At 42.6% G+C, this 72089-nt stretch overlaps 2 protein-coding genes and 2 pseudogenes across 2 annotated transcripts; all 4 read right to left on the reverse strand.

Moving 5' to 3' along the window:
- Positions 1-3747: 3747 nt before the first annotated feature.
- On the reverse strand, positions 3748-24394 carry LOC147303259 (immunoglobulin kappa light chain-like). Its single transcript, XM_086281239.1, has 4 exons — positions 24326-24394; positions 24101-24275; positions 5390-5497; positions 3748-4121 (listed from the first exon to the last, which is right to left on the reverse strand). Exons 1-4 carry the CDS (start codon positions 24392-24394, stop codon positions 3796-3798), a joined length of 678 nt encoding a protein of 225 aa, XP_086137365.1. The 3' UTR covers positions 3748-3795.
- A 4315-nt stretch (positions 24395-28709) lies between these two features.
- On the reverse strand, positions 28710-46798 carry LOC147303260 (immunoglobulin kappa light chain-like). Its single transcript, XM_086279380.1, has 4 exons — positions 46636-46798; positions 46206-46528; positions 30149-30182; positions 28710-29186 (listed from the first exon to the last, which is right to left on the reverse strand). Exons 1-4 carry the CDS (start codon positions 46685-46687, stop codon positions 28843-28845), a joined length of 753 nt encoding a protein of 250 aa, XP_086135506.1. The 5' UTR covers positions 46688-46798; the 3' UTR covers positions 28710-28842.
- A 9302-nt stretch (positions 46799-56100) lies between these two features.
- LOC147303261 (Ig kappa-b4 chain C region pseudogene) lies at positions 56101-58687 on the reverse strand (annotated as a pseudogene).
- Positions 58688-70094: 11407 nt separating this feature from the next.
- On the reverse strand, positions 70095-70528 carry LOC147303262 (Ig kappa-b4 chain C region pseudogene; annotated as a pseudogene).
- Between the last annotated feature and the right edge of the window lie 1561 nt (positions 70529-72089).

The raw sequence follows: 72089 nt of genomic DNA on the forward strand, positions 1-72089 counted from the left end.
ATGGAGAGCTTTAACAGCAAATGAAAGAATTTTAAAATGAATCCTAAAAGAAATGGATAGCTAGTGAAGTGAAGCTAAAATAGGGGAAATGTGCTCAAACCTTCGAGTGCGAGTTAAAAGACGAGCTGCGGCATTTTGCACCCTCTGTAGATGAGTAATATATAATGGGCTGACCCCTATATAAAGTGCATTACAGTAATCCAGCCGAGTGCTAACAAAGGCGTGGATCACTGTCTCAAAGTGCTGCCGTGAAGGAATTGGCTTTATTTTTGCAGCTGCCTGAGCTGAAAGAAGCTAGATTTTACCACTGCCTTAATCTGATTATCAAACTTCAGATCACAGTCCACTTTGACCCCCAGGTTTGTGACAGTTGGCTTAACATACTGGGCCAAGGAATCTAAATACACATTGGGGGTCTCAGTGGGGCTACCAAAAACCATCACCTCTGTCTTTTTATCATTGAATTTTAAAAAGTTAACAGACATCCAAGCCTTAATGTCATCGAGACACTGAAGTAATGGCTGTGTGAGGTATCTGCCTTTTTTCTTTAGAAAAGTCATCAGCATAAAAGTGGAAAGCAATGTTGTGCTTTCTCAGCACAGAACCGAGGAAGCAGATATAAAGAGAAGAGGAGAGGGCCTAGAACTGAGCCCTGTGGGACACCACACAAGAGAGGGGCGGAGGACAACACATGTTCACAGAGACTGACACAGAAAGTTCGCCCCGCCAAGTAGGGCCTGAACCACTCCAGTGCCGTGCCCCTAATGCCCACCCAGTGCTCCAAATGAGAGAGTAAAATGTCATGATCCACTGTATCAAACGCAGCTGTCAAATCTAAAAGCACCAGAACAACACAGTCCACAGCATCAGTAGCTAAAATATGCCATTAAAAACTTTTAAAAGGGCTGATTCAGTGCTATGAAAAGGTTTAAAACCAGATTGGAAAACCTATAAAACAAAAGATATTTAAAAGAGATCAAAAAGGAGTCATGAAACAAAACATTCAAATAAAAGAAGACAAATTGAAATAAGATGTATTCTGAAGAAAAAACGTAGATTCTTCCTAAATTTATTATGAAATGTCTTTGTTCAGTATTATGATGAATTGGCTGATTCAGTTATAAACAACACCATGAGCTCATGCTGCACCATGAGCCTGATCTAGGTCTTTGATGGAATCGGTCAGATGATTTCCATAGAGAGGCACTTTGCATCAGCAGCACCATGCTCCAGTGCTCTGGGAGAGTTTATAGTCCTGAGAGTTGAACACTGGATGACTGACAGCTGTCCTTCATCACAACAGAAGCCACAGAAATCCTCCTCATCAAAAACATGACTTTGATCTGCGTCCTCATCTGGACTCTCCTCTGCTGCTGCTTCACAGGTAAAGTCCAGAGAATCAAACTCCTCTCCTCTATCAACATCTGTCCCTCTGAAATGAAGCCCACAAAACCATGAAGCTGCTTTATGTTGTTGTCTCTGTGTCCTCAGAGTCCAGAGGACAGATCACAGTGACTCAGCCTGGAGCAGTGAGCTCTGCTGTGGGAGGAACTGTGAGCATCAAGTGTAGGACCAGTCAGAATGTTTACTACAGCAGCCCACATCACTATTTACACTGGTACCAACAGAAAGATGGAGGAGTTCCTAAACTGCTCATTTACCTTGCTAGCACTCGGCAACCAGGGATTCCAGCTCGTTTTACAGGCAGTGGATCAAACTCTGACTTCACTCTGACCATCAGTGGAGTCCAGGCTGAAGATGCAGCAGTTTATTACTGTCAGAGTTGGCACTGGCTGAACAGTCTGTGGGTGTTCACACAGTGAAAAACAGTCGTACAAAAACCTCCCTCAGTCAGACTGAACAGAAACTGAAGTGACTGCTGCAGCTGGAAGATACTGCAGAGACTGATACAGTTCACTGAGGACACACACACACACACACACACACACACACACACACACACACACACACACACACACACACACACACACAGTGATAGAGTGAAAATGTTATTGTTGTTATTGGAAGTCTATCTGTATCTCAGTCAATCAAATTTTGACCTTTGACCTCTGATTCATAGCAGCTCAGATACATGTGAACCAATTCCTGAATATTGCTCATTATGAAAACATTTCTTAAAGAAAGAGAAAAAAAACACAATAAATCACCAAAATCAGTGAGTCACAATTGTCTCCATAACTTATATAAATACTTCCAATAGAAACTTTAAGTCCAATTTTCTCAGGTTTGTAGATTTTTTTCTTTTTTGCTGTTCAATACTAGTCTGATAACTTTGTCTTTGACATTATGTTACAAATACCTATCTATATTACACCTGGCAAAATAGCACAATTAATATACAATGTGAAAACTACCACAGTACATACCAAAGTTCACTATCAGTCCATTTATTACATGAAGAGTGCAGTAATGCAAATATTTATTGTGATGCTTTCAGCAAGAAGGGAGAAACAAGTTAAACGTGACAGACAGTTTATGTTATGATTACAGTTGATTTTACAGTTGATGATTACAGATGATTACAGTTTATAATATTTACACATCACCTTGTTTTCATTTCAGTTTGACAGAAATATTAATATAAAATTTAAAATTTATGCAAACCTGGTTTAGTAAGTTTCCACTGGGAATATTCATATTACTATATGAATACAACATCTTTGTGATGTTAACATTCACCCTTATGCATATTTAATTTTTACAATCAGTGTAAACGTAATTTCAAATTCCAGTTTGTTTCCTGCACCAGTTATGTTGGTTACAGTGCTCCAGTACAAACAGTAACAAAAGCAGACAACACAAAAAGTAAGAAATAGCACAATATATAGAATCTATACATATATATAAGTCACCTACTATATATATAAGTAAGTCATGATCACTGTTTACTCACTATTGTTTTGAACCAATAGTTCCATTATTTAACTGTAACACTGCAGCATATATTAAGAGGTACTTATTAAAGCACAAAGTAACTAAACATTATGCCGGTAACACAAGTTTGATTGCTTGCAAGCTTCTGCACAGACAGCATGCTAATGCTAAACTAATCAAGAATCCAGGGTGATGTTAAGCTAAGTGAATGGATAGGATAGGGATTTATATTGGCGTGAGGGACTGTAGCCTATAAGTTCTTATTGTTAAATGATAGTTATGAGATGGTGTGTTTCAGGTGATTTTACAGAAAAACACCAAAATAATGTACTGCATTACTTTAAAAAAGTACTCTGCATAATAGAATACTTTAAGATACCTCAACACTGATCATTTGACTCATTCTTATATTGTGCTTTTCTACTCCACCTGAGAACTCAAATTGCTTTATATAACAAGCTACAACATGCTGAAACATTCATTAAACAGCATGCAATGACTCTGCATGAATAACGGCGGTGTCGCTCAATATTCTCAGTAATAAAATCATAATCTCTAAGTTCTTATCAATTCCCCTTCGCACTTACTCTTTAACATAAACTTTGCTTTACTTCATGTATTCAAAGTGACTTAATTCTACCGACTCATATTGACTACAGATAGCACACTGGTTTCCAATAAGAATCCTGGAAATCATTATTTAGAGTTTAATATTGACATCACCACAAAAGTAAGACAAACACTCAATTCTTATTTAATGTAGATTTTTTTTATTCTTTAAAACTTTAAACAAACTTTAAACTTTAAACAAAGCAATGAAAAATGAGAGAAGAAATTGGAAAAAAAGCTACAGAATGCAGTGTGAAAGTAAGACCAGCATAAAAGTCACAGTTAGTCAGGTCAGGACTGGGGACACTGGTCTCTCATCAGTGGCTCTGAGACCAGAGTCTGGGAGCCCTGGGTGGCCTCACAGGTCACAGAGCCCACCTTCATCCAGTGGTCTGCAGGGAGCCTCAGGGTGCTGCTCCAGCTGTAGAGGCCGTCGTTCTCCTGCACCACGGGGCTCCTGCTCTCCTCCCAGCTGATGCTGCCACTGCCATCCACCTTCCAGGACAGACTCCAGTCTGAGGGGAAGCCCTTGTTGGCCACACACATGAGCGTGGCCTTCCCCTGTTTCAGCTCCTCACTGGAGGGACCCAGCACCTTCAGGGCGGGGCGGGCATCACCTAGGAAACACCAATCAGCTTAGAGGACAGGAACCACAATTTGAATTTCTCCGTTAAGAAGTTTCTGTCAGGTGTTTTTTCTGCTCCACCAGTCATTCACTCACACATTGTTTCACTTCCCTTTAAGAAACCTCTCATGCATATCAGCACAGAGAGAATCATCACACAGTTTGAGCTGAAATATGTTCAAACTACACTGGAAATAAAAGAAGCAGATGTGGAAACATTTACAAAACTATTTTAGCTTCAAAGTCATCAGTTATCTATAACACATCACTTGTTGGAGATAAGAAACTTAATAGCACTACTTGAATGATGTGGATTAATTTCTTTTACTGCTTACATGATTTTAATGACATTTGAAATGATATCTGCTACAACAGAAACACCAGACGTGCTGCACACTGTCAAATGCCCATCTTTAACTTCTGGAAATAAAATAAGCAGATATGGCAACAATTATACAAGATGTTAAGCTTCAAAAACCTCCGTTCTGTATAATACACAAGTTTTCTACTTACCTCATGTGAGTTTCAGTCATTTATTGTAGTGCTTTTATGATTTCTAAGCAAATTCTACATTTTTACTGACTAAGTAAAAGACCAGAAATCTTTATCTTCACTCTGTTTAACTTGAGGACAGTTACATTTAATTCATCTTAGAAACAGTGACTGTGATTTCAAACTAGAAAATAATCACAGGCTGATGACAGTTTATATTATTTACACAATGCATCGTCTTTATGTCAGAAATGTCGACATAAAATCTAATTAAAGCTGATGGAGTCAGCCTCCAGTGTACAATGGTTATAATATTACCTTTACATGAATACTTCATTGTTATAAAGCTAACATTTAAACCTCGATGTAGTTTCTTTAAAAACTTTATAATCTTACTTCCAACTTGCAGTCTGGTTCCTCCACCAAACGTCCACCACAGTGATACAAACTCACTGAGCCGCTGCACAAAAACCTCTGACTGTAGAGAGACACGGCTCTCTGACTCTAACAGACTAAATTAAAACCAAAAGCTCTCAAGAGTTAACCAGACATATATATATCTCAATAATCCTCAAGTCCACTCTGATGTTTTATATTATTTGTTAATATTGATTTTAACATTTATTCTGAAGCTAACTTTGTGTCTTCATGAAAATTGATCTAAAAACTATTTTAATGATTTTTGTTTTCTGGCACACTGAACAGAAAAGTCAAGATAACCACAAGAAAGAAATCTGATAAAATAAAAGAGGTTTAAGTTCGACTTACTTCCAACATCCAGTCTGGTTCCTCCACCAAAAGTCCACCACAGTGATACAAACTCATTGAGGCGCCGTACAAAAACCTCTGACTGTAGAGAGACACGGCTCTCTGACTCTGAAACAAACAAACTCAACAATATGAATTGTTTTCATCATAGCTTTATAACATATTAATAGTATAATTTTAAAATTAAAATAAAGTAAACACAATAAAATAAAGTTCCAAAAATATAATTTGAGAATTTACATTTTATAGTTGTTAAGATACATCACTACAAAAGCTCCCTGTCACAGCTGCGGGTTTTATTGGAAGGACCCAAACGCAGACTCAGATTCAGGGAGTGAGTTTTATTTAACGTAAGTGAAGCACATAACAGGAACGGGTATGGCGTGAACAAAACTTGGGGAAAACTACAAACCAAACATGAAACGTGAGGAGACTGAGACAACACAGGGGATGGCCAGCAGGAAACGAGATGCGGATGAAACACCAGTGAGACGCAGATGCTCCAACAAAGAGCAAAGAGGCAAACACACACTAATATACACACACAAGGAAACAAGGAAATGACAGACAGGAGGAAGAGTTGATTCTAATTAGACGAGACTGGGAGGATGTAACCTGAAAACATTACCATAGAACCAAAAATACTAAGCAAAACACAATCGAGGAACAGAGAACATTAAACTCTGAACAATCACAAATAACCCAAAATAAACAAAACCACATAATATTAATTAACCTAAAACATAAACATGGAGTCCACAGACTCCGGACCACGACACTTCCACCTTCTTCCTCAAAACTCTAAACATTAAATTGAATTTTCAATCTACATTCACAAAACCTCAAACTGCACAAATACATCAAAACAGTTTTACGTGTTCTCACAAACACTCAGTGTCTTTAGATCAGTGGTTCTCAAACTTTTCACAGTGAGGACCACCTCATAACATATGTCTCTTGAAGTACCACCCTTATGACCGACATTAAAGTACAGCAGTATAGGCCTATTTACAGTGGCTTGCAAAAGTATTCGAACTTTTCCACATTTTGTCACATTACAGCCACAAACATGAATCAATTTTATTGGAATTCCAGGTGAAAGACCAACACAAAGTGGTGCACACGTGAGAAGTGGAACGAAAATCATACATGATTCAAAACATTTTTTACGAATAAATAACTGCAAAGTGGGGTGTGCGTAATTATTCAGCCCCCTGAGTCAATACTTTGTAGAACCAGCTTTTGCTGCAGTTACAGCTGCCAGTCTTTTAGGGTCTGTCTCTACCAGCTTTGCACATCTACAGACTGAAATCTTTGCCCATTCTTCTTTGCAAAACAGCTCCAGCTCAGTCAGATTAGATGGACAGCGTTTGTCAACAGCAGTTTTCAGATCTTGCCACAGATTCTCGATTGGATTTAGATCTGGACTTTGACTGGGCCAGTCTAACAAATGTATATATTTTGTTTTAAACCATCCCATTGTTGCCCTGGCTTTATGTTTAGGGTGGTTGTCCTGCTGGAAGGTGAACCTCCGCCCCAGTCTCAAGTCTTTTGCAGACTCCAAGAGGTTTTCTTCCAAGATTGCCCTGTATTTGGCTCCATCCATCTTCCCATCAACTCTGACCAGCTTCCCTGTCCCTGCTGAAGAGAAGCCTCCCCAGAGCATGATGCTGCCACCACCATATCTGACAGTGGGGATGGTGTGTTCAGAGTGATGTGCAGTGTTAGTTTTCCACACATAGCGTTTTGCATTGAGGACAAAAAGTTCCATTTTGGTCTCATCTGACCAGAGCAGCTTCTTCCACATGTTTGCTGTGTCCTCCACATGGCTGGTGGCAAACTGCAAACGGGACTTCTTATGGTTTTCTGTTAACAATGGCTTTCTTCTTGCCACTCTTCCATAAAGGCCAACTTTGTGCAGTGCACCACTAATAGTTGTCCTATGGACAGATTCCCCCACCTGAGCTGTAGATCTCTGCAGCTCGTCCAGAGTCACCATGGGCCTCTTGGCTGCATTTCTGATCAGCATGCTCCTTGTTCGGCCTGTGAGTTTAGGTGGACGGCCTTGTCTTGGTAGGTTTACAGTTGTGCCATACTCCTTCCATTTCAGAATGATGGCTTGAACATTGCTCCGTGGGATGTTCAAGGCTTGGGAAATCTTTTTGTAGCCTAAGCCTGCTTTAAATGTCTCAATAACTTTATCCCTGACCTGTCTGGTGTGTTCTTTGGACTTCATGGTGTTGTTGCTCCCAATATTCTCTTAGACAACCTCTGAAGCCGTCACAGAGCAGCTGTATTTGTACTGACATTAGATTACACACAGGTGCATCTATTTAGTCATTAGCACTCATCAGGCAACGTCTATGTGCAACTGACTGCACTCAGACCAAAGGGGGCTGAATAATTACGCACACCCCACTTTGCAGTTATTTATTTGTAAAAAATGTTTGGATTCATGTATGATTTTCGTTCCACTTCTCACGTGTGCACCACTTTGTGTTGGTCTTTCACCTGGAAGTCCAATAAAATTGATTCATGTTTGTGGCTGTAATGTGACAAAATGTGGAAAAGCCACTGTAGCACCACACAGTTTACACGAGACAATTTTATTTCTTATATGAATGTTATTTATTTTAACTGTCACAAACAGGATGTGACAAATGATGATAACAACAACTGTACTGCATTAAAACATTCACAGCAGGTGGGATATCCAATCTTTAAGTGATGACGTATGAACCCTGCTTCTGGATCCAAACTATTCTGCATTTTTTTGAGGCTGTTGTGTTTTTAACATGTCTGTTGTCTAAAACCTAAAAGAGGAATTATGGATTTGATCAATCTGGTCTCTGAATGCAATTGACACCCTTTTCTCAATGAGAAGTCTGGGCTCGGGTGAGCCTGAGTGCTGAAGATATCTACCTATTCGGAACCATGATAACAGGGTCCTTGCTGACGGAGCTGGCTTGGCCCTGACTTATCGAAGAATTAAGAAAGCGGAACCGGCTGTTCAAACCCCCTCAAGCCTGGAGCTGAACAACAACACCCTGATAACGACTGTGTTTAGACCAGCGGTCCCCAGCCTTTTTTGCGCCATGGACCGGTTTATGCCCGACATTATTTTCACGGACCGGCCTTTAAGGTGTCGCGGATAAATACAACAAAATAAAACTAGTACCGGTACCGAAAAAAAGAAGATTTATTCATAACACACCCAGGAAAACCGAGTTAACGATAAAAACGATAACAAAATAACGCTGAAAACCGATAAAAACCCTGAAAACCATATATTTCACACCTGAGCCTCAACTCTCGCGGTCCGGTACCAAATGACTCACGGACCGGTACCGGTCCGAGGCCCAGGGGTTGGGGACCGCTGGTTTAGACTGTTCTTCCCATTCCATGCAAGATCACCTGGGTTGGCTGGAAGACTGTTTACTTAGCCTGGCAGGGTGAAGGACACTGTCTCAGCTGAACTCTGGACACACACACATACAGACACAGACATATATACACATGCAGATGTGCACTCATCCCCCCTCCAAACGCCTTCGACGTTTATTCCCTTCCGATGCTGACGGTGGATCAAGGAGACCAGCGCAAAGGCTGCAGGCCCGGATGTACTGTCTACACTGGCTGTCTCTCCCCCTTTACCCTCCCCTGTTTCTTGTCATGTGTTTCTTTGGTGTATTAAGAGTTTTTTCATGTGCAGAGGTGTTTTTTTCTGTTCTCAAACTGATCTCCCTGTTGGAGCTCAGTCTGGGGGGAGTTATTTTTTTCTCCTTATCTTTTCTCATGTGGTGCATTTTCCATGTTATACCTCTCTGACCTGTCTTCCCCATGTGATGTTTTTGGGTAATGTATGTATGGTCAGCAGAGGTGTGGACTCGAGTCACATGACTTGGACTCGAGTCAGACTCGAGTCATTAATTTTATGACTTTAGACTTGACTTGAAAAAATGTTGTAAGACTTGTGACTTGACTTGGACTTTTACACCAATGACCTGGGACTTGAATTGGACTTGAACCGGTTTACTTGAAAAGACTTGACATTTTACCCCAAATATAAAATTTAACATGCATATTATATAGAGATTGAAAATGTGACGTCATTCACGGGTAGAACCGCAAAGGATTCTGGGAGCTCGTGGCAAGCGGTACTAGCGCACGCAGGCTTTCAATTAAAATCAGTTACACAGCGATAAAAAGAAACACAAAAATGTCAAGAAGCTGTTGTATTATTAACTGCAATAGCCGGTCGCATGACAGCCACGGGAAGCCGACGGGTAAAGAGATCGGTTGTTATCGGATTACGTCGTTGAAGAGAAATTGTTCAAGCCATGTTTCCGAAGTAACAAAGACACGACGGATGGCCTGGATTGCAGCCATTCAAAGATCAAATATAACGTCCCAGAACCCTCCAGCTCACAGGTTAGTCTGCTCCAAGCATTTACACGAAGGTCAGTCTGCTGTTGTAGTTAATGCGTCATTTTTCTTAACATAATTGGTGATATAGGTTACAAGCAAGTCTGGCGCTGAACAGAAATTGTCGCTTCTTTGTTTATTGTGCATAAATAGTGAATTATCCTGACACAATATTGTGTTTCGCTTCTGTTATTATGGTACATTGACAAAAACATATACTTTTAGTCACAGGATAAAACAGTTGCTTTGTATCACTAATTGTCCAGTACGATTAAAGCATCCAATATTATTGTCACTGCTACATTTCTGTGATGCTACCAGAAATTATTTCCACTGCTAATTAATTACCGTTGAGCTCAAAGGTCCTATTAATAAACGGTTAACAAATCTGTATTTATGACGACGATTTGTGAGACTGGTAAACTTATGATACGTACGATGGTCTTTACTTTCTACACTGTGCATTTCAAGGTCCTGCACCCATCCGTCGGTAAACTGTACCTGGAATTGTTGCAGTGACCGGAAGTTACTAAACTTCATGAGTGTATGCACTCACTCCAAGAACCGTATGATTATAAATATGCATATAAATATGCTACAATGAGATAGCTGACTTCATCTAACTAGCAAATGTTTTCCAGGCTACGTTGGTGATGCAGTTTTTTTTTTAAATGATATTTTAAAAAAATATATCATTTATTTATGTATGATATTTTTGTCATGCGATTTTAAAGCCGGTCCTACAACCGCATCCAAGAATAACATGCAGCTTATCTCAGAACTGTCGGTGAAAATTATTCTTGGAGCTAGGTTTAATTGAGCTGCATTTTAAAGAGGTGCAATTTCACAATTTGTGTATATTTTCTAAGTTCACTATTTTGTCATGTGTTGAGAAAAACACAGATTTAAAAATTACATGGTCTAATATTTACATTTAGCATAACTGCAACATAATTTTTTTCGTTTTTTTTTAAAAGACTCGAAAGGACTTGAAATTCAAAATTTCAGACTTGTGACTTTACTTGGACTTTTACACCAGTGACTTGAGACTCGACTCTGACTTGCCTGACATTACTTGAGACTTGACTTGAGACTTGAGGATAAAGACTTGAGACTTACTTGAGACTTGCAAAACAATGACTTGGTCCCACCTCTGATGGTCAGAGGGTAAGATGGCGCTGCCATTGCGTGCAATAGGTCGGCAGCCTTAACATGAAATTTCTCCTTGTGGGACTAATAAAGGTATCTTATCTTATCTTACGTTTTAACTGTCATGGTCCGGGTGAGTGCGGGGTTTTTCCACTCTGCTGGGCTCCACCTTCCGGCGGAGACTCCCATCAGCCTTCAAACCTGACTGCAATCAAGTCACCAGCATTTAAGACCAGCACTCACAACAGACCTCTGCCAGATCTTCAGCTAACCCACGTTAGTTCTAGGCCGCCAAGCTCTTGAGAGTTTCCCTAACATCTGCATTTCTACTCAGTGTTTTCTCCCTGTCTTAGTACCTGCCTGGCTGTCACGCTTTACAAACAGGAGAGATGCATCTCTGTCTGGACACTGGGTTTCTGCTATCAGGTTGCACTCCCTTCATCGTGGCCCTTCATCAGCCTCCCTGCCAGGGCCGTTGCTCCAAGTATATTCCGGACTCTCTCCCCACCACTCCTCACCCGGACCCCCTGGACACTCTCCTTGCGCAACGCCTGCCCCTGCAATGCATAAGCCATAACCATCATAGTTTAATCAAATGTCTGTGATTCACTAGACTGCCACTGACTGGCTGTCTCTTCTCATTATAGTGACTCTGTGTAACTCCACCCAGGCCGCCGCCCCTTTTCCCCTCCCCAGGATCTGTACTTAAACTCTTGCATCTAGTCATAGCACACTGTCTGAGTTTCACGTTTCATAGTTCCCAGTTCGTAGCCTTTATAGTTCCTGCATTGTAATTAAACTAGGCACTGTAAATAAAGCACTGTATTCACGTCAGTTTTGCCTACTGTTTTGTGATGACCCTCCTCCGAGATCCCCCCCTATCAAAGGGAAATACACTGCTCTGAAGGTGCTGCTGCTGCAGCACTACTCCCCCTCCGATGAAGAGCGGGCTGAGAAACTCCTCTCTCTCTCTGGCCTGGGTGATGGTACCGCTCTTGAGCTCATGGAGAGCACGCTGTCCTTGCTAGGATTGGATGACGGCAGATTCCTCTTCACTCACGTCTTCCTTGAGCTGGCCTTGACAACTCCCCGCTGCTGGATGCAAAGGATTACCAGTCACTTGCAGACAGAAGTGGATCACATTCTCCTGGCTACCAGGAGCTTTGGCATCCAGACGATAATTCCGACTCTCCTGCACCCCCACCGATTCTCCTGTGGGCCTCCAACTCGTCGATAGTGGCTGGGATCGCGGTGTCATGGAAAAAGGTTGTGTTTTTACCATCAGCGTGACAGCGCTGTGCCGCCTTTGCAGTTTTATGGCCCAGGGAAATGAGCCCGCCTGTGCTCTGTAGCGGCCATGACCGCTGGCGATAAGGAAAGGCTGCACTTCATAGAGGACTCATGCTCGGGGAGACGTTTTCTGGTTGACTCTGGCTCCCAGAAGAGCCTCGGGAACGCTCGTGTCGTCTTTGCATACCTCCACAATGGTATATTATTTAATCTTAATAAAAATATGGAGATTTCCCGCGTACCACCATAGAGAGCCCAAGTACCACTTGTGGTATGTGTACCACAGTTTGAGAAAGACTGCTTTAGATCATGCACAGAACCAGTTAAAATGATAATACTGCTGAGCATTACACACTACATCACAAAACAGATAATAACATGTTCAGGACATGAAAGTCGAGTCTTTCCAGTCTCACAGGTTGTCCTGTTATTCTACAAAACATTTTAACAAGTGATATCTGCGCTGTGGTCATGTTTAACTTTTCCACCCTGTGGTCAGCATCGTGCATCAATGTGAATCACTGCAAGGTTTTTTGTACTGAGTGAGTTTTTCAAAACTCTAAAATAACTTTTACAAATTGTTCCTTTTTTTTAAATTTGTTTGAAATGTCTTTCACTTTTGAGGCCATGTTTGCATGCACAGGTGTAGTTTGAAAAACATTGACTTTTCTATTTATTCTGGCCTATTTTTTACATGTGAACAGCACTTTAATTTGTTGACAGGTCATTTTCTAACTTCTTTCAGGGTGAAGATTCTCAGAAACTCTGTTCATGTGTTTGTGAGTAGATAAGTACAGTATTTCTTTTCTTTTTTTTATGTGAACAAACTCAGATTGTGTCTTACAAGGACAAATGTGTGTGCTTTTATCTTCAGACAACACTGTCTATAGTTAGCATGTTTTTTTTTGGAATTTTTGGCATTTTTCCCATCATTGGATAGTAAAACAGTGAAGACAGACAGGAAAGTGGGAAACCACACAGTAAAGGGCCACAGGTTAGACTCAGATCCAGGCTGCTGCCCCCTCCCATGTGGCATGTGGTCACCTGCTCACCCACTGAGCTAAACTGGCACCCTGATTGGCCAACACTTCGATTGGGGTGAGGAAATCTCCTTTCCAAGAAAATCGTTGATAGGTTTGTAGCTTGAACCTATTCGCTGGAACGTTGAGGACAATATAATTACACAGCAAGCAAGACACGAAGTAGGCAAAGTTCTTCATGTTTCTCGTGCACGGGAGAGAACCGGACAAACGCCGTTCCTTCGCTTGACCCCAGTTGCTCTCGTCCGTTCTCCCGTAACACTGCTCTTTTATTGAGGTTACATGAATATGCATAGGTTCATTAACATATGACGTCTACATAAACACAAAGAGTACCTTGCCTTTGTGTGTGTGTGTGTGTGTGTGTGTGTGTGTGTGTGTGTGTGTGTGTGTGTGTGTGTGTGTGTGTGAGGTCAAGATGTGACCCTGTGAAGACTTCCCCAAAGCTGGTGCCAGGAGTCTAGCGGTCCATCTGAACAAAAGGCTCTTATACTTAAACAGATATACGTGTGTTTGCTAAACCATATATCAGCAAGAGAAGATACGACCTCTCCTAGGAGGTGTGTGATCTATGCCAGAACACTCTGTAGAGGAGTGAACGCACCCCCCTCTTCATGCTACACAGAGTTGTTACAGACCTCCTAGGATGAGACATTCTTTCAATCTACAAATGATTATATACTTCTAAGCATATATGAGTAAATATTTCTAAGCATAAATGACAATGAACAATACAAAACCTAACAATTGTTCTTTTGAAACAAATTACAGTGGACATTGTGAAAAACTGATTAACTGATAAACAGCATCAACTATTTGAGATAAGTAGCTGTTGTTTTCAGTCAGATGATTTCCATAGAGAGGCACTTTGCATCAGCAGCACCATGCTCCAGTGCTCTGGGAGAGTTTATAGTCCTGAGAGTTGAACACTGGATGACTGACAGCTGTCCTTCATCACAACAGAAGCCACAGAAATCCTCCTCATCAAAAACATGACTTTGATCTGCGTCCTCATCTGGACTCTCCTCTGCTGCTGCTTCACAGGTAAAGTCCAGAGAATCAAACTCCTCTCCTCTATCAACATCTGTCCCTCTGAAATGAAGCCCACAAAACCATGAAGCTGCTTTATGTTTTTGTCTCTGTGTCCTCAGAGTCCAGAGGACAGATCACAGTGACTCAGCCTGGAGCAGTGAGCTCTGCTGTGGGAGCAACTGTGAGCATCAAGTGTAGGACCAGTCAGAATGTTCATGGCTCCAACTGTTTATCCTGGTACCAACAGAAAGATGGAGGAGTTCCTAAACGTCTCATTTATATTGCTAGCAATCGACAATCAGGGATTCCAGCTCGTTTTACAGGCAGTGGATCAAACTCTGACTTCACTCTGACCATCAGTGGAATCCAGGCTGAAGATGCAGCAGTTTATTACTGTCAGAGTTTTCACTGGCTGAACAGTCAAGCTGTGTTCACACAGTGAAAAACAGTCGTACAAAAACCTCCCTCAGTCAGACTGAACAGAAACTGAAGTGACTGCTGCAGCTGGAAGATACTGCAGAGACTGATACAGTTCACTGAGGACACACACACACACACACACACACACACACACACACACACACACAAAATAAAGCCCTTCAACACAAATATGTGTCCCACTGCTATCTCATGCATGTTGTTTTCAACTTGCAAATATATAATTAACTAAAGAACAAACGTGGGCCAGTAACAGATACCAAGATGAATCTTAGTCATGACCTTTGATAACCGCAGTGGAACAAAGCCATAACATCTAATCAAGTGTCAGGGCTGTCGCCAGAGCGTGGAGTGAACCCAAAACAGACTCCGAGCTGTCGTGTGGACAATGACTTTATTTACAATGAGGTAGAAACACAACAGCAGTGAATAAAATGTGATCCGGGGCAAAAGAAGTGTAACATAAACTATTACCCACACAGTAAAATTGTTATGGCCCTGATCTGGCCCACACAAGGTGCTTACACATGGCCCACATACTGCAAAGAATGACGGCCCTTTGGTGGCCCAGATCAGGTTTGCCAGAGGTGGCCCACACATGGGCCAGCACAAGGCCAGCTGCAGATACAATGGTGGTCCTGTGCTGGCCCAGGAGAGTTTCAGCTCTGGCCCCAGATGTCAGCCTAATGCTTACCTTAATCAACTCATGTAATAACAACATGTGGCGGAACATAATAGTGCAAAAATAACATGATGAAACTCTGTTCAGTCTGTGGATTTTACCTCCAACAGCAGCTTTTATCCAGGTACATGTTCTTGAACTTAAAGTGTCCGTGATGATAACAGAGATTCTATCATGATGGGTTTTATTACTTAATTTTATTCATTTGAATAAAGCTGGAATTCAGTTGTGTAATTGTTTGTAATTTGTGATTAAAAAAAACATCAACAGTAGTGAACAACGATGCTTGATCTGCCCCACTGTTACATGTCACATGGTTGTGATCATAGCTACAGAAAGAGGTGTTATAGGTATTGCTGTCAGAGATAACAGCCTCGTTTAAAAGATACTGATTGTGTCTGTTTGTGTTTTATAAGAAGTCCTTTGAAGCAAAGAGCAGTGACTGTACCTCCACATGTCTGAGCTCCTCACTCTCTGAGACTAAGCTCAGCTACTCTACAGCATGAACCTGTGACCTCGTTAATTCATATTTTAAATTAATCCAGATATATCCTTACTAAATATTATGATAAACATGTGAATCCATCAATGAACCATAAAACAAAACATTTAAATAATAGAAAAAATTTTGGAATAAGAATATTCTGAAGAACAAACTGATATATCTGCTCAATACTACGATGGATTGAATCATTCCTGATAAACAGCATCGTCACACTGATCCAAGTTTGACACCTTCAATCAGTAGCTCTTCTGTGTTGTTTTAAGTGCAGTACTGTACAAATGGCTGGTGAAATTCTCCAAAAGCTTTGCTGTTTTCAACATAATGTGTAATAACAGCCTCATTATAATATATCCATACTTTATATATTGTCATACCAACAGTTACCTGGGTTGACCAAAGAACACGTGTTGTAAATTTAAGCATTTGCTTCAAACGTCATTAATTCATCATCTCATAGCATATGGCTATTTCTCCCTCTGTGGATCAATCTTCTGACAGACGTTTTCCTAGAAATAACTCCATTACATAAGCAGTCTGATTTGTTGTACTTCTTTAAGTAATAAAGCTTTTTATGAATCTCAATAAAAAAAAAAATATTTTCATTTATTCAATGCTTTCATTCAATGAAGGCAGATGTTTTTGTGTTATTTATTTTAAAGAACTCAACTATTCTTCATCCCAGATAATCTATAAATTCTTCCTCTTTTACCAACTCTGCGTCATTATAAATTAAACAACATAATATATGTTTTCAATCAAAATAGCTTTCATTGGTCTGTGACCAAGTGTTCTGTGTTTAATTTATATTTCTTGATTATTGTTATTCATGGTTTTAGTTCTCTTGATGATAATTTGTTTTTCTTTTCAGAAGAGTGACCTTGTGTTAAGATGGACACTACGGATAATATTCATTACAGTTGATCATTTACTATTGACATTAATAAATGAATAAGCCGTTCTGTTAAACACTGAATAACTGATCATTCAGTTATGAGTCACCGATATAATTTCCTAAATTAGCTGTTGGGCCAACAAATTTATATATAAAAAAAAAGCATCAAATGAAAGTTATAAAAAATATTGATGATGTCACACTTTCTATTTCAATCTGTGATCTTATCTGACAGGATTCTGGAGAGGCTGGAGCTTTACCCAGCTGCCCCAGGGTAAGGGGCAGGTTACACATTAACTGTAACTGTAAACCATAAACTGCAAATTAAATTTTGATTAATTTTTAATATCAATTAATAGGAAACTAAGCAAAAACAGAAAAGACATCATTAATTCAGACAGAAAAAGCAGGAAGGATTTCATTGTGTCAGTCAGATGATTTCCATAGAGGGGCACTTTGCATCAGCAGCACCATGCTCCAGTGCTCTGGGAGAGTTTATAGTCCTGAGAGTTGAACACTGGATGACTGACAGCTGTCCTTCATCACAACAGAAGCCACAGAAATCCTCCTCATCAAAAACATGACTTTGATCTGCGTCCTCATCTGGACTCTCCTCTGCTGCTGCTTCACAGGTAAAGTCCAGAGAATCAAACTCCTCTCCTCTATCAACATCTGTCCCTCTGAAATGAAGCCCACAAAACCATGAAGCTGCTTTATGTTTTTGTCTCTGTGTCCTCAGAGTCCAGAGGACAGATCACAGTGACTCAGCCTGGAGCAGTGAGCTCTGCTGTGGGAGGATCTGTGAGCATCAAGTGTACGACCAGTCAGGATGTTTATAACAACAACCGTTTATCCTGGTACCAACAGAAAGATGGAGGAGTTCCTAAACTGCTCATTTATGTTGCTAGCACTCGAGTATCAGGGATTCCAGCTCGTTTTACAGGCAGTGGATCAAACTCTGACTTCACTCTGACCATCAGTGGAGTCCAGGCTGAAGATGCAGCAGTTTATTACTGTCAGAGTTATCACTATCCTAACAGTCAGCGTGTGTTCACACAGTGAAAAACAGTCGTACAAAAACCTCCCTCAGTCAGACTGAACAGAAACTGAAGTGACTGCTGCAGCTGGAAGATACTGCAGAGACTGATACAGTTCACTGAGGACACACACACACACACACACACACACACACACACACACACACACACACACACACACACACAACATAATGTGATTCGTCAAAAATGTCCTACTGCTATCGCATTGTGTTCAATACACCTGTGAATTAAAGATTTTTCTGTAAACATATCATCAAACATGAACGCGAGTGAAAAAGCTGTATTTGAACTCAAGGTGTTTCGTTTTTCAATTGTTTGTTCATATCATCATTCATTTAATCTTCTCCTTGTCACAGAACACGGAGTGTTCAGGTAACAGGACCCCAAAGCAGCTCAGAACTATGTACACAATTTTATTGAACTGAAGAATCTTTTAACAGTGTTAAAGAAACGAAAAACTAAGGCTCATGCCATGGTTGAAAACGAGGAGCGTGGAGCCCAGGAGCACCGTAATCGGGACCATGGGGAAACTGCAACAGAAAGGGGAGACACAGTTAACAGCACGCAGATTGTCAAAAAATGAACAGCTAGACTTCATAAGTTGCTGAGGCTTAAAGGTAGAGCAGGACCGTGGAGCTTGGAGGGGAGAGGTGTCCAAGAAGGGAATCCTAGGGAGGGAGGCAGTCAGGCAGGATGACAGGCAGGCCACAGGCTTCCACGCCGAATGCTGGTCACACTGGGAGGAGACCTACAGACTGGCGAGGAGAAGCCGTCAGAGCTGGCTGAAGTAGTCCTCCGGTGATTGCCTCAGATAAGATGCAGGTGATTTGGAGGCAGCCCAGCCCGAGACTGTAGAGAGACACGGCTCTCTGACTCTGAAACAAACAAACTCATCAAATCATTCACTCCCTGTGTAATTCTGACAGCTGATGAATCATTCTTTAGTAAAATTACACAGCCTTTATTTTAATTTTTCCGTATTGTTTACTAATTTTAATCCTACGTATAAAAAATGTTAACACGTGCAATATTGTAAAAAAAAAAAAAAAAACCCTGATCCATCGATCAACCATATGACAAAAGTAAGTAAGTCAGATTTTATTTATGTGGCACCTTTCAAGACAAGGATCACAAAGTGCTTCACAACAAAATAACAGAGCATTAAAGAACAAAGTTTACTAAATTCAAGTCTAATAACATGACATTTGGTTGCGTCTGCGTCCACAGATCTCAGACTCAGAGGGAGAGAGTTCCAGAGTCTGGGGTCACTGTGGTAAAAGCTCTGTCTCCTTTAGTTTTCAGCCTCGTACGATGTACAGTAAGCAGACCCTGATCACAAGAGCTCAGGGACCTGCTGTGGCTGTATGGCTGAAACAGTTTAATGATGTAAGCTGCTGCTTGCCCAGGAAGAACTCATGAAGACAGAGTCCACTTCAAGAGTCTGATTCTGAGTTCAACAGGGAGCCAGTGCAGCTGGATGAACAACACTGTGGACATTGGAGCGACTTTATTCTTACAGAAGTGAACAATTAATTACAGTGATGAAACAAATGAATAACAATTTCCAGTTCAGGGGATGACATAACGGTCCTTAACTTACCAATTTAAGGGAAGAAACAAGACAGAACGAGAGATTTGAGATTTTAAACTAAATCAATGCAGAGTCAAGAGTTACCCCAAGAGTCCAGACTAGTGATGGTAAGTTTGATTCTTTTTACTGAATCGAGCTTGAATGAGTCACTCACCAAAATGAATCGGGTTTTTTGAGTCACTGAGTCAGTTGCCCAAAGAGTGCAAAAAATGTACATTTTCACTCAAACTTAATTTGTTTCTCTTTTCATGTAAATCCTACTGCTAAGATGAGTGACTGAAAAAGAAAAACAACTATTTTTATAGAGCAAAAAAGAGCAAAAAAAATTAAGATTTCTAAAGGGAACATTTATTTTATTTTATTTTTATTTTATTTTATTAGTATTTTCCTCAAATGTGTCAAATAGCTATGGAGAGCATCCTCACACAGAACATCACATCCTGGTTTGGGAACAGCTGTGTTAAGGACCAAAAAGCTCTCCAGAGAGTGATCCGTACAGCAGAACGCTGCTGCAGGATTGCTCTCCCCCCGCTTCAGGACACCTACACCAGGAGATGCCGGACTAGAGCAGCGCAGATACTGAAGGACCCGTCCCATCCTGGCAACAAACTGTTCCAACTTCTGCAATCTGGAAGAAGGTTCTGCATCATCCAGGCAAGGCCAGAGAGACTCAAGAGGAGCTTCTATCCCTAAGCCATCTGGGCCCTAAACCATAACTGGCTGTTGTTTTTTTCCCCACAATTTTAATTATAAGCTAGATATATTTCTACTAATGAAATTAGTTTGCAAACAGCAACAGGGATGAGTCAGTGAGTCAGTTGGGGTTGTGAATCATGATTCACGAGGCAGTAAAGTAATTCTCGAGTATTGAACGATTCGTTCATGATTCGCACATCACTAGTCCAGACAGACGATTTAAATGTGATTAAATGGTGCAAAGGACTTTCATTTCACTGGGCACAAATCTGTCCAGGTTAAGTTAAGTTCAACCCCAAACCATTCTTCAAAAAATACTTATATTCAATAACATGTGAGCTGATAGATCCAAGTCCCTGTGTGAGTCAGTCAGATGATTTCCATAGAGAGGCACTTTGCATCAGCAGCACCATGCTCCAGTGCTCTGGGAGAGTTTATAGTCCTGAGAGTTGAACACTGGATGACTGACAGCTGTCCTTCATCACAACAGAAGCCACAGAAATCCTCCTCATCAAAAACATGACTTTGATCTGCGTCCTCATCTGGACTCTCCTCTGCTGCTGCTTCACAGGTAAAGTCCAGAGAATCAAACTCCTCTCCTCTATCAACATCTGTCCCTCTGAAATGAAGCCCACAAAACCATGAAGCTGCTTTATGTTTTTGTCTCTGTGTCCTCAGAGTCCAGAGGACAGATCACAGTGACTCAGCCTGGAGCAGTGAGCTCTGCTGTGGGAGGATCTGTGAGCATCAAGTGTACGACCAGTCAGGATGTTTATAACTCCAACTGTTTAGCCTGGTACCAACAGAAAGATGGAGGAGTTCCTAAACGTCTCATTTACTTGTCTAGCACTCGAGATTCAGGGACTTAAGCTCGTTTTACAGGCAGTGGATCAAACTCTGACTTCACTCTTCACTCTGAGATTGAGAGACCAGTGTTGGACTGTTAGAACTGCTTTAAAATTCATATGAGCTGTTCGCACTAAAGTAAAAACCACCATCACTTCATGCAGCTACCCCTTTGGCACCAGCTGTGGTCTCAAGGCTGGAGCTGAACAACAACACCCTGATAACGACTGTGTTTAGACTGTTCTTCCCATTCCATGCAAGGCCACCTGGGTTGGCTGGAAGACTGTTTACTTAGCCTGGCAGGGCGAAGGACACTGTCTCAGCTGAACTCTGGACACACACACACATACAGACACAGACATATATACACATGCAGATGTACACTCATCCCCCCTCCAAACGCCTTTGATGTTTATTCCCCTCCGATGCTGACGGTGGATCAAGGAGACCAGCGCTTATGCTTCAGGCCCAGATGTACTGTCTACACTGGCTGTCTCTCACCCTTTACCCTCCCCTGTTGCTTGTCATGTGTTTCTTTGGTGTATTAAGAGTTTTTTCATGTGCAGAGGTGTTTTTTTCTGTTTTCAAACTGATCTCCCTGTTGCAGCTCAGTCTGGGGGGAGTTATTTTTTTCTCCTTATCTTTCCTCATGTGGTGCATTTTCCATGTTATACCTCTCTGACCTGTCTTCCCCATGTGATGTTTTTGGGTAATGTATGTATGGTTGGAGGGTAAGATGGCGCTGCCATTGCGTGCAATAGGTCAGCAGCCTTAACATGAAATTTCCCCTTGTGGGACTAATAAAGGTATCTTATCTTATCTTACGTTTTAACTGTCATGGTCCAGGTGAGTGCGGGGTTTTTCCACTCTGCTGGGCTCCACCTTCAGGCGGAGACTCCCATCAGCCTTCAAACCTGACTGCAATCAAGTCACCAGCATTTAAGACCAGCACTCACAACAGACCTCTGCCAGATCTTCAGCTAACCCACGTTAGTTCTAGGCCGCCAAGCTCTTGAGAGTTTCCCTAACATCTGCATTTCTACTCAGTGTTTTCTCCCTGTCTTAGTACCTGCCTGGCTGTCACGCTTTACAAACAGGAGAGATGCATCTCTGTCTGGACACTGGGTTTCTGCTATCAGGTTGCACTCCCTTCATTGTGGCTCTTCATCTGCCTCCCTGCCAGGGCCGTTGCTCCAAGTATATTCCGGACTCTCTCCCCACCACTCCTCACCCGGACCCCCTAGACACCCTCCTTGCGCGATGCCTGCCCCTGCAATGCATAAGCCATAACCATCATAGTTTAATCAAATGGCTGTGATTCACTAGACTGCCACTGACTGGCTGTCTCTTCTCATTATAGTGACTCTGTGTAACTCCACCCAGGCCGCTGCCCCTTTTTCCCTCCCCAGGATCTGTACTTAAACTCTTGCATCTAGTCATAGCACACTGTCTGAGTTTCATGTTTCATAGTTCACAGTTTGTAGCCTTTATAGTTCCTGCATTGTAATTAAACTAGGCACTGTAGATAAAGCACTGTTTTTCCTACCTCTGTGTCTGCGTTTGAGTCCACACACACCGCCTGGCCCTCTCGGCCGTAACATTAACGCTTTTTATTTTGTTCCATTTAATCTAAACAAGCCCCTAAAAAAAGTCAGTGATCACTGTCGGCCTCTTTCGGTTTTTATCATCACAATTCATTTTAAAGCTCAGTTTTTTAAACCTTATAATGTAACTACAGCCCAGCCCATGCAGCAGTATATTATAATAAGTAATATATTATAATAATGCATAGTTCCCATTATTTCTGTAAAGTTATTTATTTCATATTCTGTATAGTTTTTCATATTTATATCCTGTTCATAGCCTGTACATACTTATAGTTATAGAATATTCACAACATACTTCATACCGTGTACATTATAACATACCATAATAGACCCATTTCTGTAATATACTCACATATCTATATTATTGCTAATATATATATTGTAATATATCTATATCATGGCTAAAGCACTTCTGGATGGATGCAAACTGCATTTCGTTGCCCTGTACATGTGCATGTGCAATGACAATAAAGTTGAATTCTATTCTATTCTAACCTTATATTGCAGTTGATCTCCTCAATGAAGTCTGGTCCGTTAACAGCATCCTGCCATGCAGTTACATTTGTTCCTAACCATCGGGAACCCTCATCGAGTGAAAAAAGTTCATCCTCCAGCTTCACTGTGTTTATATTATGCTAACCATAGCTGTGTAGCTAGCCCAACTTCAGTAACCCTAGAAACGCCACTGTTGTTTAGTTTTCTGTCTTCATTTATGTCAGAAGTGATAGCAAAGCTGTATGTTTTAATTTTTCTGTGTCAGTTAAGCTGCCAGAGTTTTAGCTTCATGACCCTCCTTCATGGTTTGTGCACGTCTAAACTCAGTTTACTCTTCATGTCATTTCGGCCGACAACACAAAATACTTGCTGGATCTACTGTCCACCCACCATGTGATGACCCTCCTCCGAGATCCCCCCCTATCAAAGGGAAATACACCGCTCTGAAGGCGCTGCTGCTGCAGCACTACTCCCCTTCCGATGCAGAGCGGGCTGAGAAACTCCTCTCAGGGGGGCAGGGATAGCTCAGTAGGTAGAGTGGCGGCCCCATGATCGGAAGGTTGGGGGTTCGATTCCCCTGAACAGCTACCCTGAGGTACCCCTGAGCAAGGTACCGTCCCTACACACTGCTCCCCGGGCGCCCAGTGGCTGCCCACTGCTTCACTGAGTGAATGGGTTAAATGCAGAGAGGGATTTTCCCCACGGGGACCAATAAAGTACACTTTCTTCTTCTTCTCTCTCTCTCTGGCCTGGGTGATGGTACCGCTCTCGAGCTCATGGAGAGCACGCTGTCCTTGCTAGGAACGGATGACGGCGGATTCCTCTTCACTCACGTCTTCCTTGAGCTGGCCTTGACAACTCCCTGCTGCTGGGTGCAAAGGATTCCCAGTCACTTGCAGAAGAAGTGGATCGCATTCTCCTGGCTACCAGGAGCTTTGGCATCGAGACGATAATTCCCGACTCACCGACGGCAACTCCCGCGCCCCCACCGATTCTCCCAGGGGCCTCCAACTCATTGATAGTGGCTGGGATTGCGTTGTCATCGAAAAGGGTTGTGTTTTTACCATCAGCGTGACAGCGCTTTGCCGCCTTTGCAGTTTTAAGGCCCAGGGAAATGAGCCCGCCTGTGCTCTGTAGCGGCTGTGACCGCAGGCGATAAGGAAAGGCTGCACTTCATGGAGGACTCATACTCGGGGAGACGTTTTCTGGTTGACTCCGGCTCCCAGAGAGCCTCGGGAACGCTCGTGTCGTCTTTGCATACCTCCACAATGGTATATTATTTAATCTTAAGAAAAAAAAATATGGAGATTTCTCACGTACCACCAGAGAGAGCCCAAGTACCACTTGTGGTATGTGAACCACAGTTTGAGAAAGACTGCTTTAGATCATGCACAGAACCAGTTAAAATGATTATACTGCTGAGCATTACACACTACATCACAAAACAGAAAATAACATGTTCAGGACATGAAAGTCGAGTCTTTCCAGTCTCACAGGTTGTCCTGTTATTCTACAAAACATTTTAACAAGTGATATCTGCGCTGTGGTCATGTTTAACTTTTCCAACCTGTGGTCAGCATCGTGCATCAATGTGAATCACTGCAAGGTTTTTTGTGCTGAGTGAGTTTTTCAAAACTCTAAAATAACTTTTACAAATTGTTCCTTTTTTTTTTTAAATTTCACCTTTGAGGCCATGTTTACATGCACAGGTGTAGTCTGAAAAACATTGACTTTTCTATTTATTCTGGCCTATTTTTTACACGTGAACAGCACTTTAATTTGTTGACAGGTCATTTTCTAACTTCTTTCAGGTTGAAGATTCTCAGAAACTCTGTTCATGTGTTTGTGAGTAGATAAGTACAGTATTTCTTTTCTATTTTTTTATGTGAACAAACTCAGATTGTGTCTTACAAGGACAAATGTGTGTGCTTTTATCTTCAGGCAACACTGTCTTATAGTTAGCATATATTTTTTTTTTATTTTGACATTTTTGGCATTTTTCCCATCATTGGATAGTAAAACAGTGAAGACAGATAGGAAAGTGGGAAAGACACACAGTAAAGGGCCACAGGTTAGACTCAAATCCAGGCTGCTGACCCCTCCCATGTGGCATGTGGTCACCTGCTCACCCACTGAGCTAAACTGGCACCCTGCACATTCCTGATTGGCCAACACTTGGATTGGGGTGAGGAAATCTCCTTTCCAAGAAAATCATTCTTTTGAAACAAATTACAGTGGACATTGTGAAAAACTGATTAACTGATAAACAGCATCAACTATTTGAGCCAAGTAGCTGTTGTATTCAGTCAGATGATTTCCATAGAGGGGCACTTTGCATCAGCAGCACCATGCTCCAGTGCTCTGGGAGAGTTTATAGTCCTGAGAGTTGAACACTGGATGACTGACAGCTGTCCTTCATCACAACAGAAGGCACAGAAATCCTCCTCATCAAAAACATGACTTTGATCTGCGTCCTCATCTGGACTCTCCTCTGCTGCTGCTTCACAGGTAAAGTCCAGAGAATCAAACTCCTCTCCTCTATCAACATCTGTCCCTCTGAAATGAAGCCCACAAAACCATGAAGCTGCTTTATGTTTTTGTCTCTGTGTCCTCAGAGTCCAGAGGACAGATCACAGTGACTCAGCCTGGAGCAGTGAGCTCTGCTGTGGGAGGATCTGTGAGCATCAAGTGTACGACCAGTCAGAATGTTAATAGTAATTGGTTATCCTGGTACCAACAGAAAGATGGAGGAGTTCCTAAACTGCTCATTTACCATATTAGCACTCGATATTCAGGGATTCCAGCTCGTTTTACAGGCAGTGGATCAAACTCTGACTTCACTCTGACCATCAGTGGAGTCCAGGCTGAAGATGCAGCAGTTTATTACTGTCAGAGTGGTCACTATCCTAACAGCCAGCTTGTGTTCACACAGTGAAAAACAATCGTACAAAAACCTCCCTCAGTCAGACTGAACAGAAACTGAAGTGACTGCTGCAGCTGGAAGATACTGCAGAGACTGATACAGTTCACTGAGGACACACACACACACACACACACACACACACACACACACACACACACACACACACACACAGTGAAAATGTCATTGTTGCTAAAGGAAAAAAAAGTTGGAAATATATCAATTTTTTGAAACCCAGTTGATAAAAAATATTATCACAAAAAATCATTTATGACCTTTGACCTCTGCTTCATACCAGCTCAAATAAATCTCAATTTCTAAATATCGATCATTATCAAAAATCATATTTCTGTAAGAAAAAAAATCTAACACTAAATGAACTCAGCAAAAGTCAGTGAGTCATAATTATCTGCACAATTTAGCAAATACTTCAAATAGAAACTTTAAGTCCAAATCAGTCAAATGATCAAATTTCCATCTTTTCTTTCTCAGGTTTTTAGATTTTCTCTTTTTTGCTGTTCAACACTGCCATGGTCCAAAGACCTGTCGACTTCCTATTCATGTTTTTGATTATTAATATGATTCGTTTCATTTATTTTCTGTTTTCCAGTCGCATCTCTTCGTCCCTCTGTTCCTTATGTTCTGTCAACCCGTGTCTCAGAGCTATTCTCTGGTTCCCTGTTGTATTTGGATTCTGCCTTCTGTGGTGTATTCCCTCATTACCCTCTGTGCATATTAGTATGTGTTCTAATAATAGCACTGACACATGTTCACATTCCTCAAATTGAGTTATTAATATTTAAACAGGTTATAGTCAAAGGTCAGCTGCCAATCTCAGAGTTAACCAACTCTGACTTTAAACTTAGGAGTTAAAACTGCTTTGTTCCTGAAAGCAGTTGAACAAATTGAGTTGAGATGGAATCTTGAGCTCTCAGTTTGAGAACAGATGAAGGTAAATTTATTGAACCGTTTACCTCGACTTAAGCACATACCTGTGTACTGAACAGCCCTCGTCAGTGGATCCCAACACCAGTATTTGACAGTAACAGGTGAGCCTCAACTTTAATTGGTAAAGAGACACCATGAGAACTGACATTACAATACTTTTATTTTACAAAAGTCAGCGTCTTTCAGTTCAAAGTTTGTTAGGCAGCTATTGCACATTTAAAACAACAACACAAACACAACGCAGCAACAAGAAACTATGCAGTATATTATAACCGAATACTTAAACATGACTGCACAACAACCTTTCAAAAGAACATTTGTAGATGAATTGTTATTTTCCTTCCAATACTTGAAGCATTTTCTGAACATCACTTTTTGGTTCATGGCTTGTTGCATGCATACCCCACCTGTCTCAACGGGACTATAAATACAACTATATACAGTCACATTTGTAAGAACAAACAACTTTTATACTAAACACTTTTAAAATGTACAAATTTGAAGAAGCCCAGGAGCAATCCCATTTCAGAACACTTAGAATAACACAACTTCCTCCCAAAAGGCCACAGGTTTCAACCACAGCTTTCCAGCATCAGTTCATGTAAATGCAGCTACAGCTTTCCAAATCCCAGGAATCCTTTTAATGCAGTGTTCATAAGATCTTTAAATTGATCCTCGTATGCAACACGTCTCTGAAGATACAGGGATAAGCTGCACATCGATGCGTATCCCCGACTCCTGATCATAAAAGTCTATGTTGCAGGACCCCAGTGGTGGAAGTAAGTCAGCCCCAGTTATAAAGACCAGCAGCTCTTCAAACGTGTGGTCCACCTCTTGCTCTGTTAAAATACATACAACTAGTAAATAAAGCGTAATGTGTAGGTTCATGAATAAAAGATTTATAATCAGTTACACTGACTGTTATGTAGAGCGGTTGCATTAATGACAATTTAGGAGTCAAAAACAGGTTGTTAGGCAAAACTAATACTGCGAAGCATCGTATAAAGAAAAAGCAAAGCAATCCTGCCCTCCTAAGACACAGGACATTAATTTTTGTCCTCCGAGTCGGAGACCTGTATGTCAAGGACCCTTGACAGGTATTCATATACCTAAATGCCAAGAGAAAGAAAATATGTGTGTCGTCATTAGGATAGGGATTTATGTTGGTGTGAGAGACTGTAGCCTACAAGTTCATATTGTTCAATGACAGTTATGACATGTTGTGTTTCAGGTGATTTTACAGAAAAAAAAACAGCAAAATAACGTACTGAATACTTTTAACAAAAAAACTCTGTATATTAAATTACTTCTTAAAATACCTACCCCAACACTGATCACGAGAATAGACTCATTCTTATACAGCGCTTTTCTGCTCCACCTGCGCAGTGTTTTATACAACAAACTGCAACATGCTGAAACATTTCATTACACAGCATGCAATGAATTTGCATAAATGTAATGTCTTTAATATCCTGCTTAGTAATGGCAGTGTCTCTCAATTCCCCTTCGCACTTACTCTTTAACATAAACGTTGCTTTACTTCATGTATTGAAAGTGGCTTAATTCTACCGACTCATATTGACTACAGATAGCACACTGGTTTCCAATTAGAACCCTGGAAATCATTATTTAGAGTTTAATATTGACATCACCACAAAAGTAAGACAAAGACTCGATTCTTATTTAATGTAGATATTTTTTTATTCTTTAAAACTTTAAACAAACTTTAAACTTTAAACAAAGCAATGAAAAATGAGAGAAGAAATTAGATTTTTTTTTTTTAAAGCTACAGAGTGCAGACTGAAAGTAAGACCAGCATGAAAGTCACAGTTAGTCAGGTCAGGACTGGGGACACTGGTCTCTCATCAGTGGCTCTGAGACCACAGTGTGGGAGCCCTGGGTGGCCTCACAGGTCACAGAGCCCACCTTCATCCAGTGGTCTGCAGGGAGCCTCAGGGTGCTGCTCCAGCTGTAGAGGCCGTCGTTCTCCTGCACCACGGGGCTCCTGCTCTCCTCCCAGCTGATGCTGCCACTGCCATCCACCTTCCAGGACAGACTCCAGTCTGAGGGGAAGCCCTTGTTGGCCACACACATGACTGTAGCCTTCCCCTGTTTCAGCTCCTCACTGGAGGGACCCAGCACCTTCAGGGCGGGGCGGGCATCACCTAGGAAACACCAATCAGCTTAGAGGGCACGAACCACAATTTGAATTTCTCCGTTAAGAAGTTTCTGTCAGGTGTTTTTTCTGCTCCACCAGTCATTCACTCACACATTGTTTCACTTCCCTTTAAGAAACCTCTCATGCATATCAGCACAGAGAGAATCATCACACAGTTTGAGCTGAAATATGTTCAAACTACACTGGAAATAAAAGAACAAAAAAACAAAACAAAGATGTGTCAACAATTTCAAAAGATGTTAAGCTTCAACATCATCAGTTCTTCGTAATAAACAGCTTGTTCTGGATAAGAAACTCAATACCACTACTTACCTCATGTGTTTTTTTTTATTGCTTACATTGTTGTAAATGATATGATACAATAAGAACACCAGAGATCTTTATCTTCACTCTGTGCAGTTTAACTTTTTTCATTGGAAATTGTCCTGAGTGCCTGAATATTCATTTCCAAAGCTGACTTTGTTTCTTAGGACAAAATTTATGAATAAAATATGTAATCAGTTACACAAAAAGTTTCCTAACCTTTCATATTAAATGAAATTAAAGAAAAGAAAAGAAAATTACATTTAAAAAAAAAAAGCTCTAAGTCTGACTTACTTCCAACTTGCAGTCTGGTTCCTCCACCAAAAGTCCACCACAGTGATACAAACTCATTGAGGCACCGTACAAAAACCTCTGACTGTAGAGAGACACGGCTCTCTGACTCTGTCAGACTGGATTAAAACTAAAAGCTCTCGAGACTTAACCAGATGTATGTATATGTAAAATATCCTCAAGTCCACTCTGATGTTTTATATTGTGTTTAATATTCATTTTAACATTTATTCTGAAGCTAACTTTGTTTCTTCATGAAGATTTATCTAAAAACTATTTTCCTGAGGTTTTTTTAGGCGCATTGAACAGAAAAGTTAAGATAACCACAAGAAAGAAATTTGCTAAAGTAAATGAGGTTTAAGTTTGACTTACTTCCAACATCCAGTCTGGTTCCTCCACCAAAAGTCCACCACAGTGATACAAACTCATTGAGGCGCCGTACAAAAACCTGTGACTGTAGAGAGACACGGCTCTCTGTGTGACTGAACTAAACCTACAAGCCCTCAAAATACAACTTTACCATCAGAACTAGAAATAATAATGAATAATATGAAACATCCCAGATTTTCATTGGAAATTGTCCTGAGTGTCTGAATATTCATTTCCAAAGCTGACTTTGTTTCTTAGGACAAAATTTATGAATAAAATAATTAATCAGTTACATAAAAAGTTTCCTAGCCTTTCATATTAAATGAAATTAAAGAAAAGAAAATTACATTTAAAAAAAAAAAGCTCTAAGGCTGACTTACTTCCAACTTGCAGTCTGGTTCCTCCACCGAACGTGTACCACAGTGATACAAACTCATTGAGCCGCCGTACAAAAACCTCTGACTGTAGAGAGACACGGCTCTCTGACTCTGAAACAAACAAACTCAACAATATGAATTCTTTAAATCATAATTTCATAACATATTAATATTTTAATATTTAATATTTTTACATAAAAAAACAACGAAACACAATAAAACTATATTCCAATAATCCAATTTGGTCATTTACATTTTACAACTGTTAAGATACATCACTTTAATGCTTCCACCTTCTTTCTCATAACTCTAAACATTAAATTTAATTTTCAAGCTACAATCACAAAACTTAAAACTCATCAGGTAAAACCTCACAAATGCATCAAAACAGTTTTATGTTCTCTCACAAACACTTAGTGTCTTCAGATCGCGCACAGAACCAGTTAAAATGATAATACTGCTGAGCATCGCACACTACGTCACAAAACAGAGCATGAAGCTCAAGTCTTTCCAGTCTCACAGTTTGTCCTGTTATTCTACAAAACATATAAAATGTCAACCTAAAACAGATGATGATTCTGAGCAGGGCCGTGCAGAGATGCTGGAAGGGACGGTGCTCAAAGTTCAAAAGGGGCACGTAGAACCAGGCTGAATAACAACAACACTGTTGCTGTTGAGGGGTTGCTGCTGCTCCTGCTGCAGATAGCGATGGAGGTCTGTGTTGCTTTGAGACTGTAGACAGTAAAAAGTCCACAGCAGAGATGGTAGCTGATTAAAGAAGTGTTATGAGATGATAATAAAATGCAAAGATTGGTGACAGCGCTCGGAAGCATTAAACCACAAAACTGTGGGAAATGAACTCGGCTCTGCCTGTGAGTCACTCTTCCATCTCCTCATCTCATCTGTCACTCTCCACTTGCTGTACATCTCAGAACAGGGCACACTCTGGTGTTTCATTAATCTATTATTTAATTATCCATACTTAAAAGCTCATGCACCTAATTCAAAATAAAGTAATGATAGAAAAATGTTATAGAACCAAAGCATTGTGTTTATTATTGTTTTTATACTTGAGCACCTCTGCTATACAACAACTGGTACAGGCGTTATTGTTACCTGTTGTGACGGAGTTACACCGTCCCGGGCCGCAGACAGCTGATCTGGGCGCATACATGCACCACCACCATTAGTTTCTACAATTACTGCGCGTCTTTTCGTCGACCGGGCAGATAAACAAAAGGGGTGAGAGGTGTATTTTGAGCAGCGCAGAAGGTGGCCAACATATTTTCCCACTTACCTTTAATAAAGCCGGTCGCGGAGACTCGCTGTGATCGCCGATTGTACGGGGGTTATGCAAGCCGATGGTATGGTGTTCTCGGGTTCAAATAGTGGGTTCGCGCGCGCTTGAAAGGTCACGCGAACGGCATTATTTTTTTTGTTTGTTTTTTTGTTGTTGTGAAACACTGTAGGCTGCCTGGAATTGGCCATAAATGTCTGTATATACATATATGTATTGTAGGAATACAGCTGGAAATAAGCTGAGGGGGAAAGATTGTTTGGTAAAAGAAATAATAAAGAGATGACTATTATGCCTAGTGGGAGGGGCCATGGGGTATAAAAGAAGGCTGTCAGGGCCTACCTGGGTTCTTTCAGTGAGATGTTACAGAGAGGGTAACATGCAGACTGTGTTTTGTATATAGATGTTTGTTTTGTGTTGACTTAAGTTAGTTTCCTATTTTCTTTGTAAATAATCTTTTGTGCACCTGGGAGGCCGGCAGAATAAATTATCCACACTGAATGCTTCCTGACTACGCCTGCATTTGTTCGGGAGAAGTTTAGGAGAGGACCCCGCGACATATGGTGTCAGAAGTGGGATTGCTAGTCGGAAGAGGAAAACGCGCCTCCCAGTTAAGCGCACAGGGCTGCGGTCCCAGCAGCATGAGCTTCCAGTGGAGAAGACAGCAGAGGAGCTGGCATGGGACACAGTGCCGGCGTCGTCTTCTTCAGCAGAGGAGGAGGAGGAGGTTTCCGGCAGGATTGGTCCAGAATTGCCTACAGCTTTGACCTCAGCACGTGACCCAAATGGAGAGCTGATTGCGATGATGAGGGACTTCCTGGCGGGACAGCAAAGGAGAGAGGAGGTTTTTTTGGCAGAACTCAGGGGGCTGAGGACTGTTTCCCCTCCCAACGCTCAGCTGCATTCAGATTTTGCTGGTCAGCAAAGTCCAGCCCAAGCACCAGCCGGAGCAAGCACCACAGCAGCAATGGCCACGCCAAGCACCGCAACAGCAAGCAGCCCCAGAATGGTTCTGCCTACACCTGCACGTCAAAGAGGATACCGGGATCCCCCAGAGGAGGTTCCCTCTCGTCAGTCACAAGCAGTGACCAACAGCCTCGACCAGTCAGTCTCAGAGTGGATGCGATCTGTTGGGCCAAAAATTCCACCCTATCAGATGGGGGAAGACATTGAGAACTATTTGTTGCGTTTTGAGCGAGTTGCCAAAACCTGTAGATGGCCAGAGAGTGAATGGGCCTGTCGTCTGGTTCCACTGCTATTGGGGAAGGCGTTGGAGGCCTACACTGCAATGGATGAAGAAAGAGCCCATCGTTATGAAGATTTAAAAGCGGCGTTGCTAACCAAATTTGACATTTCCCCTGAGACGTATCGGCAGAGGTTCCGGTCCAATACAGTTCCACCTGGTGAGAGCCCCACTGAGACCTATTATCGCCTGAAGGGCCTCTATCGGCGCTGGATCCGACCAGAGCAGCATACTAAAGAAGAGATGGGAGAAGCTATCATCTTGGAGCAGTTAATCCGGGTACTTCCAGGGGAGGTGAGGACCTGGGTGAGGGAGCATGAGCCAGCAGATGGACTGACCGCTGCTAAGCTGGTGTCACAGTACTTCAATGCGCGTAAAGGAGCACCACCTGCACGCTCATCTGGGATGCCACAGCGACCACCACTCCCATCATCGGGTCTTCTGAAAAGGGAGAGCAACCCAGAGCCACCAGAAAACCCCAAGGCATCAAACTTACGAGGAGCGGGTAAGGACTTTCTTTGTTATTATTGCCAGCAGCCAGGTCATAAAGCCTCGGTATGCCCTATCCGGAAGGCTAAAGTCACTGGTGCCTGCTATGCACCCCGGCTGGAGATGGAGCCCACAAGGGTCCAGCCAGTGGATGTGCAACGCTATAAAAAAGTAAAGGTCAATGGTCTGCAGGCTACTGCTTTGCTGGACACTGGTAGTTTTATGTCTTTAATTAAGCATAGTTTGGTACCAGTGAACAGTGTGGACTATAGCAGACAGGAAGAAGTTTTATGTGTGCATGGTGATAAACATCCATACCCAAAAGTGGAGGTAACAGTGACTATTAATGAACAGCCATACCTGTTGTCAGTTGGGGTGGTACAGAACTTGCCTGTAGAGGTTATTCTGGGGATGGACTTGCCTGTACTCATGGACTTGCTGCAAGAAAAAGAAGAACAGTGGACAGAGACTGATGTGGGGGATAAGGGGAATGCTAAATTAAACGTGTCTGGCCCAGTGGTCCCTAGAGCCCAAATGAAGGCTGGATGCCAACCCTTGCCAGACTTTGACAGTAGTCTGTGCGAGGGTGGCACTAATGGGCCAAGAAAATCCTGCCGCCAACGCCGCATTGAGAAGCAGCTATGGTCAAAGGGGCCGGACACTAAGAGCATGAAATGGGATGTACCAGAAAATATCACTTTGTTGCAAAGGGAGGATGAAACGTTGAAAGTTTTCTTTGCTAATGTGACTGAAGGGGGAACTGGGAAATGGGGAGGGAAAGAGAAGTTCATTGTTAACAAAAATGTGTTGTATGCAGTTGACGGTGACCACCAATGGCTTGTGATACCTTCTAGTTGTAGACCCCTCATTATGCAATTAGCACATACCCTCCCCTGGGCAGGTCATCTGCGTCGCCAAAAAACCTATATGTGAGTTAGCTCACGTTTCTTTTGGCCATCAATGTACACAGACATACAAAAATATTGCCGTACATGCCCTACCTGCCAGAAAACTTGTCCAGCTCGCAAGTCAGACAGGGCCCTGCCACAGCCACTTCCGGTCATCTCCACCCCCTTCCGTAGGATAGCTATGGACATTGTGGGTCCTCTGGTAAAAAGTAGTCGGGGTCATCAGTACATTTTGGTGGTGTGTGATTATGCGACTCGTTTCCCAGAAGCGTTCCCCCTGCGTGCGCTCATGGCACCCAATGTTCTGCGTGCACTGGTACAGCTGTTCTCCCGGGTGGGGATACCAGATGAGATTTTGACCGACCAAGGGACTAACTTTACCTCTAGGTTGATGCAGCTCTTCCACAACCAGCTAGGCATCTCTGCCATCAGGACGTCACCCTACCATACACAGACAGATGGGTTAGTGGAGAGGTTCAACCAAACTCTGAAGAGGATGCTGCAGAAGTTTGTGTCAGACACTGGGAAAGACTGGGACCAGTGGCTACCCTTCCTGCTGTTTGTGTACAGAGAAGTTCCCCAGGCTTCCACTGGTTTCTCACCATTCGAGCTACTCTATGGTTGGGATGTGCAGGGGCCATTGGATCTCCTCCGGAAGGGTTGGGAGTCTCCTGCTTCTGCTCCAAATGATAAAGGAGTGGTGCAATTTGTGCTGGAAATGAGAGATCGGTTGGGGAGATACCATGAAGAGGCCGAGGTCAACCTGCGAGACGCTCAACGAAGCCAGAAGACCTGGTATGACCAACAGGCCCGGCAACGTGAATTTCAACCTGGTCAAAAGGTGTTGTTACTTCTCCCGTCAGCCAACAGTAAACTTCTGGCGAAATGGCAAGGGCCATACACAGTTCTTCGCAGAATGGGGCCAGTGACCTATGAGCTTCATCATCCTGAAAAGAGGAAACCGAAGCAGACTTACCATGTGAATCTCCTGAAAGAATGGGAAGAGCGTGCCCACCAGGCCCCTGCGAAAGCTCTGATGGCAAGAGAAGTGCCAAGAGAAGGGAAGACAGAACCCAAGCAGGGAGCCGATACGATGTCTCCGGTGCTGACTCATCTTACCCCACAGCAGGCTGCTGAGCTATTCCAAGTCCTTTGGGAGACTTCATCTCTGTGTTCAGTTAACCCCGGCAGGACCACCCTTGTCGAACATGTGATACGCCTAAAGGATGGACATCCCATCCGCCAACGTCCATACCGGGTTCCACAACACCTAGTGGATAAACTGCGACAGGAGGTGGAGAAGATGCTGGAGCTTGGGGTGATAGAGCCGTCCTGCTCAGAGTGGTGTAGCCCGGTGGTCATCATCTTCAAAGATGGCTCCCTACGCATCTGCATTGATTTCCGGAAGCTTAATTCCATTTCAGAGTTTGATGCCTACCCCATGCCTCGAACCGAGGATTTGCTGGAGAAGATCGGAGCGGCCAGGTACATCACCACCTTGGATCTTTGCAAAGGTTACTGGCAAGTGCCACTGGAGGAGTCTTCTCGACCGTACACCGCCTTCAGGACACCTGCCGGCCTGTTCCAGTTCACGGTGATGCCATTTGGCCTACATGGGGCAGAAATGAAGGAGAAAAAATGTCTTGTTGGTCATTCATTTTTGTCATGACATCACTTTGATTAGTTGAGTATCTTAGGACTGGAAATATATATATATATATATATATATATAGCGTAGTGGTTAAACTACACGCCTTTGGAACAGAGGATCGCAAGTTCGATTCCTGCCTGGGGCGTCTGTATCCAGTAAGGGTCCTAAGGCTAGACCCCCTATGCTAAGCAAGCCTACCGCAGACATGAGCGAGACAGATAAATATGAAGGCATGCCGGCTCGGACGTCGCCCGGATCAACAAGGTCCGCGTCAGGTGTTGAGGAACCAGGGCACCCTGACGAAAAGTGGGCTACTGGAACAAGAAGGCATCGGTGGGCAAGGGACGAAAACAGGGCGTTGTTGGAATGCTACTACGCAAGTAACCCCGGCGGAAGGGGCTACATGAATAGGATGAGGGACCTATGGATTCTTCGATACCCAACATCCACAATGACGGCGAAACAACTAGTAGCTCAGTGTTCCAACATTCGAAAGAAGGGACTGCTCTCACAGCTAGAGATTGACGAGGTACAACACAAATGCTACGGCAAGGAGGAGTCAGGACGCCAGGTCAGGGGGGAGATATCATCACCCCCACCCGAGATTGGGTACATAGCCCCAAGTGCGATAGGAGAAGGATCGTTGAGTGCGAGAGGAGCTGACCTGAAAAATAGGATCATGGCCAAGCTTGAAACCTGGATCCCCCGTAGCCGGTTACCAAGATTACGTGAAGTACCCTCAGAAGGTCTGCTAGATGATGTTAATGCAGCACTACGGGCAATACCTACAACCACGATTACCGACACTAACAAGCTGATCTACAATACGGCAGCAGTGATCAGTGAGATGCTTGGCTACAAGTTGAACAGCCACAAGGGGCAGTACCCTCCATGGAGAAGGAGGCTAGAGGGCAAGATCAAAGTAGCACGGAGGGAGGTTAGCCAACTAACGGAGTTGCAGAAAGGTGCGACAAATAAGGTGCCTAAGAAATACAGCAAGCTGTCCATACCTGAGGCCTTGGAAACTGCCAAGCAAAGACTCACAGCCTTGGCCAGCCGCTTGAGGAGGTACACCAGAGAGATAGAAGGCAGGAGAATAAACCAGCTGTTCTCCACAGAACCAGCAAAGGTGTACTCTCAGTGGCAAGGGAACAATAAGAGAACAGCACCACCAAGGCTGGAGACGGAGCAATACTGGAAGAGCATATGGGAGAAGGATGCAACCCCTAACGGCAATGCTCAGTGGCTAGTGGATCTGAGGGCAGACCACAGCGACCTCCCTGAACAGGGTCCAGTAACCATCACAGTGGCAGATATCCAAGAAAGGGTCTCCAGTATGAAGAGTTGGACAGCACCAGGGCCCGACATGGTTCACGCCTACTGGCTGAAGAAGCTGACTGCACTCCACGAGCGTCTGGCAGCACAAATGAACCAGCTGCTAGTTAACGAGAGACACCCGGAATGGCTAACTGAAGGCCGGACGGTCCTGATCCCCAAGGACCCCAAGAAGGGACCGGTCCCTTCCAACTACCGACCAATAACCTGCCTCAGTACTACATGGAAGCTCCTGTCAGGCATCATATCGGCTAAGATGAACAGGCACATGGGTCAATACATGAGCGGGACACAGAAAGGAATTGGCAAGAATACCAGAGGCGCAAAACACCAGCTACTGGTAGACAGAACAATCAGCCGAGACTGCAAGACCAGACTGACCAACCTGTGCACTGCCTGGATTGATTACAAGAAGGCCTATGACTCAATGCCCCACAGCTGGATACTGGAATGCCTAGAATTGTACAAGATCAATGGGACCCTAAGAGCCTTCATCAGGAACTCAATGGGGATGTGGCGTACAACACTAGAGGCCAACTCCAAGCCCATAGCACAAGTTACCATCAAGTGCGGGATCTACCAAGGAGATGCTCTGTCCCCACTGCTGTTCTGCATAGGCCTGAACCCCCTCAGTGAGATCATTAACAAGACTGGCTACGGATACCGACTACGGAATTGGAGCAGTTGTCAGCCACCTCCTGTACATGGATGACATCAAGCTGTATGCCAAGAGTGAACGAGACATCGATTCACTGATCCACACTACCAGGCTATACAGCAATGACATTGGAATGTCGTTCGGACTGGAGAAGTGTAGTCGGATGGTAACAAAGAGAGGGAAGGTAGTCAGAACTGAGGGGATTGAACTACCAGAAGGCAACATTGCAGACATAGAGGACAGTTACAAGTACCTGGGGATCCCGCAGGCAAATGGGAACCATGAAGAGGCCGCTAGAAAGGCTGCAACCACCAAGTACCTGCAGAGGGTCAGGCAAGTCCTGAGGAGTCAGCTGAATGGTAAGAACAAGATCCGGGCCATCAACACGTACGCCCTGCCCGTGATCAGGTACCCTGCTGGGGTAATAGGCTGGCCAAAGGAGGAGATAGAAGCCACTGACATAAAGACAAGAAAGCTCCTTACCATGCATGGAGGGTTTCACCCCAAGTCCAGCACCCTGAGGCTGTACGCTAAGCGGAAGGAAGGGGGCCGGGGACTGGTGAGTGTCAGCACCACAGTCCAGGATGAGACAAGGAACATCCAAGAATACATTGGGAAGATGGCCCCAACTGACCGAGTGCTCAGTGAATACCTCAGGCAGCAGAAACCCAAGAAAGAGGAGGGAGACGAGGAACCATCATGGAAGGACAGGCCCCTGCACGGTATGTACCACCGGCAGATAGAGGAGGTGGCTGATATCCAGAAATCCTACCAGTGGCTGGACAAAGCTGGACTGAAAGACAGCACAGAGGCACTAATCATGGCAGCACAAGAACAAGCTCTGAGTACAAGATCCATAGAGGCTGGGGTCTATCACACCAGGCAAGACCCCAGGTGCAGGCTGTGTAAAGATGCCCCAGAGACAATCCAGCACATAACAGCAGGGTGCAAGATGCTAGCAGGCAAGGCATACATGGAACGCCATAACCAAGTGGCCGGCATAGTGTACAGGAACATCTGTGCCGAGTATAACCTAGAAGTCCCGAGGTCAAAATGGGAGATGCCCCCAAGGGTGGTGGAGAATGACCGAGCTAAGATCCTGTGGGACTTCCAGATACAGACGGACAAAATGGTGGTGGCTAACCAACCGGACATAGTGGTGGTAGACAAACAGAAGAAGACGGCCGTAGTGATCGATGTAGCGGTTCCGAATGACAGCAATATCAGGAAGAAGGAACACGAGAAGCTGGAGAAATACCAAGGGCTCAGAGAAGAGCTCGAGAGGATGTGGAGGGTGAAGGTAACGGTGGTCCCCGTGGTAATCGGAGCACTAGGTGCGGTGACTCCCAAGCTAGGCGAGTGGCTCCAGCAGATCCCGGGAATAACATCGGAGATCTCTGTCCAGAAGAGCGCAGTCCTGGGAACAGCTAAGATACTGCGCAGGACCCTCAAGCTCCCAGGCCTCTGGTAGAGGACCCGAGCTTGAAGGATAAACCGCCCGCAGGGGCGCGCTGGGTGTTTTTTTTATATATATGTATATGTGTGTGTGTGTGTGTGTGTGTATATATATATATATATGTGTGTGTGTGTGTGTGTGTGTGTATATATACATATATTACAGCAGTGAGCTTGAACTTGTAAGATTCAAGTTGCAGTTTATATTTTCTATCACCTTAAATCTTCACTCAAAAGTGTATATACAGATGTATTATACATAAGAGACAAATATTGTTCGTTTAATATGTTGGCATTATTACTTTTGGCTCAATGCTTACATACATGTGTGAAAAGGAAAATGTACGAGCTGTGAAAACTGTGTCTGATAAAATGAAGAGTAGACTGATATATGAAATATTCCTTTATTGGGTGAGAAAATCAGACCATGTCATCACTGGTTTAAGTCACACAGAATAGATATTAGAGCCTTAAACAGGCTGACGTCTGCTAAATGGGTCAAACTGGGCAGAAAGTCTACAAACACATAACATCCTTATAGAATATGATGTAACACTATAGATCAACTTAGCTCAGAATATATAAAGCATATAAACAATTACAGCAATATGATGCAACAAACACAGCAGCTGCTGTAAGATTAGCATTTTGTCATGTTTGAAATATTAATCTAATATAATGTGTTTCTGGCTCTTCTCCCCCTGCAAATTTGTGTCTTTGTCTCATTTTCTCTGTATCTCTTTGTACAACTTTATAGTGACAAAAAAAGGCTTTCTATTCTATTCTATTCTAACTTGCATGTTTCTGTCAGTCAGATGATTTCCATAGAGAGGCACTTTGCATCAGCAGCACCATGCTCCAGTGCTCTGGGAGAGTTTATAGTCCTGAGAGTTGAACACTGGATGACTGACAGCTGTCCTTCATCACAACAGAAGCCACAGAAATCCTCCTCATCAAAAACATGACTTTGATCTGCGTCCTCATCTGGACTCTCCTCTGCTGCTGCTTCACAGGTAAAGTCCAGAGAATCAAACTCCTCTCCTCTATCAACATCTGTCCCTCTGAAATGAAGCCCACAAAACCATGAAGCTGCTTTATGTTTTTGTCTCTGTGTCCTCAGAGTCCAGAGGACAGATCACAGTGACTCAGCCTGGAGCAGTGAGCTCTGCTGTGGGAGCAACTGTGAGCATCAAGTGTACGACCAGTCAGAATGTTTATGGCAACAACCATTTGGCCTGGTACCAACAGAAAGATGGAGGAGTTCCTAAACTGCTCATTTATGTTGCTACCACTCGACAATCAGGGATTCCAGCTCGTTTTACAGGCAGTGGATCAAACTCTGACTTCACTCTGACCATCAGTGGAGTCCAGGCTGAAGATGCAGCAGTTTATTACTGTATGTGTTGGCACTATCCTAACAGTCTGTGGGTGAGCACACAGTGAAAAACAGTTGTACAAAAACCTCCCTCAGTCAGACTGAACAGAAACTGAACTGACTGCTGCAGCTGGAAGATACTGCAGAGACTGATACAGTTCACTGAGGACACACACACACACACACACACACACACACACACACACACACACTGTAGATCTCTTAAACAAATACCATCATTTTTTGCACAGCAAGGAAAAGTTGGAGAAAGTCTCGGGAAACAATCTCTCATCTTGCAAAAATCATTTCTCTGAAACGAAGCTCCCAAAACCATGATGTGTACGATTATGATAAAGAAAGCTGAGCAGTGTATTGAAAACAGCTTGGCTATGACCTTTGAGCTCAGCTTGAAAATAGATCTGTGAAGGCTCTCAGTCATCCAGGTGCTCGTACTCTAAGGAGCCAGCAAACCTACAAAATGTCTTTGGGGCAAGACTTCGTTCCCTCTCACCTACTCGAGGATGACAGTGTGGAAATAAGTGTGCAGTCAGTTATTAATACTCGTCTTCTACCTGGGTGTTGTTGGGTCTGTGTTTCCACAAGCCCCGCTGGTTTAGAGACTAATTCATCATGAAGAAAACGAGACAGTCAGCGATCGATCGATTTATTTGCAATGGAGGCCTCGTCGGTGTCTACCACAAAATGACCCCAACGACGGCCTCCGCTTGCTGCCTTTTATTGGGAATTGTGTGTGTGTGTGTGTGTGTGTGTGTGTGTGTGTGTGTAAGCTGGTGCCAGGAGTCCAGCGGTCCACCTAAACAAAAGGCTCTTATACTTAAACAGATACAGAGTAGGTGTCCTCCCATACTATTTAAAGAAGGTACGACCTCACTCATGACCTTAGGATGTGTGTGCATGCCAGAACACTCTGGAAGAGTCTTTGCAGACTACCAAGGATCAGACCTCTATCATTATACAATTGATACCTCTAAGCATATATGATTATATGATAGAGCCCTTTTTTATGGCCTCTATCAACCCTCATCGCCTCACTTCAGGCATTCTTCCTGTGGGGGGAATACTTAGGACTCCTCTATTGTCCTTTTTATCTCTGCAGAAAACCTTTCTCGGAAAGGGTATTGGATCCAGTTGTTTTACTGCTGTTATGATCCCACCTGTTGAATCACTTTAGCAGTCTTGTAGAAGTGGTCATGATGCAAATGACAACAACAATGACACAAAGGAAGACCCTCTTCAGATTGTCAAAGTATGCTTAGCACAGTGACACAGCATTAGGTGATGTTCTTAGGAAATTGCCGTCGGTCATTCCCCATCACCACCCTAGCTTCTGGTTTCTGTGCTGCTCACAGAATCATGATGTCATCATTGAACTCCCTCTGTGCTGTCGATTGGAGCTTGGCACGCTCCCCTCACCCTCAGATGCCCGTCTGTAGTATTTTTTCTCTCTTACTTTCTTTGCTAAATGTACCTGTATATTGTTTATATGATCTAAATATATTAACAATGAACAATTTCTTTTTGTTCTCAGATCAAATAAAACAATTCCATCTCAAATACTTTTTTTCCACATAATGAAAGTATTTGTGTAGAAATTAAAACTCTTTGCAAGTAAATTATTGTTTTATCATATATCCTGCGTAATTTAAAATACGAAAATATTAAAACCATACTAAATATAGAAGAATGTATTAAAACTATCACAGTAAAGCTCCTGTTAAGTAAAGGTGGTATGAATAATTTGTTTTACAGAGACGAGTAAAACTTTGATTTTCAAGTCCTTTCACTCTAATTACCACTGGAGCAAAGCTAAGTTAGAAAAATTAAATGTAATGCAGGGCTGTAGAGTGCAACCAATTTGGTCGCAAGTGCGATTAAAAATAATCTCAGGTCGCAGCGGTACGACCAACTATTCGAGTAAAATAAATAAATAAAAAAACACTCTGCAACTCTGAAACTCTCCCTGTGGTCAACAACTGACACACATTATGCTCCTATCGTGGTCTAAACCAATCAGAGATAATCAGGGGTGGGACCTCTCTGATTGGTCGTAGTTCAGATATTCATGTAGTCCGTCTGTACGTTTGAAAGTACAGGCAGATAGAGAGAGGTGAGTAGCTTGAATAAAGCGACATTGATTCATTAAATCCTAAATCGAGTTTTAAACATAAATCTATTTTCCCAGAAACGCCGGAATCTCAGGTTAAAGATCACAAAAGTATTTTATCAACCACCAAACAGTAAATGAGAGCAGGTAAACGGATTCCACACAAAGACACACAGCGTAAACACACAGCGCGGACCCGACGCATCAGAATCAGCTTTCTCTGCTTTCTCACACGACGGCACGTAGACGGACACGCCATCGGGCTGAAAGCCGACAGCTCACTGATTCTGATGCGTCGGGTCCGCGCTGTTTACGTCTTTTTTGTGCTGATTCTGAGCTGCAAGTTTTGTCTCTCTCCAAGCAAAATTGACTGAACCAGCAGCAAAAGAAGCAACAAACTATTCACATCTGATAAACATCGTCATGAATTCCCTCTTACTTTACTGTTTTGTTTCCACCAAGATAAAAATCACACTTCATGCACAGCTCTCTCTCTCTCTGTACTTCAAGAACAGTTTCCCGTCTCAAATCTCTGTTTTCTGCATTATTCCTTCGCTTATTACCCACCAGTCTACCGTTGTTTGCAGCTCTGTCAGCCTCTGTCTTTTTTTTTTCTTTTTTTCTTTTACGTCAATGACCTCGGACAAGAAAGCCTATTTTCTGCTGTTCAATACTGAAGAAATGTAAACTTTTTAAAATTATGCAAAATTGCAAAATAGTTTTAAGATTATCTGCTATAAAAAGCCAGGCCAGGAATATCTCCTTCATGTTTTCTGTTTTTTATTCTCAGTTACTTTGACACATGGACATTGTTAGGATTGATATTTTTTATATTGTCATTTGTGCTAAAATATATAGATATATAACCATTGCCTTTATGTGTCCTAATATGGCTATCATTATGAAGAAAAAGCCAGACAGTCAAAGAGGCTTTCTTTTGTTTACATTTACATCATGTACACTTATATAAGTTGGTTGGAGTTTTGAGCCATGGGTGGACATGACTCAAAAATGGGGGAGAAGATCATAAACAACTTGATCCAATTTCCTTTAAAAAACTTTTTCTGCAGTGACAACAGGAAAGGAGAGGAGTTGTAAATGCAGATGATTCACCAGGTGACTCGATCACCCCACAGGGTGTCTACAGTGAGAAGATTTGGGGGTTTGAAAGGGGTCATAAAGAGGAGTGTTGACCAGGCTACAGCTTTGAAGATAGCTGGAAGCCACATGGACAAACCAAAAACCAACGGATGTGTTTGAATGCCTATGTCTGCATACATTTGGATTGTAGTGCATATTCTTTTGAGAACGTTGATTCTTGTTTTTGACTGTTGACATTCATTTGTTTCCTTGCAGGATGTAGTTTCCTGTGTGTGAGATGAATGAGAAGTAGGATAATTGCTAAGCACGTTTCGTACATGTATGAACTGTGAACTTTTGCAGCAGTAGGAAGTGAATGATGTGAGGAGCTGTGTGTGAATGAAGCCTATACTGAACTGTCAAACACAAGGGTGCATAAGTGGAAATTTATGTACAAAGTTGACAAAAAGGGGGGACTGTTGGAGTCAAATTGTTAAATGTTGTCATTGTGTTACTTAAATGTGTAAGACTTAGTTCAAGCAGCATGGTCAAAGACATTCCTTTGTCTCTGACCACCTCTCCAGCCTGTTTGTTGATGGGGGAGGCTGTAGTGTTTCATTATAGGGACATCCTATGTGAGGGTTCTGTTTTCTTGGTTAGTAAGCTTCCTGCTTTTATGACCCTTTTGATAAGCAGGAGGTCACACAAACGCACCACCAAACAAACATACACACTCACATACACACAAACACAGTGCTTGTGTTCTCAGAATAAAAAGCTGCAAGGAAGGCTGTTTACTTGATGCTGGCTAGCAGACAGGTGAGGAGCGTTTAGCTCCAAGAGCCTGGTTCCAACCAGCCTCCCTTGCTAGCAAGTAAAATTGCTGTTCATCTTGCTTCCTTGTCGTTAACGGGAATAAGTTTCTAAACCAGCGGGGCCTGTGGAAGCGCAGAGCAGCGATCGCGGCGAAGCTGCTCCTCCGGCACGGCGGCGGGATTCCTCCAGATCGCTCGCTAACACTGTGGAGCATCAGCAGTGAGTCACGGATGTTAAAAAGCGTCTGTCGCTCATACACCAACAGGGAGTGGGTTTTCCAAGCTAGCAGGGACACCACTAAGAACACAATATGCAAACATTGCAGAACCGAGAGAAAGACGGCGTGCCATAACACCCGGTGCCATCTCTGCATTCTTATGGCCAAAGAGTGCCAAAGCACTTTAAGCACAAGAACAAGATTGTTAGTTAATCATTTACAAATCAAATCAGCAATTTCCCCCCAAAAAAGGGCACATGTAAAACCGCGGTGTTAAGCGATGCGGTTGAAAAAGTGGCGCACCAGTGCAACCAAGGCAAAAAGTTATTCTAGAGCCCTGTAATGTTAAAGATAATTAGAACATGAAGCCACTGCTTAGCTTAACTGAAAACAATTCTGGGATTTGTTTTTTGAACTTTAGCATCACAGTTGAACAAATGAAAGACCAGGAGAATAACAAAGTGAAAGATGAAACATCGACCAAATCATTTTAACAATGTTCAAGTTTGAAAATATACAGCTTAATAAAAACAGGATGACTTTATTTGCACAACAATGTGAGTTGATAAGAAGGTTCGTTTTTGGTATAGAGGAGTTTATTTGTTTTGGATGTGAGCAATGCCAAAACAAGAAAACAGGTCCTTATGTTCCCCAATCTTCCCAAACAGAAAAGTAAAAGTAAACCAAAGACGAGTTTCTAAGCAATGCTCTTAACCAGGAAACAAGTGTTTCAACAAAAATGGCCTTTCACTCCTTAACTGCTGCAAGGTTTACATTTTACTGTTTGACTATTTACACTGCACAAGTTTACTCTCACAAATTAAACCCTTTTTGGGTAAAAAAAAGATGGAGGACCTGTACTACTGTGTGTGTGTGTGTGTGTGTGTGTGTGTGTGTGTGTGTGTGTGTGTGTGTGTGTGTGTGTCCTCAGTGAACTGTATCAGTCTCTGCAGTATCTTCCAGCTGCAGCAGTCACTTCAGTTTCTGTTCAGTCTGACTGAGGGAGGTTTTTGTACGACTGTTTTTCACTGTGTGAACACATACTGACTGTTGATAACATGAAAACTCTGACAGTAATAAACTGCTGCATCTTCAGCCTGGACTCCACTGATGGTCAGAGTGAAGTCAGAGTTTGATCCACTGCCTGTAAAACGAGCTGGAATCCCTGATTGTCGCCTGCTAGTGTAGTAAATAAGACGTTTGGGAGTTTCTCCAGCTTTCTGTTGGTACCAGGCTAAACAGTGAGCGCTGCCAGAAACATAAACATTCTGACTGGTCCTACACTTGATGCTCACAGTTCCTCCCACAGCAGAGCTCACTGCTCCAGGCTGAGTCACTGTGATCTGTCCTCTGGACTCTGAGGACACAGAGACAAAAACATAAAGCAGCTTCATGGTTTTGTGGGCTTCATTTCAGAGGGACAGATGTTGATAGAGGAGAGGAGTTTGATTCTCTGGACTTTACCTGTGAAGCAGCAGCAGAGGAGAGTCCAGATGAGGACGCAGATCAAAGTCATGTTTTTGATGAGGAGGATTTCTGTGGCTTCTGTTGTGATGAAGGACAGCTGTCAGTCATCCAGTGTTCAACTCTCAGGACTATAAACTCTCCCAGAGCACTGGAGCATGGTGCTGCTGATGCAAAGTGCCTCTCTATGGAAATCATCTGACTGACTCCAGCACGACTCGTTTAAAAAGAGTTTTTCACAGCATATTTGGAATGTGACTCAACTGAACACTGTAGATTCATAGACAGGTAACAGATAAAGAAAAACTCGACCCCTACAATGAAGTGATGTGAAAGCTGTGTAAATTTGAGCAGATCAGAATCAGAATCAGAATCAGAAAGGGTTTTATTGCCAAATGTTGAGCAGGTTTACAACATTAGGAAATTGCTGCGGTGCTTCAGTACAAACATACTGTCATAAATTGCGCTTAAATAGACATGAAAAAAATAAAAGTAAGAATAAGAATTAAAAGTGCTACGTAGAAAGATATATACATGAGTGCAGGTGGTGATCAGTGCAAACATGGAATGATGCAGTGAACACAGCGTAGGGTCATGTGTTAGTGGTGGGAACAGTCATACGTTTATTGTTCATGTGTCCGACAGCAGAGGGGAAGAAACTGTTCTTGTGGCGAGAGGTTCTGGTGCGAATGGACCGGAGTCTCCTGCCTGAGGGGAGCAGGTCAAACAGACTGTGTCCAGGGTGAGAAGGGTCAGCTGAGATCCGAGCTGCACGCCCCAGTGTACTGGAGGTGTGCAGGTCCTGCAGAGATGGGAGTCTGCAGCCAATCACCTTCTCAGCAGAGCGCACAACACGCTGCAGTCTCTGTTTGTCCCTGATAGTGGCTCCAGCGTACCACACGGTGATGGAGGAGGTGAGGATGGACTCGATGATTGCAGTGTAGAACTGCATCATCGTCCGTGTTGGCAGGTTGAATTTCTTCAGCTGCCTCAGGAAGTACATCCTCTGCTGGGCTTTCTTGATGACGGAGGTGATGGTGGGCTCCCACTTCAGGTCCTGGGTGATGGTGGTACCCAGGAAGCGGAATGAGTCCACAGAGGTGATGGGGGTGTCAGTCAGGATGATGGGGGGAGTGGGGCTGTGTGCTTCCTGAAGTCCACAATAATCTCCACTGTCTTCTGGGCATTCAGCACCAGGTTGTTGTGGCTGCACCAGGACACCAGACGTTCAACCTCCCTCCTGTAGGCAGACTCATGTGTTAGAGCTCACGTTTATCCTCCAGTATCATCACCATCATTGACACCGAATGTGGGGACATAATCAAAATCGTAATTATAAAACTTTTAAATAAAAAAACTGGAGAATCCGTACCAAAGAGCACTGAAGCTTTTATATTCGGTGTTAACTCAACAATGTAAACAAACACTTTTTCAGTTTTCGCTCCTTTGTTGTGACATATCTCACTTTGTCACTGCAGAATATTGTCATGGAAATATAATCAACAAAGGCTGCAGACACGATGAGCCAACACCTTTTTAATTCCCAAGCAGTTGAGGGAGAGAGGACATTCAGTGGGGCACTGATGCGTGTGTCTAAAGATGAATAGCAGCCCTCTTTAAATACAGTCAAACAGAAGGCATTTCCACAGCTGTTGTCACACCCTTGACCCCTCCAAGAGAGGGAGAGAGTTTACAACCTTGTCTCCTCTTCCAGTGTCACATAGAGACTGCTCCTTGCCTCGTCCCCACATCCTCAAAGACCTGATTAACAAAAGACTTCACCACCTGTTGAATTCTCCCCCTCTGGGTGTCACCAACTTTCTCACGATGCCTGACTTTGTGCAATAGAGTAAAAGCTGAATGCTTCCCCACATGTGAACCTCGAAGTGACCCAAAAGTGATATTACTAAAACATGTGACAAATTCATAAAATAAAAGATATTTCCAGCACATTCCCACTCTTTGGATTACTCTGCTAATCACATCAATTCAGATTACAATTACTTTGTTGAAATAAATGGATTACACGTCTTCTCCTGTTTCATATGTTAGGCTGTGCACTCTCTATGGTAATTCCACGCTGGTTGAAACCCAAAGAAAACATTAAGAGGCTCTAATGTCTGTGTCTCAATCTTGCAGCCCATGTCATCTCTACTTGCTGCCAGCATTATGACGTGAAGAAATATTTAAAAATATTTCAAAATTATTATTCAAAAAATGATTTAATATGAAGGCAACAGGCAGAGTGTTACAGGCATCGCCCTAAAGAATGCAGCCTCATGGGCAGTGTAGTCCGCGCTGCAGGGAGAATGGACTGCTGTACCTGTTATGTGTCTGTGAGCGCGAAGAGGGAGAAAAAGTACGAGCTGTCATCGAGCAGAAACGGGAGCTGGAAGCATGTAAATATAATAATAACCACAGCAGCCAAACAGAGAGCCTGACGAGCCCAGCTGTAAGTAAGCTATTAAGACTCGACTGGACACTGTGTTCGTGTTTTCCTCTGAAACAATAAGTTCTGCTGGAGCAGCCTTTCAACGCCTCTCTCTGTCTCTTACAAACTTGACCCAGACAACAAAGTAAAGCTAGTTTTCAGCTATGAGCCCGACACGAACCCGACGGATTAGCCAGAGGTCCCTTTACTACGGTTCGGAGCCGCGGACCTGTTTTATATATGCGTTTGCAGATCACTGCAAAAAGTGCAGCCTTACCTAATGTCCACCTACTGTTACCCATTTATATTAAGATGTAAAAATCGAGTTGTTATTGGTACGGCAAGTAGCCTTCAGTAACAGTAATAAATCAAACAGCAATAGTACATTCATGTAGTTGTAAAAAGCATGATCATATATTAAGTAATCCAAAGTATTCAGAATACGTTACAAAATACATTTTGGGGCATGTAATCTGTAATCTGTAGTGGAATACATTTTAAAAGTAACCTTCCCAACACTGCAGACACTACATCACAAAACAGAAAGTGACCTGTTCAGGGCATGAAACCGAAGTCTTTCCAGTCTCACAGGTTGTCCTGTTATAAAAATATCAAATTAAAACAGAGATGAATGATTCTGCGCTGTGGGCATGTTTAACTTTTGCATCCTGTGGTCAGCATCATGCATCAATGTGAATCACTGCAAGTTTTTTTGTACTGAGTTTTACAAAACTCTAAAATAGGTTTTGCAAATTGTAACTTTTCTTACATGTAAGCGGTTCTTTGATTTGCTGACAGGTAAGTTTCTAAAACCTCTTTCAGGGTGAAGATTCTCTGAAACTCTGTTCATGTGTTTGAGTAGACAAGTACAACATTTCTTTTCTTCTTCTTTTTTAACCCTCCTCTCGTGTTAGGGTCGGCACCGACCCATTTTAAATTTCAAATGCATAAAAAAATCACATACATTTGTTTATTGTATCAAGGCTTTTTGACTTTGTCAGGAACCTCTATTTCTACAAAATAAAATAAAAAAAATTATTTTCACTAAATTATAAAATGCCCTAGTTGAAATTATGACCTTTGTGTTGTTAGGGTCGGTTTCGACCCAGGTATAATATTATGAGTGTAAAGCAATTTCCCCCTCCAGGGGCAAGGGTACCTAGACCCGGTTTGTAGAGTACGCTTGGGGAGTGTGATTGTGTGTACAGCGTCTCTTTATGTCTGTCTCCACGTTGGTTGAGTGTGGAGTGAGTGCATATGAGAGCATGAGGGTGGGAATGGATGTTTGTGTCTGTGTGTGCCTGTATGTCTGTGTCTATATGTCAGGTTGGGTATCAGACGCCACCTCTCTGGGGACACCTCAGGCCCTCCAAGGTTTGGAGGCCTATCTCCACCCACCACCACTTCCCCTGCCGGTGGCGGACTCCCTCAGGTGTCGGTGTGTTGGTGGTTCTTTGTGTCTGGGGGTGGGCGTCCGGGTACACACCGGCTCACTCCTTGGCGGCCGCTTGTCGGGGCCTGGGGCCTGGGGCTCGCTCGGGCCCCTTTGGAGGTGGGGTGCCCCCGGCCTCTCGGCCTGGGGCTCGGTCACTCAGGCACAGCTGGGGGCCGGCGGAGCTCACGGGCGCGTCACTGCAACTCCCCCTGGCTTCTGCTCCGCGGCTGCTGGGCGAGCCCTCATCTGGGACTCTCCTCAGCTCTTACTGGAACAGTGGCGCGGCTGCCCCTCTGTTGGTCTTCCATGGTCTCTTGTGTTCTGGGGGCCTCTGGATGTCTGGAGTTTTGATCTCCTCCATACCCGCTTCACACCCTGGAGGACGGGGCTGTGGCCCCCCCACACTCCCTAGCAGATCATTACATGGAGAAACCTTTGGAATGCAAGCATGCTGATCCACACAGGTATGCACACATGGGTATTCACAGACGCGGACTAAAGCTTTCTTGGCTGCTGCCTCAAAGCACACTGTGCGCTGTCTATCTTGCGTGCTGCACAATATCGTTTATTATTTAGTAAATATTGATATCTATGACTAGCTAGTTTATTGTGATGGTGCTTTGTTTTCTCTATTATTATGTTGCTCTTTGTTGTTTGCTGTCTCCTCTGTTTGTTTTTTTTGTTTGTTTTTTTTTTTTCTCCATACAGGTGACCCAGGAGTTCTTTTTTTTTTTTTTCTCTCTCTCTTCCCCCCCCTTCTCACAGTCTCTTCTCCCCTTTGGTTTTCTTTCTTTCTCTCCCCCTCTTTCTCTCATTCATTCCCCCTGTCCTATTTATTAAAAAAAAAAAAAAAAAAATGACAAAGGATGAACTGAAGCTCTGCCATCACGTAATGTCGCATACTGCTGTTTCTGATGTCATTTAAAAAAAAAAAAAAAATGAGTGTAAAGCAATAATTAAAGCCAAAACTGAAATCATAAGTGCACTGTCAGCTAAAACACTTACAGCAAGCACCTCTCCTAATCATATGAGCTTTAGGGGATTCTTATTTTGCATGTTTTTTGCAGTATACCTGCACAAAAACGAAACAAAATAAACACGGGCATGTGAGGTGAATTCACTATTTGAGTGGCCATTTGACTTCCAGAGTGCACATTTACAATTTGCAGCATACAAAAAATGAGAAGAAGATTCACAGTGAGCTAAGTTCTGGATCATATTTTTGGTGAAAATGAAGGAGAGGACACAGAGCAGCATAGCGATTCAGATGGGCAGGTTTCTAAGGAGGAAGACAATGTGGACTATCATCCAGAAGACACAGACACATCTGATCAGAGGTGGAGGTCACTGGTGCTGAAGCTACTCCTGCTGAAAGATTCAAGTCCAAAAATGGTAAGATCTTTTGGAGCTCAGTACCTCATGATGTACATGGCAGGGCAGCTGCTGCAAATGTCATCAAAATGACCCCTGGAATCACAAGGTTTGCTCTGACCAAAGTCAGTGACATCAAGAGATGTTTTGAGATATTTATGCCATTGTCACTAGAAAGAATCATCATTACTATGATAAACCTTGAAGGAAAAAAAGTCCATGGCGACATGATGAGGAATACCTGGATGCTTTCATTGTTCTTGCTGGAGTGTACAGATGCTGCAATGAGGCCACTGATCGTCTATGGGATGCATCGACAGGCAGAAACATTTTCTGGGCAACGATGTCACTTCACACATTTGATATCATTTTGATTCAAGAGTCCTCAGATTTGACAACAGAGAGACCAGACCGAGGTCTGACAAGCTTGCTCCCATCAGGGATGTCTGGGAGAGATGGGTGCAGCTTCTTCCACTGATGTTCATCCCAGGGCCAGAGGTGACAGTGGATGAATGTCTTGTCCACTTTTTGAGGAAAATGCCCCTTCCGGCAATATATACCCAGTAAGCAAGGGAAAAACGGCAGAAAAATCTGGGAAGCCTGTGATGCAAAAACCAACTATGCCTGGAATGTACAGATTTTCACAGTCAAAGCTGCGAGTGGCACCCCTGAGAAGAAACAATGAAAATGTGTGGTCCTCCATATGACCACTGGACTGCAAGATCACAATATCAGCTGTGATATTTTATTTTATTTTATTTTTTACCAGATATGACCTTGGACAAGAACCTCACAAAGGAAACTGAGGTGAAGCTGTATCATTGGGAAGTGATAAAAAGCCCACAATTACCCACGGCTATAACCAAAACAAAGGAGGAGAGGACTTTTTCTTTTTTTCAGTTTATATTAAAGGTCTACTGCTGAAAAAAAAAACTTTTTTTGTCTTTTCTTGATGTAAATGTCTATGGGTCGTAATTGACCCGTAACACCATCGATGTCATTTTAGTTATTAATCTTAAAATGAAAAAAATCAATAAAACAGATTTATTTAAGAGATGTGTCCTATACCCCTCAGTAATACTCAGGTAACACAGAAACCTTTTATTTATTAATATGATTCTCTTGAGGTTAATTTTACAATTTTTTTTTAATTGAAATCGAGGGGTATAGTGACAAAAAAAGACCCAGAGGCCCACACCAAAAGTATTAAAACCAACATTTTCATGGATAAGGAAGCCTAACAAGGTAACCAAGAGATGAGAAACAAATTGGATGATAACTTATTGTTTTTAGTATATTTTATAGCTGATTTAATTCACGGGTCAAAACCGACCCGCTAACATAAGAGATGATAACAGAAAGCTAACACGAGAGGAAGGTTAAGTGAACAAGAGGAAATCAGATTTTGTCTTACAAGGACGAATGTCTGTGCCTTTATCTTCAGACATTGTTTGCATGTTTTGTTGGCATTTGGCAACACTTGGGGTTATATCACAAAGTGCTGCTCTGGTTTGATCATGAAACATTTTCATGCCTCTCTCAGTCAATGAACATGTTTTTGTAAAAGATTGCAGAAAATACCCAAATTTAAAAATCCCACACATCCATCAATGTGTGGATGTGTCCTAAAACACAAGAAAGAAAACATTTTCATAAACTGACTGATTAATTGATAAACAGCATCGACTATTTGATCCAACTACTTGTTGTTTTCATTCAGATGATTTCCATAGAGGCACTTTGCATCAGCAGCACCATGCTCCAGTGCTCTGGGAGAGTTTATAGTCCTGAGAGTTGAACACTGGATGACTGACAGCTGTCCTTCATCACAACAGAAGCCACAGAAATCCTCCTCATCAAAAACATGACTTTGATCTGCGTCCTCATCTGGACTCTCCTCTGCTGCTGCTTCACAGGTAAAGTCCAGAGAATCAAACTCCTCTCCTCTATCAACATCTGTCCCTCTGAAATGAAGCCCACAAAACCATGAAGCTGCTTTATGTTTTTGTCTCTGTGTCCTCAGAGTCCAGAGGACAGATCACAGTGACTCAGCCTGGAGCAGTGAGCTCTGCTGTGGGAGCAACTGTGAACATCAAGTGTACGACCAGTCAGAATGTTCATGGCAACAACCATTTAGCCTGGTACCAACAGAAAGATGGAGGAGTTACTAAACTGCTCATTTACCTTGCTAGCACTCGACAATCAGGGATTCCAGCTCGTTTTACAGGCAGTGGATCAAACTCTGACTTCACTCTGACCATCAGTGGAGTCCAGGCTGAAGATGCAGCAGTTTATTACTGTCAGAGTTTTCACTATCCCAACAGTCAGTATGTGTTCACACAGTGAAAAACAGTCGTACAAAAACCTCCCTCAGTCAGACTGAACAGAAACTGAAGTGACTGCTGCAGCTGGAAGATACTGCAGAGACTGATACAGTTCACTGAGGACACACACACACACACACACACACACACACACACACACACACACACACAGAGTGATAGAGTGAAAATGTTAATTTTGCTAAACAAAAAAGAATTTGGAAATTTGTATCTCATTCAATCAAATTTTGACCTTTGACCTCTGCTTCATAGCAGCTCAGATACATGTGAACCAATTCCTGAATATTGCTCATTATGAAAACATTTCTTAAAGAAAGAGAAAAAAAACACAATAAATCACCAAAATCAGTGAGTCACAATTGTCTCCATAACTTATATAAATACTTCAAATAGAAACTTTAAGTCCAATTTTCTCAGGTTTGTAGATTTTTTTCTTTTTTGCTGTTCAATACTAGTCTGATAACTTTGTCTTTGACATTATGTTACAAATACCTATCTATATTACACCTGGCAAAATAGCACAATTAATATACAATGTGAAAACTACCACAGTACATACCAAAGTTCACTATCAGTCCATTTATTACATGAAGAGTGCAGTAATGCAAATATTTATTGTGATGCTTTCAGCAATAAGGGAGAAACAAGTTAAACGTGACAGACAGTTTATGTTATGATTACAGTTGATTTTACAGTTGATGATTACAGATGATTACAGTTTATAATATTTACACATCACCTTGTTTTCATTTCAGTTTGACAGAAATATTAATATAAAATTAAAAATTTATGCAAACCTGGTTTAGTAAGTTTCCACTGGGAATATTCATATTACTATATGAATACAACATCTTTGTGATGTTAACATTCAACCTTATGCATATTTAATTTTTACAATCAGTGTAAACGTAATTTCAAATTCCAGTTTGTTTCCTGCACCAGTTATGTTGGTTACAGTGCTCCAGTACAAACAGTAACAAAAGCAGACAACACAAAAAGTAAGAAATAGCACAATATATAGAATCTATACATATATATAAGTCACCTACTATATATATAAGTAAGTCATGATCACTGTTTACTCACTATTGTTTTGAACAAATAGTTCCATTATTTAACTGTAACACTGCAGCATATATTAAGAGGTACTTATTAATCCACAAAGTAACTAAACATTATGCCGGTAACACAAGTTCAATTGCTTGCAAGCTTCTGCACAGACAGCATGCTAATGCTAAACTAATCAAGAATCCAGGGTGATGTTAAGCTAAGTGAATGGATAGGATAGGGATTTATATTGGCGTGAGGGACTGTAGCCTATAAGTTCTTATTGTTAAATGATAGTTATGAGATGGTGTGTTTCAGGTGATTTTACAGAAAAACACCAAAATAATGTACTGCATTACTTTAAAAAAGTACTCTGCATAATAGAATACTTTAAGATACCTCAACACTGATCATTTGACTCATTCTTATATTGTGCTTTTCTACTCCACCTGAGAACTCAAATTGCTTTATATAACAAGCTACAACATGCTGAAACATTCATTAAACAGCATGCAATGACTTTGCATGAATAACGGCGGTGTCGCTCAATATTCTCAGTAATAAAATCATAATCTCTAAGTTCTTATCAATTCCCCTTCGCACTTACTCTTTAACATAAACTTCGCTTAACTTCATGTATTCAAAGTGACTTAATTCTACTGACTCATGTTGACTTTCTACAGATAGCACACTGGTTTCCAATAAGAATCCTGGAAATCATTATTTAGAGTTTAATATTGACATCACCACAAAAGTAAGACAAACACTCGATTCTTATTTAATGTAGATTTTTTTTATTCTTTAAAACTTTAAACAAAACAATGAGAAATGAGAGAAGAAATTGGAAAAAAAAGCTACAGAATGCAGTGTGAAAGTAAGACCAGCATAAAAGTCACATATAGTTCAGGACTGGGGACACTGGTCTCTCATCAGTGGCTCTGAGACCAGAGTCTGGGAGCCCTGGGTGGCCTCACAGGTCACAGAGCCCACCTTCATCCAGTGGTCTGCAGGGAGCCTCAGGGTGCTGCTCCAGCTGTAGAGGCCGTCGTTCTCCTGCACCACGGGGCTCCTGCTCTCCTCCCAGCTGATGCTGCCACTGCCATCCACCTTCCAGGACAGACTCCAGTCTGAGGGGAAGCCCTTGTTGGCCACACACATGAGCGTGGCCTTCCCCTGTTTCAGCTCCTCACTGGAGGGACCCAGCACCTTCAGGGCGGGGCGGGCATCACCTAGGAAACACCAATCAGCTTAGAGGACAGGAACCACAATTTGATTTTCTCCGTTAAGAAGTTTCTGTCAGGTGTTTTTTCTGCTCCACCAGTCATTCACTCACACATTGTTTCACTTCCCTTTAAGAAACCTCTCATGCATATCAGCACAGAGAGAATCATCACACAGTTTGAGCTGAAATATGTTCAAACTACACTGGAAATAAAAGAAGCAGATGTGGAAACATTTACAAAACTATTTTAGCTTCAAAGTCATCAGTTATCTATAACACATCACTTGTTGGAGATAAGAAACTTAATAGCACTACTTGAATGATGTGGATTAATTTTTTTTACTGCTTACATGATTTTAATGACATTTGAAATGATATCTGCTACAACAGAAACACCAGACGTGCTGCGCACTGTCAAATGCCCATCTTTAACTTCTGGCAATAAAATAAGCAGATATGGCAACAATTATACAAGATGTTAAGCTTGAAAAACCTCCGTTCTGTATAATACACAAGTTTTCTACTTACCTCATGTGAGTTTCAGTCATTTATTGTAGTGCTTTTATGATTTCTAAGCAAATTCTACATTTTTACTGACTAAGTAAAAGACCAGAAATCTTTATCTTCACTCTGTTTAACTTGAGGACAGTTACATTTAATTCATCTTAGAAACAGTGACTGTGATTTCAAACTAGAAAATAATCACAGGCTGATGACAGTTTATATTATTTACACAATGCATCGTCTTTATGTCAGAAATGTTGACATAAAATCTAATTAAAGCTGATGGAGTCAGCCTCCAGTGTACAATGGTTATAATATTACCTCTACATGAATACTTCATTGTTATAAAGCTAACATTTAAACCTCGATGTAGTTTCTTTAAAAACATTATAATCTTACTTCCAACTTGCAGTCTGGTTCCTCCACCAAAAGTCCACCACAGTGATACAAACTCACTGAGCCGCTGCACAAAAACCTCTGACTGTAGAGACACGGCTCTCTGACTCTAACAGACTAAATTAAAACCAAAAGCTCTCAAGAGTTAACCAGACATATATATATCTCAATAATCCTCAAGTCAACTCTGATGTTTTATATTATTTGTTAATATTGATTTTAACATTTATTCTGAAGCTAACTTTGTGTCTTCATGAAAATTGATCTAAAAACTATTTTAATGATTTTTGTTTTCTGGCACACTGAACAGAAAAGTCAAGATAACCACAAGAAAGAAATCTGATAAAATAAAAGAGGTTTAAGTTCGACTTACTTCCAAATTCCAGTCTGGTTCCTCCACCAAAAGTCCACCACAGTGATACAAACTCATTGAGACGCCGTACAAAAACCTCTGACTGTAGAGAGACACGGCTCTCTGACTCTGAAACAAACAAACTCAACTAAATCATTCACTGTTTGCACAGCAGCCATGACTCAGCTGATATGACTTCTTCAAATACCATCATAATAACATCGTACAACATTAGTTTAAATATAGTTTGATCCATAAGCTTTTGGACAATGACACATTTTCACAGTTTTACTGTGTACACAACACAGTGGAATCTGACTCAAAGAACTAGGATGTGACTGAAGTGCAGACCTTCAAGGCCCACCGACTGCTCTGCTCTGGTTTATATTTTGCCTTTCATTGTTAATAAACTTGCTCACAGCTACGCTGTCGTCCGTGCTTGCGTTTGGGTCCAAATCCTCCTCCAGACGATCTGCCTCCCAGATTGTGACATGCTACCTCTATCAGCAGTAACATTATCAGTAAATACTACTGCATAAAGCCCAGGGGGTGGTGCAAGCTCAGGAATCCACAGACTTTGTCCAGCAGCAGCGGACTACGGCCGCCCCGGAACAGTCATGTCAGCTTCTCCCGCCGGAGGTTTTGATCGGCCCGCTAGAGGTTTTGCCCGACCCGCCGGAGCCATCGGCAGGGAGGAAGCGACGATCGCGCCGCCGGCGCGTCACCCCACAGCCGGATATTAGGACTTCAGAATTGCCGGCTGTGGTGAGTGAGAAGGACCCTTTTTCTGTTTTGGACTGTGGGACAGTTTATTCAGGGGCTTTGTTTTGTGCAGCAGATGACAAGGAGAACTGTTTGTTGCCTGTTCATTCTCCTGCTCAGCTGTCTTTACCTCGTTTAGCTGCGCAGCAGCATTCAGCTCGGCCTCCGGTATCCCCGCTAGCCCAGTCATCTATGCCATCTCCGTCTTCACCGACTCCCTCTGTACGGGAAGCTGCGTCTGTGCCTCCGGTTTTGGACTCTTTTTCTAGTACGTATTTTTTGCAGAGAGACAAACACGTTAAAATTGCAACTGTTCCTCAACAGCTGGCTAGTTTAGAGACTGTTACTTGCTCCAGGGCCTCACCAGAGGTTAAATTACAGCCCTCAGCCGACTCTGGACACCTTGGAGGCTAAGAACCCAGCTGAGGACTGCACCCGGCTGTCGCTGCCTGAGCAGGGTCGGTGCTCTGCACACCTGCTGGTTCTGTGCCCGCCAGAGGTCCGCGCACCTGCTGGTTCTGTCCTGCGCCCGCCAGAGGTCCCCGCACCTGCTGGTTCTGTCCTGTGTGTGCCAGGGGCTCCGGTGCCCACTGGTTCTGAGACTGTTTTCGCTGGGGGGCCCGAGAAGCCCGTCCAGCCCCAAGACTCGTCAGCTGAAGGTTCAGGAGAACTCCTTTCTCACCCTCCACACGACTGCCGCCCCAGCCGTGACAACAATAGCTTTCACGGCCCTGGGTCTGTGACCAAGTGTTCTGTGTTTAATTTATATTTCTTGATTATTGTCATTCATGGTTTTAGTTCTCTTGATGATGATTTGTTTTTCTTTTCAGAAGAGTGACCTTGTGTTAAGATGGACACTACGGATAATATTCATTACAGTTGATCATTTACTATTGACATTAATAAATGAATAAGCCGTTCTGTTAAACACTGAATGACTGATCATTCAGTTATGAGTCACCTAAATAATTTCCTAAATTAGCTGTTGGGACAACAAATTTATATATAAAAAAAGCATCAAATGAAAGTTATAAAAAATATTGATGATGTCACACTTTCTATTTCAATCTGTGATCTTATCTGACAGGATTCTGGAGAGGCTGGAGCTTTACCCAGCTGTCCCAGGGTAAGGGGCAGGTTACACATTAACTGTAACTGTAATCCATATGGAAACTGCAAATAAAATTTTGAGTAATTTTTAATATCAATTAATAGGAAACTAAGCAAAAACAGAAAAGACATCATTAATTCAGACAGAAAAAGCACGAAGGATTTCATTGTGTCAGTCAGATGATTTCCATAGAGAGTCACTTTGCATCAGCAGCACCATGCTCCAGTGCAAATATTTTGGAATAAGAATATTCTGAAGAACAAACTGATATATCTGCTCAATACTATGATGGATTGAATCATTCCTGATAAACAGCATCGTCATACTGATCCAAGTCAGTCAGTTCATTTCCATAGAGCGGCACTTTGCATCAGCAGCACCATGCTCCAGTGCTCTGGGAGAGTTTATAGTCCTGAGAGTTGAACACTGGATGACTGACAGCTGTCCTTCATCACAACAGAAGCCACAGAAATCCTCCTCATCAAAAACATGACTTTGATCTGCGTCCTCATCTGGACTCTCCTCTGCTGCTGCTTCACAGGTAAAGTCCAGAGAATCAAACTCCTCTCCTCTATCAACATCTGTCCCTCTGAAATGAAGCCCACAAAACCATGAAGCTGCTTTATGTTTTTGTCTCTGTGTCCTCAGAGTCCAGAGGACAGATCACAGTGACTCAGCCTGGAGCAGTGAGCTCTGCTGTGGGAGCATCTGTGAGCATCAAGTGTACGACCAGTCAGAATGTTCATGTTTGGAGCAACAATCAGCATTTAGCCTGGTACCAACAGAAAGATGGAGGAGTTCCTAAACTGCTCATTTACTATATTAGCACTCGACAATCAGGGATTCCAGCTCGTTTTACAGGCAGTGGATCAAACTCTGACTTCACTCTGACCATCAGTGGAGTCCAGGCTGAAGATGCAGCAGTTTATTACTGTCAGAGTCTCCATAACATTAACAGTCAGTGGGTGTTCACACAGTGAAAAACAGTCGTACAAAAACCTCCCTCAGTCAGACTGAACAGAAACTGAAGTGACTGCTGCAGCTGGTAGATACTGCAGAGACTGATACAGTTCACTGAGGACACACACACACACACACACACACACACACACACACACACACACACACACACACACACACACTGTAATGAGAGATAATATAACTTGAAATAATTGAAATACAGACACAATTGAATACACAAACAAAAGGTATCAAGCTGTGTTGACTTTATCCCCAAAATTTGAATCTGTTCATCTGGTCATAGCGTCACTCATCCAAGTGACTTCTTCAGTCTCAGCTGACTGCAGGTTTCCCCAACCTTATAAACAGGACATTTCCACAATGACTGAAACCAGCACCACTGAGTGAAAAATGGGCTGTGAGGTCAGTTCCTTGATCATTAATATGCAAATTTTCATGGCCATTGATCAGTGGTCTTTGATTATACTATAGTGTGGATGGAGGAACCAGGAGTTACACAGAGTCAACATGAAAAACACACTAACTTCATTTTCTTTTCTTTCTTTCTTGAGGTGAAACGTCTTCAAGCAACTCAAAGAAGTCCAGACGCTTTTTGTTTCCAAGCTCCTTAGACCACGATGACCTTCACAGACATATTTTCTTTCTTTTCCATTTCTAACACAGGTTTACAGGCCCGGAGCGAGGCTGCTCCAGAGGAGAAATCCTGAAATTATTTAAGAGACTTAGCTTTGTCCGTTTTCTTGTTCTGCTAATTAAGTTAAATTGATGCATGGCAAGGACCTTTAACACCAGAGAGTGTTACAGCAAGAAGTCATCCCAAGGTGGAAACTCCAGACTGAGACTGGATGAGAAGTCTTCAAAAAACCAGTGAGAAGCAGGGACCATTCCAGTCACAGCTGAGAGCCCAGACAGAGGTTAAGGTGGAAGGTTGTGCCACTTGAGTTCCTAGCAGTTGTCACAAGAAGTTTTCAGAACCACAGTAATAATCCAAAGGTCGAAAGGATTTCTGTGTTGATGTTGAGGAAGACAACAAGGGTCTATGTACTTTGCCCTTTCAACCTAAAGCTGCGTTGGAACAGAGTGAGGGGTGAAAGAGCGCCCTCCTCCAACGAGAGAGTGCCAAGCTCCAACTGAGTAACGTGCAGAGAGGGATCAGCGATGGAATGTGGATAACACCTGATTAAACAGTCAGGCTGGTCTTGCCTGAAAGGTTCAGTGTGTTTTTCAGTTCTGGTGGTCACTGGTGTGACTTTTCTAGTCATTTTACAAATGATATGCATTTACATGATTCTCCACACATCACAAATACAGGGAGTTGTGATCCTGATTAAAAATGACTGACAAATTACTTGTGCACATTTTGTATGACAGCTAGACTGTTTCTCTAGTACACCAGTTATCTTAGCCACAGTTTCTCATGAATGAACATCATGTTTCCATGTGTAATTTGATATTTTTGGAAGTTTTTTCTTTTTATCATTATTGTTATCTTTTGCATATGGAAGTTTAGGCTATGATGACGATTGGAGATGAACAAAAGGGTGGAGAGGAGAATAGTGAAGTGAGGATGCACATAGTGAAACCTCTTTGAGTGTACAATGGTGTTGATGTGATATACAGAATGTCAGAAAAGAAATGTCTGTTATTGATGTGATTAGCAGAGTAATCCAAAGAGTGGGAATGTGCTGGAAATTTCACATTTGTCACATGTTTTAGTAATATCACTTTTGGGTCACTTCAAGGTTCACATGTGGAGAAGCGTTTCTGATCACTGCAACCAAGATGGCGGCGCGCACAGACGCAGCGGCCCGGAGCTCCTACACTTTTGCACTTTTGGTGGTACTGTGTATTATTTCACACAGTCTGGGGTTACTTCAATACAACAGAGATGATCTACTACAACTAAGCCGTGGAGATCTTCAACTAACATCCGAGTATCTCATCCCCCCGGAGATCGTTAAGCAACCCCCAGGGCTACCCGCAACAGCAAGCCGCAGGAGGAGACGTTGCGAGCGGAGGCAGAAGAGAGGCAAGCGGGGAGGCCTGTGGGCACGGCTAAAGACTAGTCTGTTTAAACCACCACTCCCGATCATATTCCTCTCCAACGCCCGTTCAATCCGTTACAAACTGGATGAAATACGACTGCAGATTGCCACTCGACGGACTTTTAATAACTGTTCGTGCATGATTTTCACTGAAACCTGGCTGGACAGCGCCATTCCCGATGCGGCTATCGATCTAGCAGGCCGCACCGCCTATCGAGCCGACAGGTCTGCGGACTCGGGTAAGAAGACTGGCGGGGGGCTGTGCATCTATATTAACAACCTTTGGTGCACGAACGTCACGGTAACGGAAAAACTGTGCAGTACAGAGGTAGAACTGTTGTTGTTAAAGTGCCGTCCATTCTATCTCCCTCGGGAATTTTCTGCCGTTTACATCTGCGCTGTTTACATTCCACCAGATGCTAATGCTAAGCTAGCGTTAGCACAATTGAGCAGCAGCATCAATAACAGCCTGGTAGCACACCCGGACAGTGTCTTTATTGCGGCTGGGGATTTTAACCACGCGGACCTGAAATCTGTACTTCACAATTTCCACCGTAATGTGAATTGTGCTACCAGAGGAGATAGAACGTTGGACCAGGTGTACACCAACATGGCGAATGCGTACAGAGCCCAGGCTTATCCCCACCTGGGTCTGTCAGACCATCTCTCCCTTCTGCTACACCCAATATACACACAAAAGATCAAGAGCACTGGGATTACAACCAAAACCGTGAGAACATGGCCGCAGGATGCTATTCCGATGCTTCAGGACTGTTTCCACTGCACAGACTGGGATGTATTCAAGGTGCAGGACACTGACAATCGTGTCGCATTGGATAGTTACACCTCCACTGTCTTGGACTACATCTGTTTCTGTGTGGACAATGTAACAACTTGGAAACGATTCCGTGTGTTCCCTAATAATCCACCCTGGATGACACACGGAGTTCAACAACTTATTCGAACAAGGAACAACGCTTTCAAATCCGGGGACTAGGAGGCATACAGTGCTGCCAGGGCCAACCTGAGAAGAGGCATCAAGACTGCCAAGCAGCAGCACAGGAGGCGTATCGAGGCCAGGTTTGAGAACAACACAAACCCAAGGCAGGTCTGGGAGGGCATCAGGGCTATCACGGACTACAAAAGAAGAACACCATCACCCTCAGCCGACAGTTCTACTCTGGCTGAGGATCTAAATCTCTTTTATGCCCGTTTTGACAGGGAGAACACCGACCCTGTCCTGTCCCCTCTCCCCTCAACCGACCCTGCTCCGGTCCTGAGCACTCATGAGCTGAGGCGTGTGTTCCGGAGCATTAACACCAGGAAGGCGGCCGGGCCGGATGGAGTGCTGGGCCGGGTGCTAAAAGACTGTGCTGCGGACCTGGCGGACGTCTTCACCTCTATATATAACACCTCGTTGTCCTGTTCACTGGTACCATCCTGTTTCAAAGCAGCAACCATCGTTCCCATCCAAAACAGTCAAATGTCACATGTCTGAACGATTTCAGACCTGTGGCACTCACCCCCATTCCCGCCAAATGCCTGGAGAGACTGGTCATTAAACACATCAGAGCTGCTTTTCCACCATCCCTGGACTCGTACCAGTTTGCATACAGGGAGAACCGGTCAACCGAGGATGCGATCGCCACAGTGCTGCACACATTACTGAAGCACTTGGAACACAGGAATACCTATGCACGGCTCCTCTTTGTAGACTACAGCTCGGCTTTTAATACCATCCGGCCATACAAACTACGTCCCAAACTCCACCAACTGGGACTTAACTCCTCTCTGTGCAACTGGATTGTGGACTTCCTCACTAACCGTAGACAGAGTGTCAGAGTGGGTAAGAACACCTCTTCCACCCTTGTGGTCAACACCGGTGCCCCTCAGGGGTGTGTTCTGAGCCCTCTGCTATACACTCTCTTCACCCATGACTGTATTTCCTCCTGCGCGTCCAATCTCATTGTTAAGTTTGCAGATGACACTACAGTGCTCGGACTTATATCCAACAATGATGAGACAAACTATAGGACAGAGGTGCAACAACTAGAGTCATGGTGCCACGACAATAACTTGGTCTTAAACACCAAAAAGACCAAGGAGATCATTGTAGATTTCCGGAAGAGGGGTCATAACAACCATCTGCCTCTCTTCATTGGCAGTGAGGCGGTGGAGAGGGTGAGCAGTTTTAAATTCTTGGGGGTAACTGTGACCGAGGACCTGTCCTGGGGCAACCATATCACCTCAGTTGTACGGAAGGCCCAACAGCGCCTCTACTACCTGAGGAGACTGCGGAGCGCACACATTCCCAGATCTCTGATGTTGAACTTCTACAACTGTGCCATCAGCAGCGTTCTGACGTATGGATTTCTAGTGTGGTTCCCCAGCTGCACCAAGGCCGATCAGCAAGCACTCCAGCGGGTGGTGAAAGAAGCTGGCAGAATTATTGGAACAAGTCTGCCAGAGATCAGTAATATCTTCCCCACTCGCTGTCTGAGGAGGGTGCACAGTATCCTGCGGGACCAACATCACCCTGCGCACCACCTTTTCCATCTGCTGCCCTCAGGGAGAAGGTACAGGTCTATACAGGCCAGAACATCCAGACTGGCCAACAGCCTGTATCCACAGGCTGTGAGGCTCCTGAACTCTCTGCCCCCCTCTCACGGACAATAACCATATCCAACTTCTTAATAGCAATGAACTGGTCTGCATTGGTGCATCATATCTTTATTCTCTTCCCCCTCCTGCCCCCCCCCCCCCCCCCTTTCTTAAATAGATAACATCATATCTGATATCATATCTCACAGTACAATAATATTGAATGGGTTGCATTGTTGTATTTTCTCATGTTTCTCAGGTCTTTGTCTGAATTTCTATGAACATTATTGCTAAGGATTGTCTTATTGCATTGGAGTCACACTGGGTTAAATATGTACACTTGGGTTTTAAGGGGTATTTATTATTTTCTTCTTTTTTTTGGGTTGTATGGAAGCCCCAAACGCAATTTCATTGTTCTTGACAATGACAATAAATAAATAAATACTAAATGTGGAGAAGCGTTTAGCTTTAACTCTATTACACAAAGTTAGGCGAGTTAACTTTCGTGAGAAAGTTGGTGACACCCAGAGGGGGAGGATCCAACAGGTGGTGAAGTCTTTTGTTAATCAGGTCTTTGAGGATGGGGTGAAGAGGCAAGGAGCAGTCTCTATGTGACACTGGAAGAGGAGACAAGGTTGTAAACTCTCTCTCTGAGGGTTCAAGGGTGTGAACAACAACTGTGGAAATGCCTTCTTCTTGACTGTATTTAAAGAGGGCTGCTATTCATCTTTAGGCTACGTCCACACTAGCCCGGATAGATTTGAAAACGCTCTGCGTCCACACTAGGGTTTTCAGTCGTTTTCACAGAGTTGTGCATCCACATTGAAACGCTTACATTCCAGTACTGTGCATGGGCTGAAGGAAGGACAATACTCGGTGTATAAATGCTCAATCAACAATCCTGTATTCCATACAATTCAACACTTTAAGAGCACAAACCATCCGGATGGGGAGACATGCAAGAAGAGGGTCACAGCAAGTCTCAAAATGGTGGAGCGTTACCCAAAGCTTTTATAGCCTCTGTTGACCCCACCTAGTCGTAAAAAGCTCAAACTTACCCTCTAACTCTCAGTGAGCCTGTGTTATGACCTTGGCTCCCTGCCTATCTGCTTCCAACAAGGGGGTGAGCTCCTGTGGAATGTGCTCTGTGCTCTCTGCACACAGTATTCTCTTCTTAACTCAGCAGTATGAAATGCCATGAAACAGTGTAACTCACTCACAGTAAATCAACAGTATAGGATAGTACAAACCTATCTAATGAATCTAATGATTTTCTAATGATTCTTTTGTAATTCAGAAGCATAGTGCAAACTAGAACTACAACTACATACTAATTATACTCTCTATAATAAGGAGTATGGTGTGGCTTACAGCAGTACAATGATTCACTCATTTCGATTATAGACACATGATAAAATAATAATCTCACAGCACACACACAAAGGAACCCTCAGACCAAACATACTTCAAAACAAACATCACATTGGGAAGACAGGTCAGAGAGGTAGGCTGATAAGAAAAACAACAAAAATACACAACATGAGGCGAGAGGAGGAAAAAAAAGCTCCACCCAGACTGAGCTTCTGATGGGAGAACAACAAAAAACACCTCAGCACAAAAGCACATGAATCTTAATACACCATAGAAGCACATGACAAGCAACAGGTGTGAGTAAGGGGTGAGAGTAAGTCGGTGTAGACGGCACATCCGGTCCTGCAGCATGCGCTGGGACTAGACCCGCCGTCTGACCTCAGCCTTGGAGATAAGCGTTCAAAGGTGTTTGGAATCCAGGATGGGCGACACAGGATGGGAACGAAGAGTCTACAGAGTCTGTCTTCAGAAACAGAGTTTTTTGTTGGTCAGCTCCAGCTTTGAGACCACAGGTGGCGCCGATATGGTGGCCACATGAAATGATGGTGGTTTCCTTTAGTGCGAACAAGTGCATGTCAATTTTACAGTCGATCTAAATGTCCATCACGGGTCTCTCAATCTCCCATTGGAGATTTTGCGCTCAAAGACCATTTGTTAACTGTCTATAAATTCTACAGGGTTCATGTGAGTCACATGCTAAATATGCTCTGAAAAACATTTTTTAAAGAAGTCCTGCTGGCGTCAGTCAGATCATTTCCATAGAGAGGCACTTTGCATCAGCAGCACCATGCTCCAGTGCTCTGGGAGAGTTTATAGTCCTGAGAGTTGAACACTGGATGACTGACAGCTGTCCTTCATCACAACAGAAGCCACAGAAATCCTCCTCATCGAAAACATGACTTTGATCTGCGTCCTCATCTGGACTCTCCTCTGCTGCTGCTTCACAGGTAAAGTCCAGAGAATCAAACTCCTCTCCTCTATCAACATCTGTCCCTCTGAAATGAAGCCCACAAAACCATGAAGCTGCTTTATGTTTTTGTCTCTGTGTCCTCAGAGTCCAGAGGACAATATACAGTGACTCAGCCTGGAGCAGTGAGCTCTGCTGTGGGAGGATCTGTGAGCATCAAGTGTACGACCAGTCAGAATATTTATAGTAATTGGTTATCCTGGTACCAACAGAAAGATGGAGGAGTTCCTAAACTGCTCATTTACTATATTAGCAGTCGACAATCAGGGATTCCAGCTCGTTTTACAGGCAGTGGATCAAACTCTGACTTCACTCTGACCATCAGTGGAGTCCAGGCTGAAGATGCAGCAGTTTATTACTGTCAGAGTGGTCACTATCCTAACAGTCAGCGTGTGTTCACACAGTGAAAAACAGTCGTACAAAAACCTCCCTCAGTCAGACTGAACAGAAACTGAAGTGACTGCTGCAGCTGGAAGATACTGCAGAGACTGATACAGTTCACTGAGGACACACACACACACACACACACACACACACACACACACACACAATGAAAATGTCATTAATGCTAAAGGAAAAAAAAGTTGGAAATATATCATTTATTTTTAACAAATCATTTATGACCTTTGACTTCTGCTTCATACCAGCTCAAATAAATCTCAATTTCTAAATATCGATCATTATCAAAAATCATATTTCTGTAAGAAAAAAAATCTAACACTAAATGAACTCAGCAAAAGTCAGTGAGTCATAATTATCTGCACAATTTAGCAAATACTTCAAATAGAAACTTTAAGTCCAAATCAGTCAAATGATCAAATTTCCATCTTTTCTTTCTCAGGTTTTTAGATTTTCTCTTTTTTGCTCTTCAACACTGCCACGGTACAAAGACCTGTTGACTTCCTATTCATGTTTTTTGATTATTAATATGATTCGTTTCATTTATTTTCTGTTTTCCAGTCGCATTTCTTCATCCCTCTGTTCCTTATGTTCTGTCAACCCGTGTCTCAGAGCTATTCTCTGGTTCCCTGTTTTATTTGGATTCTTCTGTGTGAGTGTATCCGTCATGTCTGATGAGGTTCAGCTGTGTCTGCCTTCTGTGGTGTATTCCCTCGTTACCCTGTCTTAACAGCACTATAAATACAACTATATACAGTCACATTTGTAAAAACAAAAAACTTTTATACTAAACACTTTTAAAATGTACAATGTGAAGAAGCCCAGGAGCAATCCCATTTCAGAACACTTAGAATAGCACAACTTCCTCCCAAAAGGCCAGAGGTTTTAACCACAGCATTCCAGCATCAGTTCATGTAAATGCAGCTACAGCTTTCCAAATCCCAGGAATCCTTTTAATGCAGTGTTCATAAGATCTTTAAATTGATCCTCGTATGCAACACGTCTCGGAAGATACAGGGATAAGCTGCACATCGATGCGTATCCCCGACTCCTGATCATAAAAGTCTATGTTGCAGGACCCCAGTGGTGGAAGTAAGTCAGCCCCAGTTATAAAGACCAGCAGCTCTTCAAACGTGTGGTCCACCTCTTGCTCTGTTAAAATACATACAACTAGTAAATAAAGCGTAATGTGTAGGTTCATGAATAAAAGATTTATAATCAGTTACACTGACTGTTATGTAGAGCGGTTGCATTAATGACAATTTAGGAGTCAAAAACAGGTTGTTAGGCAAAACTAATACTGCGAAGCATCGTATAAAGAAAAAGCAAAGCAATCCTGCCCTCCTAAGACACAGGACATTAATTTTTGTCCTCCGAGTCGGAGACCTGTATGTCAAGGACCCTTGACAGGTATTCATATACCTAAATGCCAAGAGAAAGAAAATATGTGTGTCGTCGTTAGGATAGGGATTTATGTTGGTGTGAGAGACTGTAGCCTACAAGTTCATATTGTTCAATGACAGTTATGACATGTTGTGTTTCAGGTGATTTTACAGAAAAAAACACCAAAATAACGTACTGAATACTTTTAACAAAAAAACTCTGTATATTAAATGACTTCTTAAAATACCTACCCCAACACTGATCACGAGAATAGACTCATTCTTATACAGCGCTTTTCTGCTCCACCTGCTCAGTGTTTTATACAACAAACTGCAACATGCTGAAACATTTCATTACACAGCATGCAATGAATTTGCATAAATGTAATGTCTTTAATATCCTGCTTAGTAATGGCAGTGTCTCTCAATTCCCCTTCGCACTTACTCTTTAACATAAACTTTGCTTTACTTCATGTATTGAAAGTGGCTTAATTCTACCGACTCATATTGACTACAGATAGCACACTGGCTTCCAATTAGAATCCTGGAAATCATTATTTAGAGTTTAAAATTCACATCACCACAAAAGTAAGACAAACACTCGGTCCTTATTTAATATAGATATTTTTTTATTCTTTAAAACTTTAAACAAACTTTAAACTTTAAACAAAGCAATGAAAAATGAGAGAAGGAATTGGAAAAAAAAAAAAAAAGCAGTGTGAAAGTCACAGTTAGTCTGGTCAGGACTGGGGACACTGGTCTCTCATCAGTGGCTCTGAGACCAGAGTGTGGGAGCCCTGGGTGGCCTCACAGGTCACAGAGCCCACCTTCATCCAGTGGTCTGCAGGGAGCCTCAGGGTGCTGCTCCAGCTGTAGAGGCCGTCGTTCTCCTGCACCACGGGGCTCCTGCTCTCCTCCCAGCTGATGCTGCCACTGCCATCCACCTTCCAGGACAGACTCCAGTCTGAGGGGAAGCCCTTGTTGGCCACACACATGACTGTAGCCTTCCCCTGTTTCAGCTCCTCACTGGAGGGACCCAGCACCTTCAGGGCGGGGCGGGCATCACCTAGGAAACACCAATCAGCTTAGAGGACAGGAACCACAATTTGATTTTCTCCGTTAAGAAGTTTCTGTCAGGTGTTTTTTCTGCTCCACCAGTCATTCACTCACACATTGTTTCACTTCCCTTTAAGAAACCTCTCATGCATATCAGCACAGAGAGAATCATCACACAGTTTGAGCTGAAATATGTTCAAACTACACTGGAAATAAAAGAACAAAACAAAACAAAGATGTGTCAACACTTTTAAAAGATGTTAAGCTTCAACATCATCAGTTCTTCGTAATAAACAGCTTGTTCTGGATAAGAAACTCAATACCACTACTTACCTAATGTGGTTTTTTTTATTGCTTACATTGTTGTAAATGATATGATACAATAAGAACACCAGAGATCTTTATCTTCACTCTGTGCAGTTTAACTTTTTTCAGTGGAAATTGTCCTGAGTGTCTGAATATTCATTTCCAAAGCTGACTTTGTTTCTTAGGACAGAATTTATGAATAAAATAATTAATCAGTTACACAAAAAGTTTCCTAACCTTTCATATTAAATGAAATTAAAGAAAAGAAAAGAAAATTACATTAAAAAAAAAAAAGCTCCAAGTCTGACTTACTTCCAACATCCAGTCTGGTTCCTCCACCAAAAGTCCACCACAGTGATACAAACTCATTGAGGCGCCGTACAAAAACCTCTGACTGTAGAGAGACATGGCTCTCTGACTCTAACAGACTGAATTAAAACTAAAAGCTCTCAAGACTTAACCAGATGTATGTATATGTAAAATATCCTCAAGTCCACTCTGATGTTTTATATTGTGTTTAATATTCATTTTAACATTTATTCTGAAGCTAACTTTGTTTCTTCATGAAAATTTATCTAAAAACTATTTTCCTGAGGTTTTTTTAGGCGCATTGAACAGAAAAGTTAAGATAATCACAAGAAAGAAATTTGCTAAAGTAAATGAGGTTTAAGTCTGACTTACTTCCAACTTGCAGTCTGGTTCCTCCACCGAACGTGTACCACAGTGATACAAACTCATTGAGGCGCCGTACAAAAACCTCTGACTGTAGAGAGACACGGCTCTCTGACTCTGAAACAAACAATCTCAACAATATGAATTCTTTAAATCATAATTTCATAACATATTAATATTATAATTTTTACATAAAAAACAACGAAACACAATAAAACTATATTCCAATAATCCAATTTGGTCATTTACATTTTACAACTGTTAAGATACATCACTTTAATGCTTCCACCTTCTTTCTCATAACTCTAAACATTAAATTTAATTTTCAAGCTACAATCACAAAACTTAAAACTCATCAGGTAAAACCTCACAAATGCATCAAAACAGTTTTATGTTCTCTCACAAACACTTAGTGTCTTCAGATCGCGCACAGAACCAGTTAAAATGATAATACTGCTGAGCATTACACACTACGTCACAAAACAGAGCACGAAACTCAGGTCTTTCCAGTCTCACAGTTTGTCCTGTTATTCTACAAAACATATAAAATGTCAACCTAAAACAGATGATGATTCTGAGCAGGGCCGTGCAGAGATGCTGGAAGGGACGGGTGCTCAAAGTTCAAAAGGGGCACGTAGAACCAGGCTGAATAACAACAACACTGTTGCTGTTGAGGGGTTGCTGCTGCTCCTGCTGCAGAT

The sequence above is a fragment of the Aulonocara sp. 'chitande type north' Nkhata Bay genome, linkage group LG22 (assembly GCF_057382095.1).
Source record: "Aulonocara sp. 'chitande type north' Nkhata Bay isolate Kocher_YH1m ecotype deep benthic linkage group LG22, A_spYH_male_GT1.1, whole genome shotgun sequence".
NCBI classification, from domain to species: domain Eukaryota; kingdom Metazoa; phylum Chordata; class Actinopteri; order Cichliformes; family Cichlidae; genus Aulonocara; species Aulonocara sp. 'chitande type north' Nkhata Bay.

What these genes read in the sequence shown, in the direction of transcription:
- LOC147303259 (XM_086281239.1), bottom strand. Translation starts at nt 24,394, where the DNA reads ATGCAAAGACGACACGAGCGTTCCCGAGGCTCTCTGGGAGCCGGAGTC. An exon ending in ACCAGAAAACGTCTCCCCGA is followed by an intron (nt 24,276 to 24,325) that starts GTATGAGTCCTC and finishes CTGCGGTCACAG; the next exon opens with CCGCTACAGAGCACAGGCGG. An exon ending in AACCAGACTGGATGTTGGAA is followed by an intron (nt 4,122 to 5,389) that starts GTAAGTCGAACT and finishes GGTGTTTCCTAG; the next exon opens with GTGATGCCCGCCCCGCCCTG.
- LOC147303260 (XM_086279380.1), bottom strand. Translation starts at nt 46,687, where the DNA reads ATGACTTTGATCTGCGTCCTCATCTGGACTCTCCTCTGCTGCTGCTTC. An exon ending in TCAACAGTCAGTATGTGTTC is followed by an intron (nt 30,183 to 46,205) that starts ACACAGTGAAAA and finishes TCACTGTGGTGG; the next exon opens with ACTTTTGGTGGAGGAACCAG. An exon ending in AACCAGACTGGATGTTGGAA is followed by an intron (nt 29,187 to 30,148) that starts GTAAGTCAAACT and finishes GTGCCCTCTAAG; the next exon opens with CTGATTGGTGTTTCCTAGGT.